Source organism: Colletes gigas, unplaced genomic scaffold, assembly GCF_013123115.1.
Source record: "Colletes gigas isolate AHSC1104 unplaced genomic scaffold, ASM1312311v1 Colletes_gigas_Sc00024, whole genome shotgun sequence".
NCBI lineage: Eukaryota > Metazoa > Arthropoda > Insecta > Hymenoptera > Colletidae > Colletes > Colletes gigas.
This window is the reverse complement of record NW_025106653.1, coordinates 2,180,492-2,244,507: the sequence shown is the minus strand read 5'-3', so window position 1 is coordinate 2,244,507 and position 64,016 is coordinate 2,180,492. Positions and strand designations below refer to the sequence as shown.

Here is a 64,016-nt window from a genome sequence, read left to right as displayed (position 1 = left end):
CGTGATATAGGGCCGTCAACTGCAATTTGGACAGAACTACAGATGTTTCGTTGCGTACGCGTGGAACGTTTGCAGGGTGACATGTTATCTCGCCGTGTGTCTAGAAACAGAAAATACGTGTCTCGAACATGTTTATTCTCATCTGTCCTGAAATAACAATACCCTCTAACCACTTGTGCGGACAGTCACAACTTATCTGACGGTTTATTTAATGTGTAGCGATTTCAGATTCGGTGATTCAAGGTTCTTGCGAAACACATGTTCGCGGGACCAGGATTCTTTCGAGATAAAGTTGCGGTATATTGACATAATGCGACCAAAATTTTTGTTAGAACGCTATTGACCCGAATCTTTTTTGTTACACTTCTGGTCCCAGCGGATAAATAAGTAGCCATTGAATGATCGAACAGAACTTCCGTTCGAATGTACAAACATTTGCTGTAAAGTGGCCACTTGGAACGTAAACGTCTTCGTTTTCGTCCTTTAGCACCGCAAGAGAGAAAGTCTACTTATCCTTCCTTCTGTTTATCCCTTCTTCTAAAGGCTTCTGCAGTAGGAAATCGTACACAGAGGACACTTCAACGCGATGCTAAGAAGTCCTCCTAAAGTCTGTCGTTTAAGAAAATAATCACAATTATTTCGATGCAGAAAAGTAGGATGTTCTCGGAAAGCTCGGGACTCCTTTTGTTCCAGTTTTGTTGTTCACGTTTCGTTCTAATGCAACAATTAACAAAGTTACGATTCAGGTTACAGAGGGGAGAGTCACGTGAGCGTCCATATTTTCTTTTTCCAACGTTTCGACTCGTGTTGTGAATTCTCTTTCGCAAAAGTACCTTAAATTTTTCAAGTATTTTTAAAAGTAGTCTGACGTGACAAATGTTCTGGATCGCTGTCGACAGTGAAAATTAATTGTACACAGAGAAATAAATGCCATGCCGTCAGGGGTGAATGTGAATCATAATTTTACTTATTTATTTCGTAATTCAAGCAGCCTTGGAAAGTAACCATCGCTTTATTATGGGGCGCATAACTGTCGCGAGAGACGGACAGGAAGCGAGCCGTAAAATCTATTTGTCGGCTTCTCCTTATCCAGTTTCCCCTATAATCGTGTCACTTTCCATCGTCGAAAGCTTCCAGTTTAAACCGCTGAAGAATTACGCACGTTTTTCATCGTTTTGCATTAAAATCATTTGCAGATATTAAACCAGTGTTTCCAAATTTTTTAGAAAACGTCCCCTAAGAAAAGAGAAGATTTTCACCCTCGAAATTTATGGATAAAGAATTGTTATTCCGCTAAGATTTAGCAACGGAGTCATTTTATAGAATTAGGTAATTCATTCTAATTAATAAATATAATTGATATGTATGAAATACAATTTCTAGGATGTATCGTTGAAACGTTTAGTACATTTGTGCTAAAGGGTAAAGATTCTTAATAAAGGAAGCCAGAGAACACTTTCGTAAAGAGACACAGCTGTTTTCAAAAAGGGACAGAGTCTCAATCTGGTAAAATCTACAGTTTACCTACCGACGAAGTGTTTTCTCGTAAACCAAGCAACGCACACAAGTTTTTCCATTTCCTTTCCGTTGGAAAGATAAACGCAAAAACTTAATTTTTTTCCTCGAAAAGTATCGCGTCACTGTGAAGTACGCGGTTAAAGAAAATAAATTTAGGGGTTACAATTATTCTTTTGTAGCCCCTGAATTTCCCATTTCTTCAATTAAAATATAGAAGTTGTCTTCCTTTCAGGACAACGAAGAAAGAACCATTAATGAGACTCAACTATAATATCTTTTCTGATAAATGAACTTTATTGTCCACATTTTTGTTTTTATATTGACACTTGAAAATTTACGTTAATGGTATATGCTATGATCTGCATTAGAAGGATAATTTTATTATTATTATATACGATGAATGGGGTCTCGTAAAATTAATTCGATCTTAACCAATACTCAGCTTTCGAGGAATTAGGTAGGTATAACGATGGTATTTATTATCGTGAAAAATACTATAATTCCTTTTGAGTAATAATCCTTTAGGACTGCTGGCAGATCGGTTACAAATTTCATCGTGGAGGGTCTCAAAGAATTTTTCCTCCCGTGGCATTCGACCATTGGCCGTCGGCGATTAGACAGACTGTTAAGACTATCTTTCTTTCCATTCTAATCCTAAGTGTCTAATTAGGTGTCAAGCGTTTTTATCCTATTGTGAAGAATATGCATTTATATCTACTTAACAGAGTAGGGGCAGTTTAACAAAAATTGGATTGCCTATTTGTACACCTAATACAGCAACAAAAATTGTTTTAGATTTTGCTTTCGGAAGAAAACCAACTGGCCCGGATACTTCTACGCAGCGCTACAATACATCGTGTTCGCGCGGCGACAAACGCGTAAATCACGCGGGAAATAGGGGAAATCGTTCGACAAAATGAAACCGCGATCGATCGATAAGATGGCCGGCTGGTTAAAAAATTCAACCGATGATGTCGAGGAGCGGTTACGATAACACGATCGAGAGGCATTACAATGCCGCCATAAAGCAGAGAAATACAGGTAGCAGGAACTGTCGGGCAAAGCGCGCGCCCTTTTGTTATGGGTATCGCTTACAGTTAATCCGCAATCCGAAACCGACTACAATGGTGCGATGACCGGCGTTCGCAGGCGGGCGGGGAGGACGGTTTCTACGTTGGAAAAAAGAAGAGGGTGAGGAGGAAGACGAAGAGGCGAGGACAGGAGCGGTGGGTGTACGAGAAAAAGGGAATAAGGGAGCGAGAAAAGCGTAGATTTGTATCTCGCGGCGCTCCGTTCAGCTCCATTCCGCTCCGGTCCGTCGTTCCTCTTTGACCGCCGACGCACCGCGGACGAGGATTCTTGATTTTATCTTCTCGCCTCGTCTCGTCTCGACTCGAGAACAAACTATTAACGGCCGTCTGCTCGCCGGATTTTGTAATTTATGGTGACGATTCTCCACTCTTGTACCTAACGCTACGCGCTTCGTTTCTTAATGCGATCGTGTGGCCGAGACATGCGTCAAATACGCCGACGAATAAATCCGAGCAGACTGCGATTAGCGTAGGATCCCGACACGCGATTACGTCTTCGCGAGAACGTTCAACGAACGTTTCGAAAGGAGCTTTCTTTTCCGCGGACAGGATTAGGTCAGCCTCAAACGACCGACGAAGTCAGATTCGCGATACGCCCGGAAGCTTTCTAATAGCTTTATATTAGAAACGCTTTGAAACGTCACTTTCCTTCTGGACAATAATTAACATTTTTTAAATAATTTTTATTGTTTGTATAGCAATACGTATTTACCAATGTAACATGACGAAGACATTTTTTTTGGTATAATAATTGACATTGTTAAGGATTATTGGACAGAACCGAGTACATTTTATATTTACTTATATCTTTATTAACACAGAAAAATTGAAACTACAAGCTCCGGTTTCGGGACTAGACAGTGACTCGCTATGCGGACGTACCAAATTACGTATGTAATTGGACGTCAGGTGCTGTTAGTTTACACTGTTAAGGGGATTTACAGTTAGCTGCGTTATCGATTATTCTAACAGGCATTACTTGTTTCTATGAGACGACGTTTAAAATCGTCTTGAATGATGGAAAATACCAAGTTTGGAATTCGAACGACGAGTAATTATGTCTTATGGAAAGAAGAGCTAAGGCCTCTTAATCTTTCTTCGCTTTACTCATTTTTTTCTCTCCCGATCGCTATCGTACGTATCTTGAGGTGCATTTCGTGGCAACTCTTGCCGGGCAGCGTGGAATTGCATCGACCAATCGGGTCGGCGTGGGCGCGGCGGCAGCGCGGTGGGGAGAAAGCGGCAGCCAATAGCGGAAGCGGCCTCCGAGTTACAGTGATGGATCGCAGTAACGGAGCCGCTTCTACTTGCAACTCCGAAACGCATCGTCAGTCGTTACTGGACTGTAACGCGGTAGACGTCGGATGACACGGCTGTTCCCTGAACTTTTCTATTTACGTTTGCGGTGAGGTTACGTGACAAAGTGGCAGAAACAATATTAGAACGGTGCATCGTTCGGAAGATGAATTCGATCATGCCCATGGAAATGCAACTGCAATTGCATCAACAGATGCTCTTCCGCGAGCAGCAAATCACACTTCGCAGGCACAGACCAGGTTGGTGTTCAATGTTTATTTATTTTAAGTATTGTTCGCTTAGCTGTCTGGTTCATGAGTTATGTTTTATATTATTTGTTGAATATTTCTACGTTCGTGAATCAATTAATTTTGAACTAGACAATAAGTGACCAAACTTGTAGAACTATTAGACATTTTCGCAAAAAAACAAATTTTAACAGAGGGTTGGAAATACGTTATTCAATGGGGATTAATTTTCTAAGGATGAGTCAACAGACACATTTTTTGACGTTCTATTTATTATTGTAGAAGTATTTATTTCGAATAGTTTTAACGTAACAATAATAGAGTTTTTAATAGTATAATAGATGGACGTATAATTTATCACTGCAAGTTGTGAAACAAGATATCATGCAATTTTCTTAAACTATAAGACGATAGCTTCAATCGTACGTACGGATGTTTAAAAATAATTATTTATTATTAAATGGTGGAACTTTAAAGGAAAAATCTCAAAACACTGTCGCAAAATCAACATTTCTTTTAACACCATGTCGAAACTAATTATTCGATCGAAAATTCCGTACGCGCGACTGAAGAGGATAGTATTAGGAACCACCGTACAAAATTTTAAGTAAATCGGATGAAAATTGACTCAGTTATTGAGCTGCTCCGTTTGAAAAATGTAGTTTTGAGAAAAACACGTTTACAGTTTTGCACCAAATTATCTACGAAATAATGTTGGAGTTTTTAAACTATAAAGGACATCCATTTCAGGACCCTAAAAGTTATCCTCTGTAAAAAGATTATCGTCATCTTCTTCATTTATATCTCTTTTTTCCTTTAATCGAACGTCATGCGTCGCTGTTTTGTGTTTTGCGTTTTGCGCTCAGCAGCGGAAAGGCGAAGCGTGGCCTGTTTGTGTCGATATCGACCTTCATTATTTGTAATAATCCTGAATAGCCATCGTTAAATTGGATTACGGCTAAATAAGTTGCCAGTTGGACATTCATTCATCGACATTCATTCACATCAATTATCGCTCTAGACTAAATAGTCTTGATTCACGTAGCTATCTCGACCAAAACACTTCCCATTCATATAAAACCCTTACCACAGTAGGAATAATGAGTTTCAAATGAATGCCCCGAAGTAAAGAGTAGTTAGTCTCAAGCGTTACGTATATTACATGCTCTTCATCTACTAAATCTTCTGTAACACTGTCATTTTTGCAAATTTTACTTCGATATTTTTGGGGAGCATTCTTAATCCCCCAAGCATTGAAAAGAGATAAAAAACAAATTTCGATTTTTTAAATAACATAAGGGAAAGAATGAAAAATGTTCAGACTGCGATGGAAGACCATTTGAAAGAAAAGTAAAATACATTACAATAATTTAGTAAACTTCAAAGTGGCATAACTCTTGAATTATTAAGTTTTGGGCATTTACATGCTTTTCATCTACTAAATCCTCTGTAACTTTGTCATTTTTGCAAATTTTACTTTGATATTTTTTAGGAACATTCTTAAACCCCCAAGCATTGAAAAGAGATAAAAAACAAATTTCGATTTTTTAAATAACATAAGGGAAAGAATGAAAAATGTTCAGACTGCGATGGAAGACCATTTGAAAGAAAAGTAAAATACATTACAATAGTTTAGTAAACTTCAAAGTGGCATAACTCTTGAATTATTAAGTTTTGGGCATTTACATGCTTTTCATCTACTAAATCCTCTGTAACTTTGTCATTTTTGCAAATTTTACTTTGATATTTTTGAGGAACATTCTTAAACCCCCAAGCATTGAAAAGAGATAAAAAAAAATTTCGATTTTTTAAATAAAATAAGGGAAAGAATAAAAAATGTTTAGACTGCGATGGAAGACCATTTGAAAGAAAAGTAAAATACATTACAATAGTTTAGTAAACTTCAAAGTGGCATAACTCTTGAATTATTAAGTTTTGGGCATTTACATGCTTTTCATCTACTAAATCCTCTGTAACTTTGTCATTTTTGCAAATTTTACTTTGATATTTTTTAGGAACATTCTTAAACCCCCAAGCATTGAAAAGAGATAAAAAAAAATTTCGATTTTTTAAATAAAATAAGGGAAAGAATAAAAAATGTTTAGACTGCGATGGAAGACCATTTGAAAGAAAAGTAAAATACATTACAATAGTTTAGTAAACTTCAAAGTGGCATAACTCTTGAATTATTAAGTTTTGGGCATTTACATGCTTTTCATCTACTAAATCCTCTGTAACTTTGTCATTTTTGCAAATTTTACTTTGATATTTTTGAGGAACATTCTTAAACCCCCAAGCATTGAAAAGAGATAAAAAACAAATTTCGATTTTTTAAATAACATAAGGGAAAGAATGAAAAATGTTCAGACTGCGATGGAAGACCATTTGAAAGAAAAGTAAAATACATTACAATAATTTAGTAAACTTCAAAGTGGCATAACTCTTGAATTATTAAGTTTTGGGCATTTACATGCTTTTCATCTACTAAATCCTCTGTAACTTTGTCATTTTTGCAAATTTTACTTTGATATTTTTGAGGAACATTCTTAAACCCCCAAGCATTGAAAAGAGATAAAAAAAAATTTCGATTTTTTAAATAAAATAAGGGAAAGAATAAAAAATGTTCAGACTGCGATGGAAGACCATTTGAAAGAAAAGTAAAATACATTACAATAGTTTAGTAAACTTCAAAGTGGCATAACTCTTGAATTATTAAGTTTTGGGCATTTACATGCTTTTCATCTACTAAATCCTCTGTAACTTTGTCATTTTTGCAAATTTTACTTTGATATTTTTGAGGAACATTCTTAAACCCCCAAGCATTGAAAAGAGATAAAAAACAAATTTCGATTTTTTAAATAACATAAGGGAAAGAATGAAAAATGTTCAGACTGCGATGGAAGACCATTTGAAAGAAAAGTAAAATACATTACAATAGTTTAGTAAACTTCAAAGTGGCATAAATTTTGAATTATTAAGTTTTGGGCATAAAGTACGTAATGCTTTTAAAAACCGCATGGAATATTGAAATCAAAGTTATAAAGTTCCATTCAAAAAAATGCCCAAAAATGAATTTAATTTTGCTTGACTATTTTTTGTGCCTTCGATCGTTTTAGAGTACTGTATATTTCGTTATATTAAAAAAATATGCAACATCCTATAATTTTGGATGCGGTATATCGAAATCGTACGAATACAGTCGCGAATAGATTTCGATCAACGCTATGTACATTTGTATGCGCATATAACGCGAACGTGTCCCATTTTTCTGGTTTCCCACGGGGAAAGGTAGCCTGGGTAGAAGAGGGTGCGTCTAAAACGCGACAAGTTCCCGCGTAGGCGACACAGATCCACGCGAGCTTCTCTCGGTTAAGATGAAAGGTGCCGACTTTCGGTCGAGCGGACAATCGTTATCTGACCTATACAACGGCTCGGTACCGGCGTCCTCTCGGCAGGAAGAGAAAGAAGATGAGCCGATGCCCGCAATTATCCTAGCCGGGACATAATGCCCCGACCGCAGAACCGCGAGACAAGTGCAGAGCGAATCGCTCATGCGGGCAAGCGACGACGCTCTATAGATTCACTTGCAAAAGGTGTTCCTCCTGGCATTCGAGTTACCTCATCCGCGCAATTTCTTGTCCTCCCTTAGCTTGTCCGGCCAATCTCTAGGTAGATACAGTGCAAAGGATAACGATCGGGACCAGACAGAGTCGTCTTCCTGCCAACGGTGCTTCCTCTTGCGTTTCTCCTTGCGAAAAATACCTTTTGTTTTTCGCGGAGCCGAACCCACTATTCTGCAAATTCGTAGAAATTCGTAAAAGTTCGTTACAATAGTAGAGATTACAGGGAAATCGAATGGAGTCTCGCATGTGGTAGTCATAGACAACGTTTCAAATTTGCATTTTTACAAAGAATAAACGTTGATAGTAAATTTGTAAATGATATTATAGCCATTGGGAATAACGGAGAACTTCGAGTCGAAATGAAATGAAAACTCTTGCATTATAATTTGAAGAAACGATGGAGGCATCCTTGGTCGTGGGAAATTGACACATAAATTTACTGTAACGTTGTTTCAATAATTTTCAGAAGATCTACCGAATTCGAACACGTGGAGAATACCTGCTCCTGGAAGAGGACCTCTTCTTCCCGAGGTGAGGGTTGAACTACAAAATCGGGAGCTCTGGCAGCAATTCCACGCCGAAACGACGGAAATGATAATTACGAAGACGGGCCGGTGAGTACATGAATAGTAATTTTAAAAAAAATTTATTTATCGTCGAGAATTTGTCTCTTACAAGCCTCCGTTATCCGGAAAAGTTTACTTTTAAATTATGAAAATATTGTTTAATCGAAGCAAAGGTAAAAGGAGTATTGTAATATGTATATACGTCTGGTACTTGTTCATATAATTGAGTAATACTTTTGCTTAATTATCGAAGTTTTGTGCGTCTGCGAGTTACGAGGGACATATTTTTTCGATGAGCCCATTACAGAAATTTTTTTCCTTAAATTCCATCAGGGGTTGAATAGTCCAACAGGCGCCATGCGACCACACCCATTGTCGCTGTCGAAAACCCGTAGTAGTGTCTTTACCTGAAAAATTCTCTCTGTATTGCTCTTAACTTTCAACTTACAATGTTTCATGAAATGCAGTCATATATTGTTTGTATAAACATTTGTACAATTCAATCTTTAGCGTCTCAATACTTTCAAATTTGACTAGCACAATAAATTATTTACTATAAAAGTAGTATACCTGGTATGTTATATACGTCATCGTAGATGAGTCAGGTTCCACTAACGCAAAGTTTTCGTACAACGTACCTACGTATCAGTTTGGGGAGGAAAATGGACGCCTTTAACGAGAAATGCCCTCTCGCGACGACAGGGCGATTAGTTTCACGGAAGGTGGTTAAGAAAGGTCGTAAAAGTAAGGTCGTGACGACGTGACTGCATTTATCGGCGTCACCGATCTCGGAATCATTTTACGAAGGTAGATTTGCGGGAAAAGTCGTACGACCGGACGGATGTAGATGAATCACGACTTCCGGCCATTCTTTACCGGAAACGATCGAGCTACTGGTCACTCCTTTTCAGATACAGAGACGTACCTATCTAAGATAACGATTACGAAGAATTTTGCATAACCTACGCGCTAGATAACGCGTCGATTTCAGCCAGATGGTTACGTTTCGAACGCGGGGAACGAAAGGGTAGAGGGTAACACCGATGTGACAAAAACAGGCCCCTTAAAATGTTCGATAAGATCTGTCCATCCGAAGCGATTTAACCCGATGGATACTTTTCTATCATTAACGCGAAGACGCTATTAACACGCCGACCAAAGACTAAGAAGGGAGGAATTATTCTGACACATTCTGCTAGATAGTGTTGAGGTTTCATTGGACAATGTATTTATTTAATTAAATATGTTCACTATTAACTGTACGAAGCGTGTTACGTTATAGACTGATCCAGCAGGTGACAGTCGATTACACCGTTTTAGCGACAGAGGTGAGATTTACGACTACGCTTCGTCTTGTTACTCCTGGCAGATAGAAGCAGGATACTGAGAATAAATAACTTTTAAGAGACAGTGGATGAACACTGGTGAAATTCATGGGCGGTCCAAGCTTCACAATAGTAACGAAGGTGTACGTCCCATCCGTGTATCCGTGGCCTTCCGGGCCAGCGAGGATTCTGTTCTTCCGAAAGCACCACGTGTCAACCACGTGCACCCTGTCCCAGGCCGCGCGTATACCAATCAGTATTCCGTGACACGATCGACTCATTCGTGTTTCTCTGACCGACAAAGTCTCGCTTTTTCGGTGCATGCACTTTGTTCCCTTTATCACCTTCTGTCCCCGTTTACCCCCCACGTTCGCGCTCCTGGCGGCCTTGCACCATCGCCGATGGCGTGGACAGGAAAAACGTGCGCCCCAGAAGCGCAATTCCAGAACTCTTCGGCATTTGTTTCCTCTTTTCCTCCATACCTGCTCCTTTTCCCTCGCAGCGTCCTGTTCCTAAGCAGAGATAATTAATTTCACGTTTCGTCGCGATTCGTCCGTCACCGATTACGTTCTTCGGTTTACGGTTGTCATTTGGAGCTGGAAAAAATTCCCTAAAAAAGTTTGTTAGTTTGTAAAGCTTGTAAAGTATATATCTTAGCTTTAGGAGGATCTTTGATGCTTACATATTGTTAGATTACTCATATACAGGGTGTTCGGCCACCTCTGGGAAAAATTGTAATGGAAGATTCTAGAGGCCAAAATAGGACTCAAATTATGAATACCAATTTGTTGATGGAGGCTTCGTTAAAAAGCTATTAACGTTTAAAGTTCCGCCTGTATTGAATTTTTTTCTCGGAAATGCGCATGATTTCGGTGGTATGTCTATTCACCAAAAATGATTGTAATTGACCCCCGCAACCGAAAATAATTTTTCCAGAACGATTTGAAATTTTTTAATTTTGTCGAGAAATTTTACACATTCTCGAATTTTTTTGTAGAAAATAGGTAGGATTTCGGGAGTGTATCTAATGACCAAAAATAATTGTAATTGTCCCCTGCAACTAAAAATAATTTTTTTACGATTTGAAAAATTTTTTTTGCCGAAAAATTTTAGCATCTACCTGAATGTTTTTCTCGAAAGTGAGTAGGATTTCGGGGGTATGTGTATTCACCAAAAATGATTGTATTTGACCCCCGCAACCAAAAATAATTTTTTCAGAATGATTTGAAATTTTTTAATAACTTTTTAACGAAGCCTCACTCAAGAAATTGATATTCTTGATTTTCGTCTTATTTTGGCCTTTAAATTCTCTCATTAAAATTTTCCCCCACGGGTGATCGAGCACCCTGTGTAATTGTGACGATTAATTGTTTCCCCAGTTTGAATATTAGTTCACCAATATTATATAAATGCCCAAGATTTCTGTCCATTTTTGATCCAGTAGTTTCACATATTTCTTATTGCAAATTGGAGTTAAAGCAAACCGTTCGATAACCACGATTTTAAAGTAAGATCACGACGTATAGAAAACTGTATTTATAATCGAATCCTGCGTAGTTGCGCGGATCTAAGGCCTTTTTACACTGTTCCGCCGAGCCACGTGACTTTTGATTCATCTAATCTGCGAGATGAAAGAGAAGCGGGGCGCGTGCTGCCGATGCACGCGTTGTATCACGTTATTACGACATTATCTGGTTATTCGATAATCTCGAGAGGCTTTTTAAAAGGACCAGACGCTCGGATCATCGGCGCACGGGCCTTCCAGCAGCCGTCGCGACGGCGTAATCCTCCACTTATAAGGGCGCCACTTTTAGTGGATCCAACAACGAGGGCATGGTCGTTGATCCTCCCTATCATTCTCGAACGAGTCTCCTGAGAATTTTTTTCCCCAACGTCGAATAAATCGTAGGTTAAACGTTGCGAACTTGATCGCTTCGCGGTTGCTCAAAGCTCAACCCTTTGAGGTCCTATGTCAAGGTTCTAGTCTTACGTCGAATTCAGCTCGACATACAATTTTCTGACTCCTATCATATCTATTTTATTGTAATATTCTGACGCAAACAGCTAATAATTATTTAGGTGTAGCAACAACGTTTAATTTTGTCCTAAACGTTAGTTTATTAATGTAAGGATATTTTCATTTCTTCTTTGCATACTGAGTTATTTTTGTCAAATATTCTTGGCAGTGTAAAATTTGCATCTAGGATAGTCTTTTTGCTAAATTTGTATAAATATGGTTTTGCAACAGAAACGTTTAATGTTACACGTGGAAATGAGGAAACATTCTATATCATTTTTTTAACAGCAAGATTTTACTAATATTAAAAGCAAAGAGGGAGAACAACTTCAATGCGTTAAAAATAAAATGAGTAACTGGTTTATGTGGTACGAACTCGTTAATGAATAATGAAATAACTTTTCTCGAACGTTTCGATCACTAAATCTGAACTCCATCCAGATACATTCTCTCCGGCCATGTCTTTATCAGTAGATATATCTTTATTTAATACTCGTGTTTATAAACGAAACGATATCGCCTAAAGGTGTCATGTGTAAATCTGTTACCTCTAAATCTTTTCTCGAAACCATTGATTGCTTTACGCCGACGTAGTTCGCAGAAGAATTTAGTTTATATACAAACGAAGCCACGATTCGATTCGAAGGCTTAAACGGTTCACGCACGTGACGATTTCCCGTTCAAAAAATCGCAACGCGTATAACTCCTGCTTATTTTATTTTAGCAATCGTAGCTACGGTAAAGAGCAAAATTTCTATACTATTCTAGTTTCGAACGTGCGACGTTGAATTTTGACTAAATAAATTATTTTTAATATACCTCACGAAACTAAATTGTGCATCTAATCTACCTAACGATCTAATACAACCTTAACACGTCTACTCGTGACAAGGAAGAAAGTAGAAACAATGAAGGTACGCAAATGCGTGACAATCGTGTTTCCATAAATACTGATATCAAAAATTGTTATCAGACAGAGATCAAGTATTTTAAAGCACATGCTCGTCAAGTAAATTTATTTTCTCGCATGCCAGGTGTCAAGATGATTTCAAGGACATAATGTTTTCTCTTTTTTTTCAATGAAGTCATATATTCATTTACGTTTCTATTGCCCATTTTCGATCGAGTCGAACGAGTTCGATATTTTCGACATCGATACGTTAGGAAAGAATGTGATCGATGCAATGAAATATTTTTCTCTATACACCAGAGTAGCATAACTATGGTACCTTTGGCCGTCATCCTAGACAAGGCTAAAAACACACTGCTCTCCACAGGTAGCATAAGCAAACTGAACGAGAACGAAGGGACAGAAAATTCCCTGTCATTAACGTCCCGGCGACGAGTGGGCGTCGCCGAAGGAACGACTCGAACTCCAGTTACTTCCGGCGACTCTTTGAGAGCATCACGGGCCCTGCTATCTTTCGATCCCGACAGCAACTTCTCCCCCTCGTGTAAACATTTCAAACTTGCGGACAATCCCATAAGTAAACCTCCAAAAGTCAATCTGCGGTGGCTCGGGCCCGTTTGCATACCTAATTGCGGATTTTCCACCGTCGCTTTGTACCGCTTTTTATCCGCTCCCATGGGAGTCAATGGGACAACACGATGAAAATTAACGGGGAATCTTTCTTCTTTCTTTCGCAATTCGTGCTGCGTTACGTACGTAACCGTGCTGGAAGTAAAAGGAATTAGATCTAAGCTTGATCGCAGCGGTACCTGACTTTTAGGGATTTAAAAGTTAAGCCCGCGAAAGATATGCATCTCGAGAAATGGACGCAATTAGCAGCGGGAAGTCCAACCTGTGTCCACGAATTAGGCTCTTGGAGTCGTACTTTCGTAAAGTGACGCATATATGTCCACGCTAATGCATAATATGCACGCTAATCACCTTCGGAAATCGTAATCTTCTCTGGAACTCCGTTCGCATTGTTTCGAACGCAATTTTAACAACGGAAAATCCAAACGATCGATTTACGTGATCTCATCGGTATTTCCAAACTCGTCGAAACATTTAATCGAAACATTCGAACTCCAGGAAATATTATGTGTTTTGAAACTTCATATTATTGAGTTGTAATTACGACAAAAAATAATTTTAAGCACGATGACTTCTGTGATCGTTGAATCGTTTCCTCTGCAAAAGAATGCACCACTGCTCGAAACAAATGATGAGTAATCACGATTAAGAGATGTGTTACGTTTTATTCTCAAATCTATGCAGTGAACGAAAAAACATTGAGATTATTTTTTTTCAAATCTATAAACTTTTATATTGTTTATTGTTACGAGAAACTTGTTGATTTATTGCATGGGTATGAGTATCGATGAAAGAGGTTTAGATCACCTACGGTTTCAGATTAACAATTTTGTTTTATGTAACAAGTAGGTATTATGTTTTGTTCCAGACGAATGTTTCCATCGATTCAGCTGTCTGTCACTGGATTGGAGTGTCGTGCTAGCTACTACGTTCTTCTCGAAGTGGAACCGGCGTCCGATCGTCGACACAAGTATGTTGGCGGCGGTGCAGGCGTCGACGATGGTCCTAGGAACGCAAGAGGATGGACGTCGGCTGGTCCAGCCGAGCCTCAGCCTCGAATCGATCGGAGAATTTACCTGCATCCGGATAGTCCGGCGCCAGGTTCCCACTGGATGCAACATCCTATCAGTTTCAATAAGCTCAAGCTGACCAACAACGCCGTTGATCCCAAAACTAACGTGAGTACTCCCTATTTGCTGTAACTGATTTATATGGTGCAAGGCGAAACGTAATCAACATTTATACTATTCCAACTTTGTAAAAAGAAGTATAACAATCTTCCTCGGATCGTTTTAAACATCCTCTATTCTCACACCCCTAAGTTGAATTTATTAAAAGATTCTTTTATACTAGGAATTCAGTGAGAACGTGAAAATAGTGTATTTTTATTCAATGCTTCTAAAGATTTGAACATTTTTTTGTGTATTTCAATAAATTGGAAAGGAAGGTTTGTGCACGTTTGTTACAAGAAAAAGAATTCAAGAATATATCTCGGGGAAAAGGATTGGAAGCGTATAGAGGAGTACGGAAAAGGAAGCTGGCGATTCACTAGGAGCAGTAGCGGCGTTCCATTTATCTAGATGTCCCATGTTTAGACAGGCCAGCTTGTCCTTAAATGCCTCTTCTCTCTCTTTCTTTGCGTGTCTCTGGTTTCGACTTACTGGTTTCTCTTCGCCCGAGCCGCATGCGGGAGGTCGCCACACACGGATCCACCCTCTCAGCTACTCGTTTCACTTCCGATTGGGACCTACTTAAAAAAAAACGCCTGCTGTTTTCAAACGATACCTCACTTTGCGCCAATTAACTTCAACTTTCCACTCGTAGTTAATTCTTTAGATTCAAAACTTTAAAAAGAAATGCCTCCAACATCTTTTTGAGGAACAGATTTTGTAAACCTCCGAAAACACTGCAGAATTCCTTTAACAATTATAGATGACGATAAAATTGAATGTGGATTCACAATCCGTTTTTGTTTAACATAAAATTGAAGATGTAGAGAAAAAGCGCCAGCTGTTCTCAAACGATACGTCACTTTGTACCAATTAACTTCAACCTTCCACTCGCAGTTAATTCTTTTTACAAACGTCAGGAAACCTTACAGAATTCTTTTAACAATTATGGATTACGTTAAAACTGAATATGGATCTACAATCCTTTTTTGTTTAACATAAAATTGAAAATGCAGGCCTACAATTAACCAAGGATAAGCTCGTTGATGTTAGAACCATAAATTTGATAGAATTGATACTAAAAAAAGTCTTTGATGATTCTGATATTCCTTTGTAAGCTTATCCTCGTCTCTTCTTTTTAGTTGAAAGCTTAACGTCGCATCGACAACGAGGTCATTAGCAACATAGATTATTATTTGTCGGTGATTCGTAGAGTGATTTGTCGCTATGGATGAATTTGAAGATTATTAAAAGCTTCCTTTAGTGAAAATGCGAATAATATCCTCAAATTAATCCATAGCAACGAATCACTCTACGAATCTATTTAATCACCGACAAATACTAATCTATATCGCTAATGACATCGTTGTTGATGCGACGTTAAGCTTTCAATATCCTCATCTTTTTGATTGAATTAACATATATCAAAAAATATTATTCTGAGCAATATTGCATAGACAGGTTTCGTGAGTTGCGTTAGATTGCCAGAAGGGGTCGATGAAAGTTAAGAACCACTGTCCTAATGGGTCCGCTAACAGGAGGGCCTGTTAAATGGCCGAGGTGACCAAACTCGGCGTTTCCGTGCACGGGAGCCGGGGACCGGATTAAAATCTGGAAAAGGGAAAAGGTCGACGCTGCGCGTATATACTCTCCGTACCTTCGGGAGGACTTAAGCTACTCAAAACGGTGCCGGGTACGTCGGTTTCGGGCGTTGTCCGTGAAGAACGGAGATTAACACGCTCCACGACACCCTGTAATCGATATACCTCCCTTTTCTCTCGGCGAGTGGGTTTGTTTACGCCTCGGCAGGACAAGTCCTGGCAGCTGCCTTCAACGGCGCCCCTTGCCAGTTCTTTCAATTTTCCGGAATTCATACTTCGGGAATTACTTCTGCGGATCTGCTCCGTCTCGAGCACCCCGAAGACCGCGCACGCTTCCGCAAGCAATTATTAAAACGAAAGAATTCCGATTCTCTTTACCCCAACTCCTTCGCCTGAAAAATACGCAAAGCTCCTAAAGAATCGAACCTAATTTATTTCAAATATTTCAACGTGAAAACCCGATATATGGTGTGAAAGAGCCAATAAAACCTTTCTGAAATCTGAAAATTTCGATCGTTAGATAGCTTCACTGAAATTTCTTCGTTTCGTTTCGCACCCTGGCGATTGGATCGAAGCTGCATCGCCGTAAGTCATGCAGTTTAGTCAAGATTTTGAATTGGCCCGAGAGCGTGTGATTCCGGGAAGGTTGAAGGGCCAGTCTGGTTTTCGAGAATCGCGTCTGTCCCCGTCGTCGTCGGCATCTTTAGCGAGGCGCCAACTTATCTTGACGAAGCGGCATCCCTTTACCCGATTCTTCAAACTAATTACGAATTTAATAAAATTCTCCCTCGCGTCTGTCGGCCGGAGTGAAGGGAATCTCTTCTCCGCGACCGGTAAAAAACGGAAGATGTCCATTACGATTTGGGGCCGCGGCGCAACCACCAATACCCGACCAAGAATTAATCTCGCGTTTCTCGATCGGTAATTATTATTACGTTTATTATCAACCGTCAACAGGAATTTTTCAATGTTATATAGTTAATACTTTAATTTGATCGACTTTCGAAATACGTTTTAAATTTTATTGCGATCCTTTCAGTCGTTTTTCCGTTGCATTTATAATTTGTAAGCAAGAATAAATTGTCTGTTTCCTGATTTGTATGGACGAGAATAGAGGTGGTTTAATCGAAATCGGTTCAGTAGATTAAGTTAACCCGGAGTAGACAGACAAACGAACAGAAATAAATTTGTTAAATGTGTGATTCTATATAAAAATTCTATAAACTATGCGTCTAAGTAAAAATCAAACGTTGCAATTTTATTTCCATCGGTGTGTTTGTTGTTAAGATACCACTAAAAAGTCATGCTATTTTTTGCAGGTGGTCCTGACGTCCATGCACAAGTATAATCCGCGAATCTGGATCATTCGTTGCGACGACGCGACAAGACTGAACGATCTATACTCCCATCCAGCCTCGTCGTTCAGATTCAGCGAAACGGAGTTCATTGCCGTGACCGCTTATCAGGTAAATATCTATGTACATACACGATGTTTCCTAACACTTTGCGGACGGATATCTGGATATACTCGATAATATATTTTTATCTGTCGTCACAAATCAACAGAACTTGATTTTCTCGATACGTTCAAGCCGTTACTAAAATCCGAATAAAATGCATACCTACCATTGGAAGTAATTTTTACGGTACACTTGATGCGTTTAATTGCTATTTATTCTACGATGATAACTCAATTCAAAGTTGGAAGCTTCGAAATAGCGATACTTTACTTTGGAAGTAAAAAAAGACATTTGACTTTTTCAGAACGAGAATATTACGAAATTGAAGATCAACTACAATCCGTTCGCGAAAGGTTTCCGGGAGACGGGTCAGTCGCGGTGCAAGAGGAAATTCCATCAAACGGAAATGGAGAGATCGAGTCGTATCGACGACGAGGAGGGCAACGTGTCCTCGGAATTTGAATCGAACAGGGCATCGAGTCACCTGGACATCGTCGCTCAGAGGCCAAAGACTGCGTCCAGCGAAACCGGGAGTCTCGACGACAGCGGTGTCAGTAGCTGCGGGGGTGTCAGTCCACCCTTACCCTCGATACATAGGAATTCACCATCGAGAGAAATCGATCGCGACACGCAGCCACGATTGCACAGGCCGTGGGTCGATTCGTCGCCAAAGTTTTCGTCTGCTGCCGTATCTTCGAGACTATCGCCCGGATACGATCTTCTAAATTTTCCTGTGAATTACCTGCGTCTGCAACATCCTTCTATCACCATGCAACCTGATTTGATAAGGTTGCAATATCAACCGTTGCCACAGTTCTCGAAGTATTATTAAATATCTGCCATTTTGGTGCCAATAATCGGCTACCCTTTCCTATATTTTATTAAAAAAATTTTGATCTTGTTAATATATTGCCAAATCGATCTGGATCACTGTCTAGACAATTCTACGTTAACTTGCGTTTTTAAAGTGAAAGATAACTTTTAAGTACAAGAATTTTAAATATGATTTATACGCTTATTCGATAGCCGGGGTCCTCGGGGTACCCATGGTAAGAAAATTGAAGGATTTCATGGTAAAGTAGTTTTAAGATTAAGTCTGTTAGAAGGAATAAAGAGATGGGATAAATTCCATCGGACGATGAACCAAAGATTTCCTATATTTAGCAACGATGGAAGATTAATCTCGATCTTCTCTGATTCGGTCCTATCATCGATTATTGTCGATAAAAATGTAAAATTAGACAGATATTCGAGGGAGAAAGTTGTTAAAAACGAAGTTGCCTAAGTGTATGAATTGTTGTATTAGTGAGAATCAGTTTGATGTACACCGTTATGGTGGTTTAAGGCTGTAAAGCGAAATACCTGAAAATATCTGAATTTGTATATTTCGCATGTTGAAGGAATTTGCTTCTGAAAGAATGCACTTCTGGGGTTTTGAAAAAATATTGTGCCTTAAGCAAGCGTACGAGATAGAATATTTTCGAACTTTTACCTTTTATCCTTGTATCGATTGCTGGAAAACGACCAAAGATATTTCCAATGACTTCTCGACTGTTTGGAAGGATTCCTCGCTCCGAATGCTCCAATAGATGTATTCTATTTTACCTGAGTTTGTATAGTTAACGAAGAAACCTATGTGCTTCGCTCGTATTTGAAAAATGAGCAAGCAAGATATCAAAGAGTTACGTAATGGAAAGCAATAATTAAAAGAGAATCAGTGCCTTATATTATGGATTTACTCCGCGCGAATGTAAATAAGTACAAATAATAGTGCCTTTACCAAAGGGACGAATGTTTGAACATATAAGTAATTATTACTAATGTAATTATTATTGTTATTAACTGTACACTAGGTTCCTTGACATGCTTCGAACGAGCAGAGCATGCAAAAGAATACAGTCTGCCAGTATTATACACGCTGTATTATTTTTTAATAATTTGTGTGCATTTATGCATATCATGTATATGTGTATTTTTATCGATAAATTTGTATTCGGATTTTTGAAAGGTCAAAATATTTTTATGTACATTATCGTTACTTATAATACATAGTCTAAGGAAATCGGTGTTTTTTTTTTACTGTGCGTTATCGTTGTAATAAATTACGTTTTATACGAATGCCTCGCGTTGTAATTTATATCTCCGCGCAAGATCGTATTAATTCCCATTTTTTTCCGCATTTAGAAACCCTAAACCACTTAAAAACGATTTCTATTTAGAAAATAAAATAATATTAAACAAGGTAGAGTTGTCGAACAAAAATATTAACCCATCATATTTTCTTTATTTTTTCACACTCCAAAGATGATGGAATCATTTATTAATTAATTACAAAATTAAATTGAGTATGTTGAAATAAGTACTAGCCAAATAGTGTCTTAAGTCTTAGGAGGCAGTCTCTGCGACCAAGATTCATAAATAAATCATTTTTCTTAGATTTATTTAAATTAATTTACGATCAAGTTGTGTTCATTGGCTAAATTAACTACTCATTGAATATTCAGAATCATTTCAACGAAGTTTTTGGGTAAATAGTGCTCACAAAATTCTTGCACGAGAAAATAAATAGTATTTGTAATCTGTCTGGTGGTCGCATCCCCTATTTTAAAAAGCACTGATCTAATATATTATTGATATTTTAGACGTTACATCGATATCCTTCGCAAGAGAAGAATGTTCCTGGGAGGAAGGTATCGTTGTTAGGCAAATTTCGGAAACCACGGCTCTCAAGAGGAGGTAAGAATCTGCAGACACGAGTTCTTGTAGTTAAGAATCGTGTCGCGTCTATACGTCGCCCTTTCGAGGATCCCTCCGACTTTCAGTATCGATGTCTCCCGAAACACTTTTGAATCAGCGGGGGCGCCGGTTCGTCGGCTACTCAACGACGTCTGGATCCATCGACGAGCTTCCGTATAACGATAGGCTCTCTCAATACGTTCCCTTTCAAGTCTTTCAGCGAAATTGCTCATAGTAATGTTTCCAGCTAGTTTTTATAGAACCGCCGGACTCGTGAGAACCTCGAAAGCCTTAACACGTTTTGCGTCGGACCGATTTTTGGCCATATACTTTCCCTTCGGGCTGTGTGAGTCCTGTGTGCCCCAAGCATCACGTTTAGTAGTTTTGCTTCCGACGTATGACTTGCAATACTTATTATGATAGTCCAAAAACTACATTTATCATGAAAAATAGAATTTGAAATGCACAACAGAGCAATAAATTCAATATAAATTTTATTCTCTTAAAATAACAAAGATTTAACATATATTTCAAATAACTAGAAAATTTGGAAAGTTTTGTGGAGAGGCATGCTTCCCTGAAAAATGTAAACAAGTAATAATACAACATAGTATATTTAGTTATTGTACATAATAGATTACATATCATACAGTATGAGTTATTTCATCTTCAACAACGTCTAATTACTATTTCTTTTGTACCAAGATCGTATACATAATTTTTGTTGATAGCAATTCCAATTAGTTCGAAAAGGCTTTACAGCTACTCGCAAACGAACATTATAATTTAAGTCTTTTCTTATGCTATCCGTTTACAAAACGATTGTTCGCGATAGCGACGAATGGAAGGAAGATTGCTCGCAATAGTTACCGTGTACATCATACAAAAAATATTTATTTAATAGTAATACTCCGTATTAATATTGTTTAGGCGTTAAAAAAAATATTTCTCTGGTTATTGCGTTCAATGTTTTTTCTCGTGGAAGCATAGTTAATCTAGTAACAATTGCATAATAAAGTTGTTAAATATTTCAAGTATGCGGTTCGTTCGGTGTGCGAAGTCGTTTATTATACTTTGAACGCGCGTGTCATAGCAATTGATCGATTACACAATGACGCTCGCAAAGATGGATTGAAAAACAGTTGTCCGGTCAATGGACATTGTCTGGAATACATTTATGGCGGCTCAGTGGAGCGGGTAACGGGATCGATCGGTCGGTAGATCACGGATACGAGATTTTTCCGGACGACACGTACCGTGTCCGAATACGCAATCGCATTCCGAGTTTGAACTGTACGCTTCGTGGTACCGTACGAAGGTCCACTTGTCCGCGAACACCTGTGCTCGTCGATTAGTTCAGCAAAATCAATTTCGAGTAAACACCGTGCCCATAACTAGTATAATGGTTACAGCTATGAAAATAATCGGGACTAATATTTCCCGCAACTTTCTTCTGAGATATTCTCCGATATCGCTGACAGTTTCTGACACACGTCCAATTCAATGTTTACGATTAACGATTGTTTTTTGAAAACGAATGAAAATAGTAAGTATAAATTTAGGTTGGCTCGGTGTAAAACTGATAAACGGAAATGTTCGTTCCTTTTGGAACAACATATTATAATATTGATATTTGAAGTTTAATACTGTGTTATAACTATTAATATTGTAAGTTAATGTTATAAGTTTAATATTACAATAAGTTAATATATATACTAATTCATTGTATGTTTCTTTCAGGAAGCTGTCCTGAAATACACGAGTACATACTCGTGCATCATATGTGACGCACGGAAGTGTGTCAACGGGAAACGTTCGTGCATCATATATGGTGCTTGGGTAGGAAATGGATTTAAATGGGACACACTGTGTACTATGGAGCTGTGGAAGAGCCTTTTTTAATATCTTGCTGACTTCACCTTCTGTATAGGTGAGTGACAAAGTTGATTTTACAATTACGTGGGATTAATATAATTTCAAATAAAGAAATCAATTTCTTTTGTACTATCTTGAAAATATCGTAATAAAATTTGAAAACGATCGGTTCGAAATTCTGAATATTTTCTATATTTAACTGTTCCAAGAAAAGGAAAAAGGCCTGGAAATTAAATACTTCTGTTCGAAATAGCGTCGTTCTATTAATTTTTGAAATGTTGACTTCCCGATGGCTGATTTAATAGAGAAACTAGTCAAGATTAATAGTGTCTGCCTTAAATATGCAATGGTTTTCGGTTTCTGAAAGTTCTGGTTGCGAAACATACTTATGTACAGTCATTGACTCTTCTACCGCGAGAACAGATTCCGTAAAATCATCTCTTCGATCATATTTACCTTTTTCCTTCTCTCCAAGTATATACAAATTTTTCATTATCGTAGCATTGAAATGGTTGCTCGATCATACATTATTTCTAGATGTTACAGTGGTCGGAATTTGGCTATAACTAAACTCGTATTAATTACGAATCTTTCATGTTTATTTATTTCAAACAAATAGAATGGCTGGAATTTGAGATTATACAGTGATATCAATTTTAACTTTTTTTCATCTAAAAAATTTTAAAATATCACTGAAATTCGTATAAATAAACCTTGTAAGTTTGACTGCGAAAGGTCTTACAGTTTGTTCACAAAAAATTCCATAAGAAAGCCTGAAAAAACGCGCTTCACACAAGAAGACTTAAAAAACAGTCTTTAAAAATGTTATATATTAGTTATTTTCTGCTTTCTATTGTTTTTTAATCATTTCTTCAATAATACTATCAATATTCTAGCCATTTTTATACCAAATAGTCTTCTCATAGAAATTTCGTCCACTGCACAAAGCTGGAAAAAATTAGCAATCAGTATTTTATTAAAATGTTATTGAAGCATTTTTTGGGATCTCGTATTGCCCAAAACTGACTAACATGGCGTCGCTATCACGAAACCGCATTTCACGAGCGAAACTTCTTCGCAGCCCGCCTTAGTAATTTCCGAATTCTCCGACGCGATTAATTTACCATCGTTCAGAGCTGTGCATCGGTTCACAAATCGTCTCGTGCACATCGTACAGAATTCAGTCCATCGCGACGAATGTCATATCATGCCGCAACCGGTAAACTCACCCTCTCTGTTACCAAGAAACGGGCTTCTTGTCCGGCAGGCAGCACCTAGGGTCACCGTGTCCATTCCCGTACTTGGGACAATACGGTGGGTGCTTTCCAGTGAAACAGAAGGACCCCCTGGTCTCGATCGGCGTGTGCTGGCCCATGGGCACGTATTCCCCGGCCCTGACAGCGATTCTGGGCCCGGAGGGACACCTTCTGGAGCACGGCTCCGCCATGGATCCCAGGCCGCCGTTGTCGATGCTCTGCGCCATGTAACAAACGACCCAGACGTGACTGCACAGCTGATCGTTCGGTTTGTTCTCGCAGAACGGCTGCACCTTGCCGCCGTTCACGCAGAAATCCACGTGGCCCATGCGTCCGCTCTCCCCGTAATATCCGGCGTTCGTGTGAATCACCTCGACGAAGTCGGCGTCGCCGCTGTCCAGTCGATTCACGTAACCGGGACGCAGCAGAGGCCTGGCCGGGTCCAGACCGATTATTCGATGCATCCTAAACAGCAGAAAGTTCGCCATGATCCCGCAAACGTGGGCGCCCAACGAGTGTCCCACGCAGGTTGTCCTCGAGATCGGCAGGCCCAGGTTTCGCAAGGTCGTTAAAGTCCCGGCCAGGCAACGGGCCACGGGACGAAGATTCGCCACCGCTGCTGGGTAACACGGTGCCGCGCACAAAGCACCCCAGTCGACCAGGAACACGTTGTAACTGCCGTTTCTCAGGTAAGCGTCGCGGAGGACGGCGATAGGTAGGGTGTCGTCGCCCCCTGGAGATGCGAATTTTGGTTAATAGGCGAAGGATGTCTTGATTTTAAAAGTATTTCAACGTTGTCGAAGAAGAATGTCAACCCTTAAATGCACAGTGTCTCAGAAATGAAACACTGTATTTAACTTTTAGTTAAAGTATTGACCGTAGTGAAAGTTTTACTTTTGGCTGTATGCCATATTGGTTTAAACGAGGTATGAAAAGATTGGAGATTTATTCTTGCTAAAAAGATATTTTATAGGTGAGTAACTGTATTTTATGCTGATAAGTGAGTATGTCCAAGTGAATTAGTGCAGTTTTGCAAGCAAAAAGGTTGTGAAAATAAATAATATCTCTTCGATGGTAGTCTCGTTAGATTACATATTAACGAATAATCGAAAGAAAAATTGAAATTAAAGGATAATTTGGAGAAAAAATGTAGAATCCTAGAACAGTGGGATCAAATATCTTATTATTGTTGAAGCATAATAAAGAGAATGCCAAAGTAAATTATAGCAATTTTGCAAACAAAAAGGTGGTGAATAAGATGTCTCCGCGATCGTAGTCCCATTAGATTAGATATTAACGAATAATCGAAAGAAAAAGTGGAACTGAAGGATAATTTAGAGAAAAAAAGTAGAATCCTACAACAGTGAAACTAAATATCTTTGAATTATTGTAGAAATCTAATAAAGAGAATGCCAAAGTAAATTATAGCAATTTTGCAAGCAAAAAGGTGGTGAATAAGATGTCTCTTTAATCGTAGTTCTATTAGATTAGATATTAACGAATAATCGAAAGAAAAAGTGAAACTGAAGGATAATTTAGAGAAAAAATGTAGAATCTTACAACATTGGGACCAAATATCTTCGAATTATCGTAAAAATCTAATGAACAAAGAAAATTATTGCAATTTTGCAAGCAGAAAGGTGGTGAATAAGATGTCTCCTCGATCGTAGTCCCATTAGATTAGATATTAACGAATAATCGAAAGAAAAAGTGAAACTGAAGGATAATTTAGAGAAAAAAAGTAGAATCTTACAACATTGGGACCAAATATCTTCGAATTATCGTAAAAATCTAATGAACAAAGAAAATTATTGCAATTTTGCAAGCAGAAAGGTGGTGAATAAGATGTCTCTTTGTTCGTAGTCCCATTAGATTAGATATTAACGAATAATCGAAAGAAAAAGTGAAACTGAAGGATAATTTAGAGAAAAAAAGTAGAATCCTACAACAGTGAAACTAAATATCTTTGAATTATTGTAGAAATCTAATAAAGAGAATGCCAAAGTAAATTATAGCAATTTTGCAAGCAAAAAGTTGGTGAATAAGATGTCTCTTTAATCGTAGTTCCATTAGATTAGATATTAACGAATAATCGAAAGAAAAAGTGAAACTGAAGGATAATTTAGAGAAAAAATGTAGAATCTTACAACATTGGGACCAAATATCTTCGAATTATCGTAAAAATCTAATGAACAAAGAAAATTATTGCAATTTTGCAAGCAGAAAGGTGGTGAATAAGATGTCTCTTTGTTCGTAGTCCCATTAGATTAGATATTAACGAATAATCGAAAGAAAAAGTGAAACTGAAGGATAATTTAGAGAAAAAAAGTAGAATTTTACAACATTGGGACCAAATATCTTCGAATTATCGTAAAAATCTAATGAACAAAGAAAATTATTGCAATTTTGCAAGCAGAAAGGTGGTGAATAAGATGTCTCTTTGTTCGTAGTCCCATTAGATTAGATATTAACGAATAATCGAAAGAAAAAGTGAAACTGAAGGATAATTTAGAGAAAAAAAGTAGAATCCTACAACAGTGAAACTAAATATCTTTGAATTATTGTAGAAATCTAATAAAGAGAATGCCAAAGTAAATTATAGCAATTTTGCAAGCAAAAAGTTGGTGAATAAGATGTCTCTTTAATCGTAGTTCTATTAGATTAGATATTATCGAATAATCGAAAGAAAAATTGATATTGATGGATAATTTAGAGAAAAAAAGTTGAATTCTAGAACAGTGGGATCAAATATCTTATTATTCTTGAAGCTTAATAAAGAGAATGCCAAAGTAAATTATAGCAATTTTGTAAGCAGAAAGGTGGTGATTATGATGTCTCCTCGATCGTAGTCTCATTAGATTAAATATTAACGAATAATTGAAAGAAAAATTGAAACTGAAGGATAGTTTAGAGAAAAAAGTAGAATCCTACAACAGTGGGACCAAATATCTTCGAATTATCGTAAAAATCGAATGAACAAAGAAAATTATTGCAATTTTGCAAGCAGAAAGGTGGTGAATAAGATGTCTCTTTGTTCGTAGTCCCATTAGATTAGATATTAACGAATAATCGAAAGAAAAAGTGAAACTGAAGGATAATTTAGAGAAAAAAAGTAGAATCCTACAACAGTGAAACTAAATATCTTTGAATTATTGTAGAAATCTAATAAAGAGAATGCCAAAGTAAATTATAGCCATTTTGCAAGCAAAAAGTTGGTGAATAAGATGTCTCTTTAATCGTAGTTCTATTAGATTAGATATTATCGAATAATCGAAAGAAAAATTGATATTGATGGATAATTTAGAGAAAAAAAGTTGAATTCTAGAACAGTGGGATCAAATATCTTATTATTCTTGAAGCTTAATAAAGAGAATGCCAAAGTAAATTATAGCAATTTTGTAAGCAGAAAGGTGGTGATTAAGATGTCTCCTCGATCGTAGTCTCATTAGATTAAATATTAACGAATAATTGAAAGAAAAATTGAAACTGAAGGATAGTTTAGAGAAAAAAGTAGAATCCTACAACAGTGGGACCAAATATCTTCGAATTATCGTAAAAATCGAATGAACAAAGAAAATTATTGCAATTTTGCAAGCAGAAAGGTGGTGAATAAGATGTCTCTTTGTTCGTAGTCCCATTAGATTAGATATTAACGAATAATCGAAAGAAAAAGTGAAACTGAAGGATAATTTAGAGAAAAAAAGTAGAATCCTACAACAGTGAAACTAAATATCTTTGAATTATTGTAGAAATCTAATAAAGAGAATGCCAAAGTAAATTATAGCAATTTTGCAAGCAAAAAGTTGGTGAATAAGATGTCTCTTTAATCGTAGTTCTATTAGATTAGATATTATCGAATAATCGAAAGACAAATTGAAATTGAAGGATAATTTAGAGAAAAAATGTAGAATCCTACAACAGTGAAACTAAATATCTTTGAATTATTGTAGAAATCTAATAAAGAGAATGCCAAAGTAAATTATTGCAATTTTGCAAGCAAAAAGGTGGTGAATAAGATGTCTCTTTAATCGTAGTTCTATTAGATTAGATATTATCGAATAATCGAAAGAAAAATTGATATTGATGGATAATTTAGAGAAAAAAAGTTGAATTCTAGAACAGTGGGATCAAATATCTTATTATTCTTGAAGCTTAATAAAGAGAATGCCAAAGTAAATTATAGCAATTTTGTAAGCAGAAAGGTGGTGATTAAGATGTCTCCTCGATCGTAGTCTCATTAGATTAAATATTAACGAATAATTGAAAGAAAAATTGAAACTGAAGGATAGTTTAGAGAAAAAATGTAGAATCTTACAACATTGGGACCAAATATCTTCGAATTATCGTAAAAATCGAATGAACAAAGAAAATTATTGCAATTTTGCAAGCAGAAAGGTGGTGAATAAGATGTCTCTTTGTTCGTAGTCCCATTAGATTAGATATTAACGAATAATCGAAAGAAAAAGTGAAACTGAAGGATAATTTAGAGAAAAAAAGTAGAATCCTACAACAGTGAAACTAAATATCTTTGAATTATTGTAGAAATCTAATAAAGAGAATGCCAAAGTAAATTATAGCAATTTTGCAAGCAAAAAGTTGGTGAATAAGATGTCTCTTTAATCGTAGTTCTATTAGATTAGATATTATCGAATAATCGAAAGAAAAATTGATATTGATGGATAATTTAGAGAAAAAAAGTTGAATTCTAGAACAGTGGGATCAAATATCTTATTATTCTTGAAGCTTAATAAAGAGAATGCCAAAGTAAATTATAGCAATTTTGTAAGCAGAAAGGTGGTGATTATGATGTCTCCTCGATCGTAGTCTCATTAGATTAAATATTAACGAATAATTGAAAGAAAAATTGAAACTGAAGGATAGTTTAGAGAAAAAAGTAGAATCCTACAACAGTGGGACCAAATATCTTCGAATTATCGTAAAAATCGAATGAACAAAGAAAATTATTGCAATTTTGCAAGCAGAAAGGTGGTGAATAAGATGTCTCTTTGTTCGTAGTCCCATTAGATTAGATATTAACGAATAATCGAAAGAAAAAGTGAAACTGAAGGATAATTTAGAGAAAAAAAGTAGAATCCTACAACAGTGAAACTAAATATCTTTGAATTATTGTAGAAATCTAATAAAGAGAATGCCAAAGTAAATTATAGCCATTTTGCAAGCAAAAAGTTGGTGAATAAGATGTCTCTTTAATCGTAGTTCTATTAGATTAGATATTATCGAATAATCGAAAGAAAAATTGATATTGATGGATAATTTAGAGAAAAAAAGTTGAATTCTAGAACAGTGGGATCAAATATCTTATTATTCTTGAAGCTTAATAAAGAGAATGCCAAAGTAAATTATAGCAATTTTGTAAGCAGAAAGGTGGTGATTAAGATGTCTCCTCGATCGTAGTCTCATTAGATTAAATATTAACGAATAATTGAAAGAAAAATTGAAACTGAAGGATAGTTTAGAGAAAAAAGTAGAATCCTACAACAGTGGGACCAAATATCTTCGAATTATCGTAAAAATCGAATGAACAAAGAAAATTATTGCAATTTTGCAAGCAGAAAGGTGGTGAATAAGATGTCTCTTTGTTCGTAGTCCCATTAGATTAGATATTAACGAATAATCGAAAGAAAAAGTGAAACTGAAGGATAATTTAGAGAAAAAAAGTAGAATCCTACAACAGTGAAACTAAATATCTTTGAATTATTGTAGAAATCTAATAAAGAGAATGCCAAAGTAAATTATAGCAATTTTGCAAGCAAAAAGTTGGTGAATAAGATGTCTCTTTAATCGTAGTTCTATTAGATTAGATATTATCGAATAATCGAAAGACAAATTGAAATTGAAGGATAATTTAGAGAAAAAATGTAGAATCCTACAACAGTGAAACTAAATATCTTTGAATTATTGTAGAAATCTAATAAAGAGAATGCCAAAGTAAATTATTGCAATTTTGCAAGCAAAAAGGTGGTGAATAAGATGTCTCTTTAATCGTAGTTCTATTAGATTAGATATTATCGAATAATCGAAAGAAAAATTGATATTGATGGATAATTTAGAGAAAAAAAGTTGAATTCTAGAACAGTGGGATCAAATATCTTATTATTCTTGAAGCTTAATAAAGAGAATGCCAAAGTAAATTATAGCAATTTTGTAAGCAGAAAGGTGGTGATTAAGATGTCTCCTCGATCGTAGTCTCATTAGATTAAATATTAACGAATAATTGAAAGAAAAATTGAAACTGAAGGATAGTTTAGAGAAAAAATGTAGAATCTTACAACATTGGGACCAAATATCTTCGAATTATCGTAAAAATCGAATGAACAAAGAAAATTATTGCAATTTTGCAAGCAGAAAGGTGGTGAATAAGATGTCTCTTTGTTCGTAGTCCCATTAGATTAGATATTAACGAATAATCGAAAGAAAAAGTGAAACTGAAGGATAATTTAGAGAAAAAAAGTAGAATCCTACAACAGTGAAACTAAATATCTTTGAATTATTGTAGAAATCTAATAAAGAGAATGCCAAAGTAAATTATAGCAATTTTGCAAGCAAAAAGTTGGTGAATAAGATGTCTCTTTAATCGTAGTTCTATTAGATTAGATATTATCGAATAATCGAAAGAAAAATTGATATTGATGGATAATTTAGAGAAAAAAAGTTGAATTCTAGAACAGTGGGATCAAATATCTTATTATTCTTGAAGCTTAATAAAGAGAATGCCAAAGTAAATTATAGCAATTTTGTAAGCAGAAAGGTGGTGATTATGATGTCTCCTCGATCGTAGTCTCATTAGATTAAATATTAACGAATAATTGAAAGAAAAATTGAAACTGAAGGATAGTTTAGAGAAAAAAGTAGAATCCTACAACAGTGGGACCAAATATCTTCGAATTATCGTAAAAATCGAATGAACAAAGAAAATTATTGCAATTTTGCAAGCAGAAAGGTGGTGAATAAGATGTCTCTTTGTTCGTAGTCCCATTAGATTAGATATTAACGAATAATCGAAAGAAAAAGTGAAACTGAAGGATAATTTAGAGAAAAAAAGTAGAATCCTACAACAGTGAAACTAAATATCTTTGAATTATTGTAGAAATCTAATAAAGAGAATGCCAAAGTAAATTATAGCCATTTTGCAAGCAAAAAGTTGGTGAATAAGATGTCTCTTTAATCGTAGTTCTATTAGATTAGATATTATCGAATAATCGAAAGAAAAATTGATATTGATGGATAATTTAGAGAAAAAAAGTTGAATTCTAGAACAGTGGGATCAAATATCTTATTATTCTTGAAGCTTAATAAAGAGAATGCCAAAGTAAATTATAGCAATTTTGTAAGCAGAAAGGTGGTGATTAAGATGTCTCCTCGATCGTAGTCTCATTAGATTAAATATTAACGAATAATTGAAAGAAAAATTGAAACTGAAGGATAGTTTAGAGAAAAAAGTAGAATCCTACAACAGTGGGACCAAATATCTTCGAATTATCGTAAAAATCGAATGAACAAAGAAAATTATTGCAATTTTGCAAGCAGAAAGGTGGTGAATAAGATGTCTCTTTGTTCGTAGTCCCATTAGATTAGATATTAACGAATAATCGAAAGAAAAAGTGAAACTGAAGGATAATTTAGAGAAAAAAAGTAGAATCCTACAACAGTGAAACTAAATATCTTTGAATTATTGTAGAAATCTAATAAAGAGAATGCCAAAGTAAATTATAGCAATTTTGCAAGCAAAAAGTTGGTGAATAAGATGTCTCTTTAATCGTAGTTCTATTAGATTAGATATTATCGAATAATCGAAAGACAAATTGAAATTGAAGGATAATTTAGAGAAAAAATGTAGAATCCTACAACAGTGAAACTAAATATCTTTGAATTATTGTAGAAATCTAATAAAGAGAATGCCAAAGTAAATTATTGCAATTTTGCAAGCAAAAAGGTGGTGAATAAGATGTCTCTTTAATCGTAGTTCTATTAGATTAGATATTATCGAATAATCGAAAGAAAAATTGATATTGATGGATAATTTAGAGAAAAAAAGTTGAATTCTAGAACAGTGGGATCAAATATCTTATTATTCTTGAAGCTTAATAAAGAGAATGCCAAAGTAAATTATAGCAATTTTGTAAGCAGAAAGGTGGTGATTAAGATGTCTCCTCGATCGTAGTCTCATTAGATTAAATATTAACGAATAATTGAAAGAAAAATTGAAACTGAAGGATAGTTTAGAGAAAAAATGTAGAATCTTACAACATTGGGACCAAATATCTTCGAATTATCGTAAAAATCGAATGAACAAAGAAAATTATTGCAATTTTGCAAGCAGAAAGGTGGTGAATAAGATGTCTCTTTGTTCGTAGTCCCATTAGATTAGATATTAACGAATAATCGAAAGAAAAAGTGAAACTGAAGGATAATTTAGAGAAAAAAAGTAGAATCCTACAACAGTGAAACTAAATATCTTTGAATTATTGTAGAAATCTAATAAAGAGAATGCCAAAGTAAATTATAGCAATTTTGCAAGCAAAAAGTTGGTGAATAAGATGTCTCTTTAATCGTAGTTCTATTAGATTAGATATTATCGAATAATCGAAAGACAAATTGAAATTGAAGGATAATTTAGAGAAAAAATGTAGAATCCTACAACAGTGAAACTAAATATCTTTGAATTATTGTAGAAATCTAATAAAGAGAATGCCAAAGTAAATTATTGCAATTTTGCAAGCAAAAAGGTGGTGAATAAGATGTCTCTTTAATCGTAGTTCTATTAGATTAGATATTATCGAATAATCGAAAGAAAAATTGATATTGATGGATAATTTAGAGAAAAAAAGTTGAATTCTAGAACAGTGGGATCAAATATCTTATTATTCTTGAAGCTTAATAAAGAGAATGCCAAAGTAAATTATAGCAATTTTGTAAGCAGAAAGGTGGTGATTAAGATGTCTCCTCGATCGTAGTCTCATTAGATTAAATATTAACGAATAATTGAAAGAAAAATTGAAACTGAAGGATAGTTTAGAGAAAAAAAGTAGAATCCTACAACAGTGGGACCAAATATCTTCGAATTATCGTAAAAATCGAATGAACAAAGAAAATTATTGCAATTTTGCAAGCAGAAAGGTGGTGAATAAGATGTCTCCTCGATCGTTGTCCCATTAGATTAGATATTAATGAATAATCGAGAGAATAATTGAAAGGATAATTTAAAGACCAGAACCAAGTGTTTTTGTACTCCATAAATCGAGTGCCCAAACTTTAGCAAGTATTGTTTAAATGCACCTGCGTATCCGTGTATGAGAAGGACGTTCTCCTTGGTCGGATCGTAATCCTGTCTCAGCCAATCCGACTCCCTAGAGTCGAGTTCTCGCCTTGGACGATTGTTCGCGTAAAGGTAGACGCGCACATCGGGATCAGGGCAGGAATCACGATCGTTTCCTCGTCTCCATACGCACTTTTCGTAGTCGTATTGGCCCGCGAGGCCGTTCTGGATGGCTTCCTGGATCGGACCGAGCGGTTTCTTCGCCGAGGTCTCGATCGCGAAGAGCAACGTCGCCAGGAGCAACCAGGACATCGTGATCGACGAAACCATCTCAGCGACACGAGACGTTTGTCGACCCGCGCGATACGACAACTGATCGTGTGCAGGCCGATTCTTCGTACGCCGCTTTGTCCTTCGTCGGACTCCCACTTTTTTCACCTGTCGATGACTGTTAGATGATTTGGGGAACGAAGGGCGCGCGAGGAGGGGCAGCCGTTTCGCCTACGGCCGTCGACACCACGTGGAATCGCGGATACATGCGAAACCGAAGTGTCAAGGTCGTCGATTATCCACCTCGCCTTAGAGTTATCACTTTCGATGCAAAATATTTGCGTCATCTCGATCGATTATGGTAATTTATCGGGGTAATTTATCGGGGAACGCGAATTTTAAATCGAGAAGAAAAAAACTTGTTCCCTCGAACTAATACGGAAGCGCAACGTGTCGCAACGGACCGAACGTTTCTGACTTCATTTTTCTAATTAATATTCTTTCGAGGGATACCAATCGGTTTCGAGTAACAAAATTGAATTCCAGTTAGGGGGAAAAATATGTTGATGCTAGGTAAGTGTTTTCAGGTTTGATGAACGTTTTGAAACTGCCGTGACAAACGAAGGAAATGTTTATTTAATTTTCTCTTAATTGCTGGTTCACCGAGCGATTATTTAAAATAAATAATTCAGTAGTTTCGTATTTTTTTTCGTTCTATTTATTGTATCGAACACACGTAGATAGGATTTGAGGGTTGACAAAATTGAGAGTTTAAATAAAATAATATGAAAATATTCAAACTTGATTTATACGGGGAATAATGTTTATTTCAATTTAAACTCTTATCAAAATTCTAATAAAATTGCTTGAATTTCTGTCGCGAAAGCAAACATTAATTATTTGTTGGTTCTCTTAATTGTTGGTTCATCGAGCGATTATTTAAAATAAATAATTCAGTAGTTTCGTATTTTTTTTCGTTCTATTTATCGAATACATGGATAGGATTTGAAGATTGACAAAATTTAGATTTTGAACTAAATAAAGTGAAAATAGTCAAACTTCACCGTTCATCGAGCAATTATTTAAAATAAATAATTCAGTAGTTTCGTATTTTTTTTTTTGTTCTATTTATCGCATACGTAGATAGGATTTGAAGATTGACAAAATTGAGATTTTAAACAAAATAAAGTAAAAATATCCAAACTAGATTTATACGTGGAATAATATTTGTTTCAAATTAAACTCTTATCAGAATTCTAATAAAATTGCTTGAATTTCTATCACGAAAGCAAACATTATTTATTTGTAATTTGATTGCGTCGCCATGACTATAATAACGATGGTGGTTAATATTTATTTTAAAGTATATAATTCACAACAAAAGTTTTTGACCAGACTGTTGATAATAATATCAACGAAAAAGATTGAAAGTGTCGGTTACTAGGTCAGGGTCGAAATTTGGTACACTTATTTTAAAGGTCATTGGAATAAGGAATGAGTGAGTTCCATGGGAAAGTTGCGAAAGTGCATCAGGACGCCTTTAGAAACTCCAATGAGTGAAAATTTGGCACTGCAGTTTGCATTGAAATCGGTGGTACAACTTTCTTGTTTATATTTTATTATACCCACCTTCATATTGTCGACGTTATTTATCTGCATCGATATTCATTATAATAGCAGAGGGATGGACTCGAGGGTGAATTCTATTTTCCTCGAGTATCTCGAGTACAGATAACGATTTCAATTTTGAGAGTAAACTAGAAAGCAGGTCTGCTTGTGAATCATTGGTACGTAAAGTAGGACACCGGCAGAAAGCGTGGAAAATAAAAGATCGATAACAAATTGGTTTGGCAGAATTTTTAATTTCTGTCATCTGTATTGATCTATATTTGTATTACTTTTTTAGAAACTTCATTTTCCGACTGGTGAAAGACATGGTGCAATAAAATATAAATTTCTCGTACTATGCTTTCGTTTTCCTACACTTCCAAAATGGCTCCTCGTACCAGTAAAAAACTCCTACTGTTTCAGGATAAATTTTATCTGCTGTATGTGTAACGTTTCAAGAAAAGTGTACCTTCGTTTTCAAATCACATTCCAGTTATGACTTTTTACACTGCGCAAAAAATTATTGCGTATATCCTTTTGCTTGGTGTATAGGGTGTTCCTAAAGCGACTGCCCAAACTTTGTCAGCGTATTTCCCAATCGTATCGATAAAGGAAGAGATCTTAACACTAGATTTACGGAAGCCGTCAATTTGACGGATGTCAGATTCCATATTTAAAATTGCAGAACACGTAAATATTATTTTTCAACAACTTATGTTGAATTTGTTTGATTCAATGGCATGAATACATATTCTAATTAAAAGAAAAATCGTATTTTAAGGTAATCGTCAAAATGAAAGGTATCAATAAATAAATCTAAGTAAATCTAGTGTTAAAAATATATGTTCCAAGTTAGAATATTCTAAAGTCCCAGAAAAAGAAATACTATCGCAGGTATAGCTAGCAGATAATAGAATTTAGTTAGATAATAAAATTTCCTAGTAATAGAACCTTAATTATAATTTTTATCGTTCTCTTGTATTTAATTTTGATTGTTCGTATTTTGCTATTGAATTCAAGCAATGGAAAATAATTTTGAAGTGTCTGAAAGTCGAAATGTTTTCAATGAGCGTTGATATAAAATTTAAAATGTCTGCGATGAGGAATACATTTGGGGGAATAAAATATTAAATAAACGAGGAACCTGTCTTCGTTGTTAGTAAAATACGAGTTTGGACAATGTTGCAGGAGAATCCTGTACGATCATAAGTGAAAATATAGTACGATTATACGAATAGGCCAGGGACTACCGGTAGTTTGTATGCATCATTAAGCACGGTTGTAGTAATGCTTTTTTCATAAACCAAGAAGCATCATCATCGCGTATAAACAGTTTAAAAAATATCTCGGATACAGAAATAATTAGAAAACAATCGGAGGTTTGAAAAAGACTTCGTCCCTTTTGTACGAATAAAAAAATATCTAAAATCTTCCTAAGACGTGTAAATATTACGTCTAGATCAGATATAGTGATTTATGAACAGTTAGCAGTGATATAAGAGAGGAGAAACTTCTGATGAAAAATTTACGATCATTGTAATGGTTCGCGTCACCCCTTCAATTATTCAGAATATAAATTGGGTAATAATTATGAATATAGAAGGATCTTCTTCAATGGTATTGGGAATACATCAATGTTATAAATGCTGGATGACTGCATAAAATAAAGACACGTTTACTTGCTATACACATATAATAAAATTATATATTTGTTGTAAAATACGATTTTTTTTTTTCGTTATCTATCTCAGACGAATGAATTTAGTTGTAATATTTACGTAATGTGAACCGCCCATATTGGTACGTCGAATATTCGTTGTTTGAAGAGAAAGTTCCTAATTCTGGCGATCGTGATGAAAGTGAAAGTTTCCGGATGTGTAGGCGTGTTGGAAAATTTGGTACGGAGAATCTTGTTTATTTTTTCGAAAACGTCTTTCATTAGTTTGACATCGTTCACGCGTTCGCGTTTCTTCAACTATTTGCTCAATGAAGACATTGCTTAAGGTGCTAATACGATACTGTTCAATTTGTAAACAATAAAAGGTTTGCAATAGATTTTTCTACGACTTTCTAGTAGCATTATCGGTTAGGGACGGGTCTCCATTCGCAGCAACCTCCAAGTGGTGAGACCTGGTAATCATTATTATTTAGTACGTAATTAATTGTATCAATCCTAACTGTATATATAATTATTTAATAATTAATTACGTAGCAAATAATATGAGCTAATAGCTGCGATCCTCTTCGTATAATTTGGTATAGATAATTTCTTCATCAGATTTAAATAAATCAGTACTTGGATCGTTTATTAAATCGTGACTCTTTTTTAATAATTGGATGTGATATAGAAATAGTAAGAAGAGTTTGAAGTAATGTTTCGCAAATTTTTGTTGGTTTTTGGTTTTTGATTATACATATACGTAATAAACTTAGTTCCAAACTTATTTTTTAAATTAAAAAGGATGCACCGTTATACTAATAGTTTGTTGTCCTCGACGCTGGATGGCGAGACAATCATATGCTATGGTGCACCATACAGAAGATTGTCCCGCTATCTATGGCAGAACGTCTAAGATTGTCGAGAAATAGTTCGTATTTCTCGTTGCTAGATGGCGAGATATGGGGCACCATAGAATATCATTGTCTCGCTATCTAGCGTTAAGGAAACGAACGATTTCTCGACGAACTTGGACGTTCTACCACAGATGGCGCGGCAGTCTTTTGTATGGTGCCCCATAGAATATGATTGCCCCGCCATCTAGCGTGGTAGATAATGAACTATTTCTCGACAAACTTGATTGTTTTGCCACAGATGACAGTACCACAGACGAGGTATATGAATAGACCTTTCACCTAATGTAATTTTTTGGCCCGTTTCTCTGCGGTTTCGGGACCCCATTAGCATTTTCGTGTCACTCGCAACGTCACCAACAGATTCAGAAATGAATTTTAATCCCTTCTATAGTCAACTCACTTGGATTTACGCAAAACTACAGCTGTTTGCCTATCAACACTAATTTAGTGAATAGTTTCTCAACCGACCACCATCTATGAAAAGAGGACGCTAAAATAAAAAAAAATTAACAAGATACACTCTTCCAAAGTGGAACAAAATGTTAAAAAGATCATGCATCAAATTGTAAGGGGATCCTTGTAAGAATTCTTTAATCTTCGTAATGGTTTTAATGGGTCGATGATCAACAATGACTAGCTTATGGTTACTGGTGGTCAACAGTGAGGTTGACATCAAGGTCAGCGGTCCAGTGAAGATCCAGAAATGGTCAAGAGGGGGGACCAATCGAAATAGTTTCTTTGTAGACAAGACAGATTAACTGTTAACTTTAACTTTGGCTCTGACTGGTCTTCCCACCCTTTCATCACCTTAGACATATGCAGAGCCACTGCGAAGAATTCTTCAGTCTTGTCGCGAATTCGGGAGTGTACAAATGGCCAGAAGAGTACCGGGGACCGCTGCTGACCTCTGCCGGTCGCTGCCGACCACTACTGGCCAGCGCTGACCATGGCTGACCAATACTGACCACTACTGACCAGTGCTGACTCGCGTTCCTGTTACTACTGACCACTACTGACCACTACTGACCAGTGCCGGACGGTGATGACTACGGTAGGAACTGTTTAAAAATTCTCTCCCCTCCTTTATTCTATCGTTTGATACCAATTTCGCTTCAATGAACTGATTTTGCCTTGCTTGCCTAACTGACGTTGCTATAATATGAATATTTTCTTACTTTACAGTTGGCCCACTGGTAACTACCCTATGTACTGACAACAAGTAGTAAGTCCACTCCACTTATTTATATTTTTATTTTTATTTGTTTGTTCGATGTGAATTCAACTTCATTTATCTATCTGATTTTATTTGGTTACTATGAATGTTCCTTTTCTCGGTTTCCACGTTTACATTGTTCTTCGAATTTATGTGATTGCTTCGATATGTATAATATTGCAGGATATATTAATGTAACATTGTTTTCGATCATATACTATATTTGTTTCTATACAATATCATGAATTTTTATTTTTAAGCTAGGTGATAGGTTGATAGGTCATTTTTAAGTGTTTAAAAACCTCCTTTTTAACCCCTTAGCTTAATGATGTTTCAGAGACGTGATGAGTCTACCAGGCCAAACATGAACAAGACGTCTCAGAGAAGTGATAAGTCTACCGGGCCAAACCTTGCTGACGCTTTTGGCACAGATGGGAATTAAATCGTAAGGCAAAGGGGTAAAACAACTGGTTGTATACGTGCTTTCTTTGGCAAGTGTAGTTAGTACCTTTTGCTTAAAATTATAATCTTCTTGCACACCGCGATTTTTAAGATGACAAATGTCATAGTAGATTCATTTTTAATTTGACACTCATTTTAAAATGAATATATAATGAGTACATATACATATATGAATAGTTCACTTTCTCTCGTCCGCTCGTTCTCTGGTTCTCGCTTTCCGAGATTATGTCTCGACCGAAAGGACCGGAGAGTTTTGCTCGATCACCTCTGTTTGATAGAATGAAACATGTGACACCTGTGTAGTAGGTGTGATAGCTCTAACCGCTTCAACCCCGGTGCAGCTTGGTTCAGCTTAAGTGGGGCCTCACCGAGCGCATATATTCTCCTCTTTATACGGAAATGAGAATGACCTCCGGCGAGAGTTCTTGACTCATATCCGTTCTCGAGTACTAAGCGGGTCCTGTTGTGATCGTGTGTCCTCCAGGACCCGGCGGTTGTACGTAGAGAAGCCCGATAGACATGGGTCAGGGGCGTGACTTGCTTTTCTGATAATCAAGGCCGGGGGGGATCAATTTGATACCCACACTCACTGCACGCTATGAGCACGTGTCGCGTCGCGTTTTATTTAAGCGTGCGATGTTTTTACACGCCGCAATTTTTAATATGACAAATATCGTAATATCGATCGAAAGTAGAGTCATGATTTTAATATCTTTTATAATACTTATAATTATATTCATTTTAGAATGAGTGTCAAATTAGTAGCTTCCGATTGTTCTTTACATTCTTCAATAATTAAATTCACTTTCATAATTGAGTCGACGACTTTGGGTATCCTCGATATCGAAGATACCCGAAGTCTTTCTTTACTTATTAAAATATATCATTAGATTGACGTGCAAGAAGATATTTCGCGACGAATACATTTTAGAGTCAAAGTAACCTCGTATATTATGTACTATTTTTACTTTCTCACTGCACTTGCCTGTAGTCGTAGTATTTGTAGTTTTACAGATTCAACGTTGGGCATATGCTTCTTGTAGGTGTCAATTTTTTGTTTGTTCTCTTACTAATCTATTAAACAAGTTTCTGTTACAGAGCATATTCCTATGGAAGTTTTAGATTCATACAAGTAACAATTAAGAATTGTTACAATTTTGTTTGATATTGCTTTGTTTGTGTTTCAGGAAATCATCGTGGGATAAATAGAAGATAGAAGAAAGAAGAATGTATTTCATGTATTTTGTTAGATGATTAGATAGATAGGATGTAAGTGAATTTAGATTTATAGTTAGGCAGGAGTTTGGTTCTCTATATTAATCATTATATCAGTTTCTCTGTTTTGTTGATGAGAATTTAGAGGCAAATTCTTTCTCAAAAAACTCTTTCGTTGGTTGTTTCCTTCGTTGGTTGCATTTCCGTTTATTGCTTCTTCGACCAACGATCGCTGGTCACAAAAGATCTTTACTAATGGAGGGTGGTTGGGAATCGGTTAGGGTGGGTCTCCATTCGCAGCAACCTCCACGTGGTGAGACCTGGATAATATTATTTAGCGTTTAATTAATAATCGTATCACTTTTAGCTGGGTAATGCAATTATTAATTAAAACTAAATAATATTAGCAAATTGGCTGCGATCCGCCTTGCATAGGTCGTCATAAATATAGAGCTTCTTCGCTAGGTTAGTTTTGATTCTCATTGATTCATCAAAGATTCTAGAGTATTGTCACAGATGTGGTATAGAAGTAGATTCTTCATCCAATATATTTTTGCGGCCTATTCTTATGGGGTCTCGAAACCCCATTACCATTTTCGTGTCATTCGCATCGTTACCGACAGATTCAGAAATGAATCTACAGCCACAGACGAGATATATGAATAGACCTTTCACCTAATGTAATTTTTCGGTCGGAGTTTCTGGGGTCCCGGGACCCCATTACCATTTTCGTGTCACTCGCAACGTTATCAACAGATTCAGAAATTAACACAAGAGGAAGTGAGACAGAAAATAAAATTAGATAAATTTTATTATTTTTTAACGGAATTAAAGCTGTACGGTCCATCATTGGACATTAATCGATTAATTTCATTGGAGTAATCAATCGATTAAGAGTATTTAAAAATTTCAAGATTATTAAAATTTCTAAGGATGTATTTCATTGATACGTACACCGCAAATTCTCTATTTTTTATTTTAAATTGTAATACATCATTTATTAAAAAAATCTCGCCTGTGCTACAGCTGTTTGCCTATCAATACTAATTCAGTGAATAGTTTCTCAACTGACCGCCATCCGTGTGAAGAAGACGCTAAAATCACCTCCGAATTTTCAGGTTGGTATGGCAGTCAGATTGGGCCACGAAAGTCCATAAGGTGAAAGGTCTACCCGTACACCTCGTCTGTGGTACTCTCTTATAATAAAATTTAAAAATAATTTCTAAACAAAGCTTCTATCGAAATATTTTATCATTCTTGACTTTCTTCTTATTTTGGCCCGTAGAAACACCTTCTTAAATATTAACAAATGGTATCCCAACACCCTGTACACCATTGAGAAATTAAAAATAGTACGTCTTTGACTTGGAATGTATCGCGTCTTTAATACCATCCCGTTTAAATATTTGTTATCCGTCTTCAACGCGTTCGGCGAATAAAAAGGCGTCGCTTAACGGTAGTCCGGATATTTTGCAAAACCGCGATAAAAGGTTACCTCGATCCGCAAACATCGGCGCGGCCTTCCCTCGGATTCTTTTGCTGTCAATATCTGGCAATCTGGCCCCTCTTTGCTTTCCACCTTGCTTCGATTTTATTCGATTGACCCCCGAGTGCTCTTGGAGAAACGCCGCTGCGGGGATCCTAGCAGTCAGCATCCACTGCATCTTCTGACGTACCTTTTTATCTTTTTATCCGTTCCACCTTTTTTATCCGCGCCGTTCCTCGCCCTGTCCTCTACCCTTTTCATCTCCTTTGCTCGTCTTTCTTTCACTTTATCCCTCCGTGTTATATCCCGGCTTCCCTTTCTCTCTTACTTTTTGTTTCCTTCGAGATCCACGGCTCTTGGATAGACTGCGCCTTCCACGATCTCCGATATCGGCTCCTCGTATCTGATCATTTCCAGTCTTTAACACATATACCGGCCACACACAGTACCCTAGGGTTACGTCGCCAGATACATATCGTCGAGTATATCATCACAGACGAGCAGACCTTACATCCAATGTATTTTTTCGCCCCATTTTTCTGGGGCTCTCAGAATGGTTTGAAATTTTTTAATTTTCCCACAACATTTTCCGGTCAGTATGGAACTTTAAACGTTAATAACTTTCTAACGAAACCTCGATCAAGAATTTGGTATTCTTGATTTTCGTCTTATTTTGGCCTCTAGAATCTCCCATTAAAATTTTCCCCAGAACTGCATACTGTATCAGAAAGCCTTACTGATGATTCACATAGACCATCCACTTCAAACTGACGTTAGAACCCAAGGTGATCGTATAAGACGAAAGAAAAAGTAGTGTCACGATCATATCATACAGAGCTGCCTAAAAATCTACCCAAAGAGTGAGAGGATACGCCATTGCCAGGAAGACAAGATAATCAAGAAACGACTGCCTACTCAAACGTGTTCATCTTCAAATAATCCACCTCTAAAATACTTGTTTCAGCTTATATTCGCTCGCCTGTAAAATTAAGATCTTAACTACACGATCCTGGATACAGTTTGGAAGACACGATCGAGAAAAAAAACGTCGACGACGAAATCTGTGGTTGAATGGATGACATCTAAAATTCCACGATCCCTTGCATCTTCTTCGTCTCGCTGTGCACCGTTTCAACACGGAAGTCCAAAGCGCGGAGTTCACGTTCACCTATGGCGGTCGTAATTCATAAATCCCCGGCGTGTATCTCGGTCTCATCGGCGTCTAGATGGAAACAGGTTGCGCGGGCGAGCAGTCCGGACGGCAAACATTCTTCCGTGGTTCGAGGAATCGACGTCTCCATTAATTAGACACCGGTCGATCGAGCGTGCGACGGACCACGTCGCCGTCGCAGCCTCCCGTGAAATTGTGTTCTCGCTGATTTACGACCGCGCGCCGACCCGTTCGAGTCTTCGGACCAGACCTGGCCCCGATCTTCCTCTCGACCGCCAACTATTTCCTCCATCGTTTCCCGGTGTATTCCTCCCGCTCGTCCCGTTACGCGCCTGACCAACTCTCCCCGCGACCCTTTCAATTCATAATTTTCTCATCGAGGGATTTATCGCCGTAACTCTCGTATTCGACGTCGCGCGGCCAATCTATTCCCGTTCCGCGAGTTCCTCGATCCACCATCAACCCCTGCAGCTCCTTGCATCGAGATCTGCGTTACGAATACTTGCAATGGAGTTTCTCCCATCGCTGCTGTTGAGAGCTCTTCTTGCACGTCTGTTGATATGCAAGGCGTTGGTTTGTTGTAGTGGACCCTTTCTCGTTCGTACGGCGATGTGTGATGTTTCGACGTTTTGTAGTTTTGTCACTTGCATTTTTTTTTTTTTTATTTCGTTCTCCTGTTTCCTCTGCAGTACCTTGGGCTGGCGCCCTATAACCTGCACTTAAAATGTTTGTTAGTGTCTGTAATGTTTATGAGGATGTGTTATTGTGGTTTTCCTTGAGTTAGGGCTCGAGGGAAAAGTTTCAAAAACCTCGTTTACATGCATCATGCGATGAGTGTGGTGCTGTGGACGGTTAGTTGATGATTAGTCTGGGAGTTTGTATTCGTATCTTTAATGGTGTATCTTCAGAGTCGTAATTCCCTAGTGATGCTACTAGAGGGTTTGGATGCTGGGAGTTAGTAACTTGAGCTGCGACGGTCAGCTTCATGACATGCTCGTGGATATACACGATTTTTGCTTCCTCATGCAACGAAGCGATTGTGTGATAGCGCGTTTTGTTTAGGATGACGCGAAGGTATTTGTTTTGTACAATTTGGATTCTGGATATATGCGATGTTGCTGGAGTGCCGTATGTGAGGATGGGTCGGATACAGGTTTTGTAGAGCCGGATTTTTAGTTCTGTGGGAACTGGACTATTTCGTGCTAGGAGTGGGTATAGAGTGAGGAATGCACCGATGCCGTTGCAAGCCCTATCTTTGGAGTTGTGTTGCCATTTTAGCTTATTATCGAACCATATACCCAGGTATTGAACTTTAGTGGACCAGTTAATGGGGTAGTTATCTATTGTGAGAGGGCCAGGGTTGTGGAGTCTTTTGGGGGTGAAGATAGTAACTTCTGTTTTTGTGGGGGGTCACTTGTATGCTAAACCTCGCGCCTTATACCCTAATGTAAGAAGCCAGCTGCATCCAATCAGAACCCTTTTCGTTCAGGATTGGTGCGCTAGTACTTCTTGCATTTCGTGTTTGCGAGGGTCAGGACCAGGTCGCGAGGTCGCTGGAGCAGGTCCTTAATGGTGGTTATTATGTGATTTCGTTTACATTGACACTAAAACCACTTAGTTAATAGCTTGTAGCGTCAATGTAAACTCTGAATTGCCGTTATAAATGGAACGACATGTTTCGCGACGCAACAGCTGCTTATGTTTTTTTAGTTCGATGGTTGTATTTTCTTTTTTTATTAATTGTTAATCACAGTGAACGCAGACGAATTTAAATGGTAGTTTAGATAAGGCAACTTTATTCTAAGTTTCGTGATCACTAGAATTAATGAAACGGAAGCTTCGCAGAAGGCTGTCTCAACCCCTAAATATAATAATTCGTATCTTACTTTAAGTATTTCTTATATTTTTGCATATTAAATGCGTTCTGTAGTTTTTTGAGGATTAAAATTTCCCATAAATGCATAAACATCCGCAGTCTAGTGATCACCTACACAGTAATCTCTCGCTTAATGTTTGAGGGAAAGAGTGGCGAACATTAGCGAGGGATCGCTGTATTCACTGAAAATAGACGATACCTGCATTTTATAGATCATATGAGATACCTGAGAATCATTCTTGATGAAACATTTGGCACAATGCCATTGAAGACCGTATTAGGAAGCATCCATTCTCAGAATTCTCATATCCATTGATTAATAGGGAAGTACCCTTTCACAAAAATTGAAAATTTGTCTGTGTCCTTGTGCAATATCAGCACAGACGAAGTATACGAGTAGACCTTACACCTTATGGACTTTCGTGGCCCAATTTGACTGCCATACCGACCTGAAAATTCGGAGGTGATATCACAGACGAAGTATACGAGTAGACCTTACATTTAATGTATTTTTTCGGCCCATTTTTAAGGGACTCTAGAGCCCCATTACCATTTTCATGTCACTATTCCTAGTCTTGAGATACAATCCTTCAAAGTGGAACAAAATGTTAAAAAGATCGTGCATTAAATTTTGAGGGGTATCCTTGTAAAAAGGCTTTAATCTTCGACGTCGTGGTGGTTTTAATGGGTCGTTGGTTATTCGCTGGTCAACAATGGTCAGGTAATGTTCATCGATGGTCAACAGTGAGGCTGGCATCAAGATCAAAGGTCCAGGAATGGCCAAGAGGTAGAGCCAACCGAAATAGTTCTTCTGTAGATCAGACTGTCTTTGACTGTCAACTTTGTCTTTGCGTCTCCCCACTCTTTCTACCACTGATAACATACTCTTTCAATACCACTGTGACTTCCAAGCGGATCGGGTCTAACAAATTCGGGCTCCTACCTCTGGCCATTAGTGAACCGGGCTGACCACTACTGACCAGTGCTGACTATTGCTGATACCACTACTGACCAGTGCCGGACCGTGATGGACAACGGTGAGAATTGTTTAAAATTCCTCTCTCTACTGTAAGAAGTGTACGTGTTTGGACCGTGGGAACGTTGGCGTCGATAATGTTTAGTCTAAGCTACAGTAGGTATCGAATGAGGTGTTTAGGTTTAGGCTGAAATACGTTCGACTTTGACTGTAGAAACGGCACTCTGTATCGAACGTTGGTCGAGAGCAGTCACAGTTTTACGTTTATGATCTTTTACGTTTACGTTTTATGTCTTTCTTTTACGTTCTCTATGTTAAATAGTTAGTAAATATTAAATAGTATAGTTTATATAGTTACGTTTATTGTCCACGTGTTTGAATCCGACCATACGCCTCTGACCATCCTTGACAATCCTTACACTACTTCTATTTTACCATCTGATTCCAATTTCGCTTTAACGAACTGCCTGACTGCTATTGCCATAATAGGAATATTTTCTTACATTACAGTTGACCATTGGTAACTAGCCACTACTAGTCTGATAACGAGCAGTAAGTCCAGTTTACCTATTTATATTATTATCATCCTCTTTCTTCCATCGTCTCATCATCCCGTAAAGATAATTCGGGGACCCTAAATGCACCGATACAGGCTTCCAAAAAAATGCAGAAAAAAAAACGCGGATTCATTGATTGACGGCGTGGTTGGCCCGGTCGAAGAAGTACGGATTCACTTTGTTCCCGAATGCTCGAAAAACCATCGACTGGAGACCGAGTCGGAGCGTCGCAAAAAGCACGTAAACACGATGCTGGGATCCGATTCAGGGGCGGTCGGACGGCCCCGCGAGGAGACATAGAGATAGAGCAAGAGGGATGAGAGGGTGGAGGAAACCGGTGGTGGTGGAATTGGAAAAGAGACGACCGTGGCTGCGTTGTTAAGGCGGTGGCGCGGAATTGCAATATTTCCTAGGCGGGATAGGATCGTGTTATGAATCACTGTCGACGCGCCGGGCGATGCTCGGCTCGCGCTCGCCTACGTTCGACGCGGCTGTTTCGTGTATATTTCATTACGTGGCCGGTTTCACTGCAATAACAAATAACGAGAAATCCAGAAGCGGGGGGAAAAAGAAGTGGGGTAGAAAAAGGATCGCGTAGGATAGAAAGGGGTTGAAAAGCAAGAGGCGGCGCGTTGCGATCGTTTGGGTGGAAAGAGGCGCGAGAGGACGACGCTGGGAGGGTGGGGTGGTGGCGAGGAACCGAGACGAAAGAACTGGAATGGAGATACGAGGGCGAGTTTTCGGCTTACTGGACCGATGCGAATCTAGGGGGGTAATAAGGAGAACCGGAGACGGAAGGCGGCAGAGGGTAAACAGAGGGAGGGACAGAGAAGAACGAGAAAGAAGTCCTCGCAGCGTCGGCCAACTGCGCGAGACTTTTCTTATCGCATGAAATATGTAGCGGTCGTACGTTCGTTATGGAGATCGCGCCGCGGAAACTTTTTTCCTTCTGTCCCTATTCTTCCTCGTCGCGCTGTGACGCAGGTTTTAAACAAATTTGCGATACACCGCGAGAAGAATCGGATGGAAAGGCCGCGGGGGTGCATTAGAATCGCGATCTTCCGGAATACGGAGTCCGTCTCGTCTCGTTTGCCTTTTCTCCTCTGGTTTTCCGATTTTTATCAAAATTTCCTCGAACCACGTTGAACTGGACCTTACCTTAACCTTTTATCGCACACTGTGCTCAATAGGATGGTAGCTATAAAGGGCAAAATTTTTTTTGTTATGTTTTATTCGTGCTTCCCTCCTTAAACTGTTACATTTAGCGAGTAAATTTTCAAAGTGATCGAAAAACGGGAACTCATGCCGCGTTTAAGGGGGGAATCTCATGTGGATGATAGAAAATTGAACCATTCTTCTTAATTTCTTTTAAGGAAATGTAACATCTAACGTTATGATTCTTTTTTGCAGTTTATTTAGCTATCCTTTGGGAATACAAGATAATTTTTTTAGTCATTTTTATTAACTTTTAATGTTGTTTAAGGTTGACTAAATCAAAAAAATCAAAAAGATTTTTATTCGGTAGGGTTACAGTTATCGTCCGTACCAGAATAATTAATTTATGTTGCAAATTGACAAAATGGTGAAAGCTTAAAGTAAAAATTGCAAAATTTCGTCGTTTCTTTTGCAACTTTTTAATAAAAGAGATATGATAAACTGATTAGAACAATTTGATTTTGGTACGGGCGAGAACTGTTAGTATGTGGAACAACGTGTAAAAATTTCAAAGCAATCGAACGTATAGTGTGTGAGATTTTATCTACGCCAGTTATGAAAGTAACGTTCGAGAGAAACGCATTTAAAGTCTGCAAGATCATATTCATCAATCTCAGCTCCATATAGAATTCCTTCCAGAATATTGGCACCTAGACAACAAAAACGCTCAAATTTCAACTTTTAATAACAGCAGGTGTCTTTTGACCCTGTCGTAAATCTTTCGAAACAGTAATGTCTGGGCTGTACATGGAAATCACTCGAAGCAATGACTTTGGTACTTGACATTTATCTCTCAAAATTTAACAGTACTTAAATATATGTATATACTTTCAAAAAATGAAGTAAAAAAAAAATTGATATTTTTGAGGTCTCACATGAGACTCCTCCCTTAAGTTAAAGTTTAAAAAATTTTAACGATTCCATGGAAGCAGGAGTGGATATTTGGTAATAAATAAGATTTAAATCAAATGAAGTCTTCCTAACTCAGATGTGCTATTTAATTTCAATGGAAATTTTATATGTTATTCTCATATTCCCCATACGCGACATATACAATTTCAAAATATTTACTATACTGGTTGTGTCAATTTCAATTAGAAATATGTCATTGTTCGAATACTTTCGCGAGCCTGTGCATTTACGCGAACTTGTTTCATAGTTAGGTTCCCTTCAGGTACCACGTACTATGGAACAGCCTGTACACGAAACAATTTTCTTACACAGATTCGCAAAATCCCCTTTCCGCGTAGCAAATATTTTTCCGATCGATCCCGAAACAGGGATGGAAGTCTAGGCCCACTTTCAATCAGCGCAAACAACCAGTTTGGTTGGTTTCCTCCTATCGACTTCCGTTTCAATGTTCCCCGTTTCCCTCGCGAAAGGATCACGGTCGAAGCGTGGATGATCAGAGCGCAAGGATTAACGATTTCCGTTGGCGGCGTTTCTTCTTTTTTCTTTTTTTTTTCCACGGCGTCCGAGACGCGGATAACTAATTCTTGATTCAGGAAGAGGGACACAAAAGCGTACCCGGGCTGCGACGAATTCCATCTCGAGGATCAAAAGTAGCATCGAGCCAGGTTTTTCCTTTCCTTTGCCCGACTGGCGTCGTCCGACTCGCGATATCGGCGCGTGCACGGAACATTAAGCTTCTTCCTAACGAATGCGCGTTGCAATATTTTTCAGAGCACATATCCACGCGATAAGAAAAGTTGCGCATTCTTGGCCGGCGTTGTAATATTCGTCTTTCCTCCTTCTACGGGCTGCTCTCCGTTCTCTTCGACATTCTGCGCGTATCCATTCTTTTCCTCGCCGGTAGACATTTTTCTAAGGGCGATAAACGCACGAACGTGCACTCAAAATAATAACAAACCGGCTGCATCCGAAGCACCGGGATCAATCAATTCCGCAAACGAACACCGGCGGAATTTAAATTTTAAATTCAATACGAATTTTACCCACCTCCGGCAGTTTGATTCTCAGCAAAACGAATAACAAAAGAAACGAAACAACGTGATAAATTAACGACTTCGTGTCGGAACCGTTTCCTCTTCTCCGCGATCTATTAAAACCGATAGAAGTGCGAATTAACAAACCACGCGTTATACGATTCTTAAAGCCGATATCACGGTTGAACCTTGCCGTTGACAAGAAGACCGTTTCACCTCGAAGATTCTGCTTTTGATAAATCTTGCTGAAAATACGTAAAGCTCGTTGAGGCACGAAGAAACACTTATTTTTTTCCTCGCAAAAGTTCACTCCGGGGGGGATGAAACTGTCCCTCAAACTTCGCGTAATTTTTATTTTCCTCGATGCATCTCGTCCGCGGCGAGACACACAGAGCAAACTTTTTACGGCGAAGATTTATCATTTCCAGAGAAATTTCTCCGGGGCACAGAAAGAAAAATTAAATGAAATTTAACGGCTCCGCGGACACGCGAGGTTCCTAAATCTCCGAAACACGGTCGAAGAAACAGATCGAAACGCTCCGTTTCGTACCAACACGACGAGTGGCTGGAAATTGTAAGACTATTAAATATCTCCGTAAGAAATTTCTTGAGCAAACGCTATGGGAATTGATTTTGTCGAGTGCTCGATTGGGCACCAGGGTGCTCCTTGCCTTTCAACTTCTGTTATTTTTTGTCATGCTAAAGAATCGACGAAGTAACAAGTGTATAATAAATGTAGAACAAGTTAATTTATAATAGGTTATATTATATACGACAATTTCAAAATATTCACTATACTGTATAGTTTGTTCAATTTCAATTAGGAATATGTCATCGTTCGAATAGTTTCGTGAGCTCTGTTTAATTTTAATTTTAAGTTTAATTTTATTTTCGAGTTACGAAATATGTTGTAGATAAATTATGTTTGAATAACGACACTGCAATGTAATAAGCTGATAAAGAGAGAGCGAGTGTTTTTACGCTGAAAGGATTTTCTTCTTTCCGGCGGGCAAACAGAACAAGTCGTCGCGTTTAATTCAAAAATGAAACTGCGGCGTGGAGGAGTATGTCGAATATTTGGAACGACATTAATAACACGCATTCTACGGCCAGCGAGCCGGAGCCGCTGGTCCGTAACGAAATCCAAACGCATTTTAACATTTAAATCGTCATCTTGCCCGGCCAGTGGTATGCCGGGCGCTTTTGAGGGTGCCAAGTCGAGCGAATAATTTTAACGATTCGAATGAGTTGACGCGGGAAACGGCTGCGAAATGAATTTGTCAATCGCACGTACGTATTTTACGCGCGTTTCGGCCGTATCCCGCCGGTACGCGTACGATAAACATTCATGTGGCAAAATAAAATGGTGGACCACTTCTGACTCGTCTGACGCGGTGGCTAGAATGGCAAACCATCGACGAGATATAGGATATGGCGTTTCACGCGCTAGCCGGAACAGTTTTCACTCGTGAATACGTTGACACGCAACCAAAGGCCTTTTAAAATTAGAATACAGAGTGGACTATGGAACGTGATCAACTTAAATTATACTGTTAGTGGATTATATTACAATATTGTTGATGTTAACAGAAATACAATGGTATATGATACCAATGTTTGATGAGAAACATTTTTCTTGAGTAAATCCATCCTTTGTTTCACGCGTATCATTTTTGCAACGTGGATTATTAAGTTCAGGAGATGAAAGGAATTAAATTATTTGGAGTCATTGAGTATGGCTTAGAAGTTTTCTTATACCGCGTTGATCCAAAGATCACCAACATGAGCTCTGCTAAGGTGGGGGAGTATTACTTGGAATAACTAAAGCTTAGCCCTCTCATCGTTATCCGAGTCACAAAGGGACTGTTCCTGGAGGCCTGCCAGATTCTAGTCGGCGCAAGGGAGTTTCCTCTTGGGTCATTTTTACTGCTCGCGTCTAATACAACTCTTGTAGGGATAGGACTCGTAGGGTCAGTCCTATTTTCTTTCAGCGAGTCCAGATAAGAGAAAAACGATCACAATAGTTCGCAAAGTATTGCAATGTTGACGTCACGCCCCATACTCAAAGTGGAAGATAATAACGAAACGAAATTACACACCAATTTTTTAAGAAGAAACTTCAATCTTCAAAGTTGTAGTAATTTTAGATGAGTACAAAATGTTTTATTTCGAGTTTGAAACATTTTTTACAGAAAAATTAGCTTCCCAAAATAGTTAAAATAACCGCAGGAAAATTATTGGACGACTTGTTTTTTTAGGATTTCGGCCAAGTGTCCAAATATTTATGGCTCGTGCATCAATTTTTCGTTCCTCGCGAAACGGTGGCTCCTCCGAAATCTTTCGAACCGAGGGAAACAGTCTAGCGACATCCGCGATTACTTCGCAAGATAGATGTTATAAAGAGCCGTGTGAGAGGAACGAATGAACCAAGCTGCTCTCGTTTGAGAAATACGTTTCTGTTGCTCGGTTACGTTCTTCACGGCGCAATTTCTCGAACACAAAGGGCGCGTCGTCAGCGGGTCTCGTGCCTCAATCGTCGTATCCAATTTAATAATAGTTTTCTTTCCACGTATAAACGCAATCGATACTGGACTTCAATTTTCTCGACGAGTCGGTGGCTCGGGTCCCGATAACGCTGACCGGTCGACCGATCGATTTTTTGGTTCGATTTCGATGATCCACGTTGGATAAAGAAAAGAAATCGATCGTGTAATTTAAATTCGACGATTATTAACTTTGTAAGTCTGGTGGCTGGGAAAATCATTCATTGGATATAATAATAAATTGCAAAGGGTTAGTAATCAATGTCAGACACTGGGTTCTGTTTGCAAATAGGCGGAATTAGATCGATTATTTCCATTTCTCGAAAGAATAATTCCAACATAGAACTCACTGTAGCTCGAAAATAAGGTCAAGCAACACTTGCTATGGGGCACCTTGTACATCCACGTGGCTACAATGGGGAAGGCTTAACTCGTATTCCATCCACTCTGAGACAGAAACTGGTTTTAACAAGAAAATCATTAAAACCGGAAGTTTCATCGCGAAACAAGAAGAAAGACAAGTGGGCGTCTCAGTTTCGCGGGAAGTGTATATTTCATTGCTTCCAACCGGCCGTTTGTCGGAACGGAAAGTTCATCGCTCGATTCGCCATCCAGCAGCCTGTATCATTAATTCCTAATGTCGTTTCCATTGAGCGGCCGTGGAACGGCGAACGCGATAGATTAGCCCCGGCAAAGGACTTCTTATCGAGTACTACTAATTTCCATCGTTCGCGACGTTTCTCCTTCTTCCGTCTTGGGTAACCTCTCTCTGTTTCCCTCTCTCTCTCTCCCTCGATCCTTCGGGACACCCCCGCGCCACTCACAGCTTTTCCTTTTGGGATCGGAGTCGTGGAGCGAGCGACATTTAATGGAAGTCTGCGACATCTGTCGCATGGGGCCACGCCGCTAATTTAAATCCCATCACATGGCCACCATCGCTTTCCAGCGTCGACAGCCACCTCCCCCCCGGCTCGCGTTCTCATCCCCTTTGCGCCCTTACCCGTTTACCTGTCGGCATTCCTTCCTATTCCCTTGCGTTTAATCGAAAAGTAATGCCTCAATTACGTCTGCTCGGTGTCGAGCGTTTGATGGCGCGCGATCAGCCGGCCGAATTAAATTTTAATTATCGCGTTTTATCGACTACGCGTTTTTTTACGCGTCGTCTCCGTTCTCCTATTTCACGGCCAGTCGAAAGTGCCGTACAAAGGCGCTACGTCCGCCGTCGAATCGAATCGCTTTAAGTATTTGCACCGCCTCCACGGCGACGCAACAGCGAGTGTCTTTACGAGCTTCTTTGTAACGATATTATACGTCCAATCAAAACGAACCTTTTCCTATGAATAAAACATAGAGAGAGTTTCCTTCGAAGCATTACAAATTACTCGGCGTAAAATCTAATCGATTCTTTGTCGTCGTAAAGTAAAGAAATGTTTTACACTTTTTGACGAAGAGAGAGCCCAGAAGAATTTGGTGATATTTACCGGATATAACAGTATTCGTAGTATAGTCTCTACGTCATAGAAAATTATGTAGTAGGAAATCAGTGTCAATGCGAACTAATGTTTATAGAGAATCAGCCGCAAACAGCCGGTAAAATGTAGACAATCGAGAGTGGTAAACCGAACATACCTATTAAGTACATATCACTGAAATTGTGGTTCAACAGTCAACCATGCATTACTTATTTATATCTTAAATATGGATTATTGGTACCAATGCTTTTGCTGATATTCTGGGAAAGGAAACTAGAACGATGATTTCCGAATTATTAGGAAGATGATACTTTAAAAAGAAAAGAATATTTTTGCCCCCAAGATCGGTTTTAGGTTTAAAAGGATACAAAAAGAATATATTTCTGCAGTTATTAAAATTTGATAGTGAATATATGTGGTTACAAATTAGTTGATATTATTTCATCAAGAATATAAAAATTCTTTTTTTAAACTTAGAAACTCCTAGCAAAATGTTTTTGACAAGCTATCGACAAAGTTATTGAGAACTTTTGAAAAAGATTCTTGCCATGCAGTCGAAACAGTAGTAAATAGTTTTGAGTTTCTGATTGGCAGTTCCTACGTTGTAGGATACTGGCGATTGTTGCGGTAAACATGGCGGACCATGATTCCCCAAAGTGATCATTCCTCGGAGGGGTTGAGATCAGGTGAACATACCGCCCAATCCATTACTGTAACATGATTTTGCTGGAACCGTTTACTGATACTTGCACTACGATGGACATTCGCATTACCCTGTCGGAACACTGAACTCGAGCGACGAAATTTCAACCAGAATGGAATTAGACGTTCGGATAATATTCCTTGATGTTCGGTGATTTTGATTTTATTCATCGTAAACCTCATGTTGGCATATAAAATCAGAGTACCCCACACGATAACACTTCCGCCATTGAAGTTTCAACGAGAAAAGTACTTATTGCGGTTCTTTTCTTAAATCTTGCTAGTATACTACTACTATACTACTATACTATATTTTTTAATATTATGTGAATTGTGAAGTATTATTTGACACAGTCGATTCGCAGCGTTGAACGTGTCAGTTTTCAAAATGAAAGTTTTCACTAAAACGTTCTTGAAACTTCATGGCACCTCGTATATCCGAAGTACAGCTCCAGGAAAGATTCGAACGAACGAAGAAGTATTTAATTTTATTGGAGTTTCGATCGTTCTAAATAGCCGTGCTCCAAGGAAACTTGAAACAACGTTGTCGCGCGATCAATTTCGTAAGTCACCGTTAACTGCTTACGCGTTTGAGACTCGAACGCGCCGCCTGAATACAGTTACGTAGATCGAACGTTTTTTTTACGCGGTAACCATAATGCATTTCATATTGCTGCATTTCGTTGGTAAACGAAGCTACGTGGCGTGGTTCCAACGAGCTTTGGCTGGAGCGATTGCACGGCAAAGAGCAAAGCGAAGGGAGCTCGAAATCCCGCGAGATATCTGGAGAAGCAATTCTCCGTGAAATGCATTAGTATTGCGCGGCTCGTTGAAAATACAATGCTCTTTCGTTGTGCCATTCTGCCGTCGCGATCGTAAGTTTTTTTGCCATCGAAACAGTTGTTTACCTTTACGCGCCTCCACCCCCCGCGGTACGAGTTCCTTGCTTTCGTGTGCAGCAGGAACCTGTATTATCGGGTTAACAGTTAAACGGGATCCAGAGTTTCGGAGTTCGTCCGTCAGATGGGGAAAGCTTGATCTTTCGCGAGTTTCGAAAGAACATCGTATAGAAAATACAGTTTTGAAATCGTGAAATCTGGAAAGATAAGGAGAAATGATGATTAGCCAATAATGTAACGATAAAAAAAAATATAGTTACGACCTATGATAGGTTTTAGTTTATTGTTATAGCATTCTTCTTGTTAAGGGATGACATCTAACATAGATCGCAACAAAAGTTTAGATTAGGTTCAGAGAGGACATGTTAGACGTTCAAAGAATCTTTTTAATTTTGTATTCCATAAAATAAATACTTTGTTTTTGCGATGTATGGTATACATGTACATCGAGACAAACTTCAATCGACTCCAGCTGCAATTTGGTAAATGTTATTGGTCTCTGATGCCAGCTAAGTTAGGTGGTATCAGATTGGAGTAACCCGGGGTGGGTTCGATCTGCAGTTTCAACGAATATTTTCGGGATCGCGGATACGACATAAACCAACGAATGTCGTTTACGAAGTTGGAATTCAGCTTTTAGCCAAGGTATGGAGGACCGCGAAACATTGGTACAAAATATACATCGCATTGGAATATTGAGAGTAAGAGTTGTTTTCCCAATATTTTTACGGTTAATCAAATAATTGTTATGCCAGACTATTGATCCATAGTCAGTTAAAACAACTTGAATCGGAACTAAGTGATTCACAATAAATATAGAATAAGTAATTACATTTACGCGTGACGCTTGTATAAAGAAAAGAATTCTATTCCATTACGGTTTTTCTCGCTTTACTTTTAATTTCGAAATTATGGGGGGAAACTAGCGCAAGTTAATGTTAGAGAGATTCACGCAGATTTAACTCAAGAGCTAAATCTTGATGCTTGATTTAATACCTTTTGGAGCCACCTACTTGCAATGGAGAAGACAGCAAAATTTGATCAATGGGTACCTCATGAATTTACGGGGCGTCAAATGCAGATAACACCAAGCTAGCAGTCGCACAGTGTTTTAAAACGCGTGTCTGACCGCGAAAAAATCATAGTTTTGATCATATTACATCATTTTTTATTTTTGATATATTTAAATCTCCAAGAATTGTAAATAAAAATTAGTAATAAGATACACTGATCCTTCAGTGTAACAGACAATTGTCCTTGTAATAGATAAAGCTTTGCGATTGCCCAGTATTATCATTAATATTCCATACAATTATACGCAACGATGTTTTTTAACGCGCAAATCGAGCACTGTACACGTTCCTGCAGGTAGTTTCGAAATCAAGTGAGAGATACGAGAAGTTGTTGCTAACTGTACGTAACAGCTCCGCGAACCGAGTGTTTGCAGCTATTTGACTTACTTAACCCAATTGTCTGATCAAGACCCGCTGTTTTCCCTGCCGCGCTCTACTCTTCTCCGTCCCGTTGACGAGGCGTGCATCGTTCAGTTTTCAGTTGCAGCTCCCGCGAAAGGCAATTTTCATCTAAGATCAGCGCGGGGGAACCGCGGAAGGGGAAAAAATTCTCGATTACCTGGAAACCTAATGCAAAAGGTCGTGCTCTCCGCGCTTGGTCGAATGTACGGCTGAAATTTAATCTCTTACGGAAACCGATATGTTGGCTGCAGAGGATTTCTCGACTCTGCTCGTATAATTTCTCCATCAATAAATTACCCAATACTTTTACACAGCTATTACGCATTTACTTTTCGACGATTACGATTAACCTTTACTTTATTGCAACATTCAAAATAAACTATTGTACACTTCCTCTGCTCTGTTATCCGTCAAATGTGCACTCTTTTTATGCAGATTGTAAAGAAGTTTAGACGTTCAGTTTATTTATCTTATGCTCTACGGAGTTGCATTAGAATTTCGTTACGCGTTAACGTTGAAAACGAATGGTAAATTAAAAATTACATTAAATTGTCAAGAAACATGTCGTTTGTGTGTTTGATAATTTCGTTTGATATTTCGTCAACAATCTATAAACGTTGTATTTTATTTCTGAAACGACCGCATTGAAATCCGTTTAATACCGCGATCTATACGCGCTCTTGCGCAAGTGCACGCCAGATTTAGATTTTCAGCAATGTGTTACGAGAAATACGGGAGGCAAATAGGTATTATGTACATGGGAGTATTTTCTGGGATAATCGAAATAACTTTGCGCGTTCAAATTCTTTTCAACTTCTTATGTTCTTCATACATTGATTTGTTATAAATCTTTGAACTTAATTGTAAAATTTAAAAGTCGAACTCGTAGGTGAATATTGGTACAGAGAATTAAAGAAAAACAATTGAAAGGTGTTCAAAATACTAAGAGGATAATCTTTTCAGATGACTTATGATCTTGTAATAGTTTGAACAGAATATATACAATTAGGTCACCCCATAATTCGTGCCGTACGTTTTCAGAAATTGTAATTCAGTAAGAGACAAATGAAATTTATCGGTTCTGATGCTTTTAAAATACTAACATCAACACTTATAGTGGTTTTGAGAAAATGAGGGTGGGATCGAAGCTTGAATTATGTTTCTCATGCTACCTTATTAGATATAAGCTATATTGGAAAACGTACGACGCGTATCCTGTAGTTTTGAGGCAGGTATTATCATAAATTTCATGATTTCTCGTTAAATTCGTACCTTGTAATTGAAACAAAAACTGCAGTTTGCCGCGACGGTATCGTAGGCAGAGAATAAACAGTTCTATAGAATTACGAATGGCACCGATGTTGGACGTCGAGTGAACGTCGGCTTTTAATTGGGTCACCCGTTATAATCTGTCATGCAACGAACCAGACGGTCCCCGCAGCTGTTTCAACCCGTTTTCAACCTCTCCGTTTTCGCGAATTGCGTCACCCTCCCCACGTTTCCCGCTCTTCTTGCGCTTCTTCGTCAGATTCCCGCGATTACCTCGAGAAATTGCTGCTTCTGCTGTTTCTCGTTCCAAAAACGAGGTTACAACTTGCAGGTTCGGGATGCTGCCGCCGGTTCTCCGCCAGCAATCCGTTTCTTTTACGATAAGTTGGTAGCGTTTATCCGTCGGTCCACAGTACGGTTCGTTGACTGTATTCTTTCATCGGAAAAATCCGCGAATTAAACGTTCCCCGTATGCACGAGATATTATTCTACCGTTGGATGCGGTTCTAATTTCCGCGGCGCAACTCTCAATGGCGGGAACGATAGAATGAGGCGAAAAAATTGGAGAGACGAGGGAAACAGGTCCGATACTACTTGTTTTAATGGAAAATTACGATCTTCGAAGAATTCTATCGTCGACCACACACGCGTAGTTCTCCAGACTTTGATTAAACCCTTCTTAACCGCTGCACCTCGAGTTTAAAGGATGAAACTACCCTCCAAAATCTCGGTCATCCGATAAAACAATATCAGATATAATTTTGTTCGTAAGTATAGACACTGGAAATTTGTTTACTTGGGGCTAGTTGGGAACTCAAAATAGAAATTGTGGTTTGATATCCTTGCTAGGTATTTTATTTTTCTGCCTTGCGTAGAGATGTTCTTGCAACTTAGCCTGCGAAGCCCAAGAAATATTTGTCAACCCCTGTTTCGCAGTGTTTAATTTTAACAGGACGAATAGGGGAATTCTGTCGCTGTTTCGTTCGTAATGGAGATCGAGCGTACGATTCGAGGAACGATGTGACGGCAGGTAAACCTCGGCAGTTACGGTTCCTTCGCTCCATCGAAAATTCTTCGAATCTCTCCGGACTGCGGAGAAAGAGACGGATAAGCGGCGAGAGACAAGCGAAGGATGGCGTGAGTTCGCGAGAAGCGCCTTAACGAAATTTCTCTCGCACTTGGATGCACGGCCTGGCAAAGTGACACTCCCTCGGCGAGTAATCGAGTTATTCGACGTCTTATCAGGCGTCTCTCTTCGCCACTCTCGTCGCGACGTGCCTCTCGCGTGCACCAAGGCGCTCGAAGACGTCTTTCCTCTTGTCCCGCCCCCCCGCTTCCGCTCGTCGTGATCGCTTGCCAGGTTGCTTCGGCGATTTGCTGATTACTCCGCGAGGAAGAAAAAAAAAAAGAAGGAAGAGCTAAACCTTTGGAGCAAGGGACGGGGAACGAACGAGTGACGCGTTCGAAACAAGCGAATTCTCGGGGTCCGTCTACCCTTTTTCCTCCTTCTCTGTTCCTGTGTCTTCGCTGACGTTGCCGGTGTGACGTCAGGGGCGCAGCACGCCAGCGACGCGATGGTGCAACACCCTCTTTCGTTCGTTGTCGGGTGGTTAATTTCATTTAATTTGCCTAGACGAAATCGAAGCATTGAATTTCGCGAAAGCACGCAAACTCGTTCTATTCGAAGAGTAAACATTAGAAAGTAAGCAACGACAGAGTTACCGACGCTTAATAAGATAGTTTTGAAGTTTACTAGACTTTGAAATTCATACAAATAGAAATTACATCATAGTTATTGAATCTGTGACCAAGTATCCAGAACCATCTGTGGGTTCGGGTTTACTTTGTTTTTAGAATTTGCTTTTCATCGACGTGGTTTTGTTGAGCTTTAAAAGGATAATTATGCTCCTTTTGTACGGCAATCGATGAGGGATGTAAGTTAATAGAGAGATAACAACGTAACAGAGCTGTACAATGGGCGTAGAAATTGTTGTTGCAAAGGGTAATTCCAATTTTTTATACGGACGAGGTTAAAACTGGCTGGTATCGAGGTAATCACGCGTTTTAATTATTCACAATGAAGAATCGTGTGGGCGATTGATAATTGGAAACAGAAACGGAAACTGAATCGATTTTACTTTAATTAGATGCCTGCTACGGGATGAATATTCAGGTGGATCGGATATTGCGGGATTAAAGCTTACATTTTGATTCTGCAATCTATCTGATTCTTTAAATATAAACGAATAACGGTCAAGTAAATCAGGGATTTTTTAACATTTCAGGTAGTCGATATAATCATAGAGTTGAAAAATGTACCGATTTTAAAGTTGTTCTAAAAATGGAAAGAATACGTTCTTGCAAACAGTTTGCTTGCGTAAAAATTCGAAGTCGTATAGCGACTTTGTTTTTATTATATTATTAACCCAATGTATCGAAATATTCTCTTGTTCGAAGCGATGAATTAATGCCAGACATAAATCACACCGTCCGAATTGTTAGAAAATTACTACTTCATGAATATACTTTTTATTCAAACTGCGATAAAGCGGCAACAAAAAATCGTACGTCGACTTCAAGAGGGTCATTGTAAAGAGAAGATCTCTCTCTACAACCACATTGTAAAATGAATTACAGAAAAAATTAATTAAGACCCGTAGGACCGTTTAAACTTATCGAACTTTAAACAAAATCAGCCTTTAGTATTTCGCCATATTTTTTTATATAAAAACATTTTTGGTAAATAGCTATCCACGCATGTGAAAGTAGAGGCTTCAAGCTTTAAAATGAGCCCAAGCTGATCGCCGTACGATATTTTGTTACGAAGTTGCAGCAGTTTAAATTTTAAGAATCTTTTCATCCCTTAATTCTGCTCATAAGTGTATTACACGCGTCAGACGTTCGATAGAAATATTGCAACGATAACCGCGTCAGATTCTATTCACAGGATTAATTGTTTTCGAAGTCTTTGTTCGATAAAAATTATATTCAATAATTATACTGATTCTGTATAGGAAAATGCAGCTTTCTTGTTCTTGCTGGGGAGGTTATCTTACCAGAGTACAGGGGTTTTCTAACTCTTAATGCCGTCACTGACCCAAGCGGGGGAGTGACGGCAGCCCAACCCTCTTCTTAAGCTTCTCAAGAGACACTGGCCGTACCGGCAGAACTAATGAAAGGCGGCCGTGTTGCCAAGATTTTTTTAAAAGGCACCCGAGCCGTGCTCACCCCTCCCGACCTCTTTCGTCCCGCTTTCTTTTGTGTCCTCGGAGGCGAGCACAAGGGACGGTGATTGGCCGACGCGGCTAATTGTAGAGATCTATCGGTATTCGTCTCTTTCCCTTTTGATTGTACACTAATTGGTGTCGGCCACACGGGGGCTGAAGCTTACGGTATGCGATAATCGTCAAAAATCCAAACCGCTCTCGTTACTTGTCGATCGGCTGTATTTCAAACGAAAATCGTGAAAATATTCACTGAAGATCGATCCAATTGATCCACTTACTATCAGATCACATCCAGTCGACGATTACCAAACGGTAGTCACCGAAAATTTAAATCATTCTCATAACGTTGCACTAAAATTTGAATGAAACAGAGTATATTAAGTTCAGATTACTGGATAGGAATTAGCAACAGTCCAAATCAGACAATTTTGCAATGAAAAGTGCCTGGAAAATAAATTTAAACGAAATTCAGTAAAACATCGTTAAATAATTCTACAGTAGGTAAATATTAGATTACGTTAAGCTGATAAATTACTGTACAGAGCCCAATAAAAATCCAAATAACTCCATAACTCTGCGATGAATCATATCTGGGAATTATATTCGAATAAATTTCATTGAAAATTCATTCGACGAAAGTCCTGCGAAGATGAAATTTCATACATTGATGGAGTCGATGGAACATACAGTACTGCTCATAATTATTCGAGCGATTCATACCAGACACGCTTCTCATGAATATTAATGCTACATTCCTTCAGAGTCGCTTAAAGCTGCTGTTTGTTGATGAAGAGGGAAATACTCTTTTGCTCGTGGATAAATATCCACATAACTTAACAGTGATAAACATATTACTGCTTGTACCTCACAGTACGAATTTAATAAATAGGATGCCATTAAAATAAATGATTCCATTTTGATAACGTTTTCTACTTTTACGGATGAAACAAAATGATATAAACATTGGTCTGGTTTCTAAGTGTTTCAATACTGAGATAATCCCACAAATAAATATCAAATGTCACACTTCGGATTATTATGAATATTAAATTACATTTCTTTTACCAGCCTGAAGGACTGTTAGAATTATTACAATTGGCAACGTAAAATAAAAATATTTTCCACGAGAGTTTGAAATACGCTCGCTCTAGTTTTATACCGTATTATTTCACATCAACCTCTGGTAATTGCCCTTCCAGTTTGAAATGTAATTTGAAATACAACCGTTTTGCGATCACGTGCACTGTTGCGAAATTTGCTCGCGAATCCCAATAGTTCCGACTTCCGGTGATCCGTTAAAGTCACACACGGACAAACGATTCAGTCGATTCGCGTAGACATCGTGTGGGACAGTTTTCACGCGACACACGTATGACTACATCGTCGTGAAATCTACCGTCACAATGCGAGTTTCGATCGCACGTACAGGGCCGCGTATTCACTCGTGAATTTTGATCACATTCCGGTAACCCGTGCGTCATGACGCATTGTATCGTTCCTGTTATCCGTTTGATCGAGTCTTCGCTCCATTAACTTCACGCTAGAACGTTCCACGAAGTTCTGTCATTCCTCCGATAACATTAACACCTTTTAACCCACTCCGGATAAGCGTCATACATTTACACCGAATTAATTCATGAAAGCGATGTTCATTTTTTAAACTGTACTCATCGAGTAAAGTAACGTGAGCTTTTTTGTAGAAAGTAAAGGAATATCTTTGGTTCCACTTGCAACTTTAATCAATTGTTTGTCACCTGATGTGCACAAAAGTAATTTAATAACAACAGAATCAGTTGTCTTGGTCGTTAGTTTATTCGGATCGGAATTCGTAGGTGTCTTCGCGTAGAGATTGCAGGTTGCAGAACCACGGCCTCGGGGATGACGTAAACGGTGTTCAAACTAACATCAACATCTTCGATCGTTATTACCAAACAGCCTCCGTACACTTTTGCTCGCTTTTGTGTTTTCAGAAAACACTTGGGGGACGCTCTCGGTTTTAGTCACCGCGTAAATTACTGATAAAACGGATAGAAAAGGAGAGGAATCCTCAAAGGGTCGTCTTTCCACGCTCTGCCGTCGGTGGATCGTAATTGGGAACTTAATGCTCGGTCGCGCGAACGGTAAAAAGATTTCTCCAATTAGCAGAGTAACCTTGGATGAAGATAAGACACGCCCTGTCACTACGTTACGCGATAAACATCGCAAATAACTAATGCGTCTCACGTATAGATAAGGATACTTCAGAATCGAAGGAACGTCACAGCGAGAACTCGTATTGACGTTAATAACCTGGATATCGTATGAGCTTGGGGGTTGCTGGCGTTCGTTCGTGAAAGCTACTCTAAAGGGGTGACGTTCTCGACGTTGATGCTTTCCGACTTTTAGAGGCGATGGAGTTTGCTGGACGATACTCTTCGTACAAAAATCAGATCGCGTGACATAACAATAACACTTTTTATTATTATACACTACTTTAGATTGGTCGAACAGTCTGAGCAAATGTATCAATGCACGAACAATAGTAGTCATTCTACATGGTGGCGTACATCCGTAATGTGTATAAATTCAGGGATGCACTGTGTAACCCGCGGTAGAATAATAATGTAAACGATTATCGTGCATTGGCATGTATATTTACACGTTTTTACGTAATTATAGAGGTTTTGGCAAACAAGAGTCGATGAACGATTACCGAGCATCTACCAAGCATCCCGTATTCCCATCGAGGCGGCCGTTCAATCGAGGCTCAAAACAATAAAAAAGGCAAGAAAAAATAAACGATCGATCCCCGATCGCGGATATTCATTATTTTTAACGATCGCATGCACCGAAAGGGAAGGACCGAATACGCTTTCCAGGTCAGGCCGGCCAATATTTCAAACGGCCAGACATTCGGAAAGAATTGACGAGGTACGCGCTCCTGCAAAACAACCCTTTCGCCCGTGGGGCAGCCTGGGACGTAGGTCTGCCGGCGGATAGGGTCTAGAGAGAGAGAGGGGGGCAAGGGGGTGTAGGTGGCACACAGACTGAGAGGGTGTAGGGGTGCAGCCGGCGGCCATCTTGTTGTTTGTGCAAGCTCGGCCTTCACACTCGAGTTTGTAGTCTGGTACCACTCTCGAGTGTGTCCTATTGGCGCACTTAATTGCAAATAACGAGTTCTAAACGTACCCCGGACGAACAACGGAAGCTCGAAAAGCTGGATTAATCGTAAGGCATAATTAGAACGGGGGATGGACGGGACGGATTTACGCAAAAGTGAAAA

The 64,016-nt window shown here is 38.2% G+C and overlaps 2 protein-coding genes across 2 annotated transcripts; one reads left to right on the top strand and one right to left on the bottom strand.

The window, feature by feature from the left end:
* Window positions 1–4,071: 4,071 nt before the first annotated feature.
* On the top strand, window positions 4,072–18,286 carry LOC122401388 (T-box-containing protein TBX6L-like). Its single transcript, XM_043403476.1, has 5 exons — window positions 4,072–4,165; window positions 8,243–8,390; window positions 14,093–14,402; window positions 17,314–17,460; window positions 17,759–18,286. The coding sequence occupies exons 1-5, from the start codon at window positions 4,072–4,074 to the stop codon at window positions 18,284–18,286; spliced, it is 1,227 nt and encodes a 408-aa protein (XP_043259411.1).
* Window positions 18,287–23,302: 5,016 nt separating this feature from the next.
* LOC122401358 (phospholipase A1) lies at window positions 23,303–32,928 on the bottom strand. The gene is made up of 2 exons (XM_043403437.1): window positions 32,619–32,928; window positions 23,303–24,054 (listed from the first exon to the last, which is right to left on the bottom strand). Exons 1-2 carry the CDS (start codon window positions 32,926–32,928, stop codon window positions 23,303–23,305), a joined length of 1,062 nt encoding a protein of 353 aa, XP_043259372.1.
* Between the last annotated feature and the right edge of the window lie 31,088 nt (window positions 32,929–64,016).

Coding starts and splice junctions, on each gene's coding strand:
- LOC122401388 (XM_043403476.1), top strand. CDS start 4,072: ATGAATTCGATCATGCCCATGGAAATGCAACTGCAATTGCATCAACAG. Junction 8,391..14,092: donor ATAATTACGAAGACGGGCCG/GTGAGTACATGA, acceptor GTTTTGTTCCAG/ACGAATGTTTCCATCGATTC. Junction 17,461..17,758: donor TTGCCGTGACCGCTTATCAG/GTAAATATCTAT, acceptor TGACTTTTTCAG/AACGAGAATATTACGAAATT.
- LOC122401358 (XM_043403437.1), bottom strand. CDS start 32,928: ATGGTTTCGTCGATCACGATGTCCTGGTTGCTCCTGGCGACGTTGCTC. Junction 24,055..32,618: donor TCTCATACACGGATACGCAG/GTGCATTTAAAC, acceptor TCGCATCTCCAG/GGGGCGACGACACCCTACCT.